This window comes from Coloeus monedula, assembly GCF_965178545.1.
Source record: "Coloeus monedula genome assembly, chromosome: 34".
NCBI classification, from domain to species: domain Eukaryota; kingdom Metazoa; phylum Chordata; class Aves; order Passeriformes; family Corvidae; genus Coloeus; species Coloeus monedula.
In genome coordinates, this window is record NC_138814.1 from 1,383,531 (window position 1) to 1,455,619 (window position 72,089).

Here is a 72,089-nt window from a genome sequence, read left to right on the forward strand (position 1 = left end):
AACAGCACCCGGGAAGAATGAAAGGAGCAGGAGAATTGTTCTTACCCAGCTGTGCCTTCAAACAGTCTTTTTCTGAAATAATTGAGACATTAATTGATACATTTCTGTTAAAATCTTTAATTATGACGTGGTTTTGACCACTTTCTAGTCCCTCTTTTTTCAATAAACTTCAATAATATTTTTAAAAATTAATTAAATAAAAATCAGTAAATCAAAATGAAATGAAAATTCATACATAAGGATTAATTAAATAAAAGTTAGTAAGTAAAGAAAAATTAAATGAAAATTAATTACATGAAGATTAATTAAATTAAATTAAATTAATTTAATCCTCCACCTCCCAAATCCACTTTCCACAAATCCCTTTCTCAGCAGCTGGATTTTGGAATATCCCTCAAGCCCCTCAGGAAGAGTCCCAGACTTGTGTTATTTACAGACTTCCATAAATTAGCGTGGAAATAAATTGAAAATAATTCATTAAGGAGGAAATAAACATGAATGAATTAAAGAGGGAATAAATTCCAGTTGAAATCATTGAGCTCCCAGCAGTGCCTCGGTGCTGTTCCCACAATTTCATGGGGAATTGAGGCTGAAGAGCCAAAAGTTTGGGGTGAAATTAAGCAGGAAATGGGTCAGGGAATCATGGGAAGGTTGACACTTAATAAAATATTAATAATTAACATCTTGATGTTCAATATTTTAATTATGCAATATTTAATAATTTTGTAAGGTAATTGTATGTTATAATATATAGCATATTATAGAATACAGTTGTGAACATTTATATTTTATATAATTACAGCTCTTATATTAATTAATACATAATTACATATTATAATACACTGTATTATAGTCTACTCTATGGCATTCTATTCTAGATTAATTATATGAAGTAATCAATATATAATAAATACATTATCTATTAATTAATTATATATTAACATTCATATTAATGCATCATCGATAGCATTAGTTATATATTATATATTGAACATCATCTAGAAATATGCTCATAAGTATTTTAACTACGATGTGTGACAATCATAACGCCGTTGTTAATTCTATTAATTTATCATTTTTACTATTCCGCCATCCCGTCCCTTGGAGTGTCCCAATACTTTTAATATTTTATTCAATTATTTGATGTCCATTATCTTTAGGGTGGCTGGAATTAATGGCCCATTATTTTTTAACAAAAACCATCTTTTAAATATGATTCCAAATTCTCTCATTTTATAATGAAAAATATATTCAAAATCCACAATCCCAGGAACTTCATTAATATTCTGTAAATATCCCATCATCCCGGTGTCCTGAATCCTGAATTTAATTCTCCACCCTTTAAGTTTTTCCGTCTCCCTCTCAATCCCACATTTCTGAATCTGATATGGAATTGTTTCTTTTAAGGTCATAAATAATAATAATACTTTTTACAATAATAAATAATAATAAATCTAATAAAGATAATAAAAACATAATAACTATTGTTAAAATTAATAATTAGAAGTGAAATAAAATATTTAAAATAGGAAAAAATTAAACTACATAATTAAAAATCAAATTTAAAACATTAAAATAAAAGAAATATATAAATATAAATAAATAGAATTAAGTGACATCTATTTTAAATACATTTATTTTTAATTTAAGGATTTCATTTGGATTTGGGCTTGTGGTGAATTAGAAGTGGGAATACTCACGTTTCATTTTATAAACCGCGGCCCCGAGAATTCCCAAATCCACACTTAAAATGATGAGGGAAGCGATCATCCAGGGGGATGTGGAAGGGAAGAAGGAATCTGGAGAACAGAAATGGAATTGTGAGATGAGGGAAAACAGGGATCTCCAGGTCACTGCAGGGTCCTGGGAATGTCCATGGGAATGTCCCAATCCCTCCCTCCCTCCTCGTGTCCAGGTCACTGCAGGATCTGTGTTCTCCCACTGGAATGTCCCAGTCCTTCCCTCTCCAAGCTAAAATGGATCTCGGATGCGCCAGGACACAACGAGGGATTTCTTCCCACATTATTCATCTTCCCACAGGTCACCGGCCTGGGACTGGGGCTCTGGGATCTCTCCAAGGGCAATGGACAGCAGCCACCGCCCGATCCCGGCTGATCCCGAGGCCCAGGATCGTTCCGTGGTCAATGGAGACACAAGGGACAGCAGCCACCGCCCGATCCCGGCTGATCCCGAGGCCCAGGATCGTTCCGTGGTCAATGGAGACACAAGGGACAGCAGCCACCACCCGATCCCGGCTGATCCCTCAGGGGTCACTCGCCTGCAATCCGGATTCGGGATTCCCGCGTGGCGTTGAGCACCTCGTTGACCACCCTGCAGGACACTTCCCGGTCCGATCCCGGCTCCAGCCTCATGGAACTCACGACATCAAAGATGCCGGAAGAAGGGCCCGGAGTGCTCCGAGTGGTCACTTCCTCCGGCCGCGTCTGGCCTTGGCTGTCCAGCCAAACCACAGAGGGCGCTGGGAACCATCCCTGGGATCTGCAGGAGAGGCTGATGCCGTTCCCAGCGTGTCCATCCAGGAAAACCGAGGGCTCGGCACCCTGAGCTGCACAACGGGAAAAATCCAGCTCCAACAAAGGGCACACAAGGAATTCCCTCAGCAAACGGGATATTGGGAAGAAATTCTTTACTGGGAGGGCGGAGAGGGGCTGGAATGGAATTCCCAGAGGAGCTGTGGCTGCCCCATCTCTGGAATTGTCCAAGGCCAGCTTGGACAGGGCTTGGAACATCCTGGAATAGCAGGAAGTGCCCCTGCCCATGGAAGGGGATGGAACAGGATGAGTTTCAGGGTCCTTCCCACCCAACTCGTCCTGGGATTCTCTGGCTCATGGCAGGAAGTGTCCATGGATTTCTCCATGATAATGTGCAAATTAATCCGATTTCTAACTCTAATTCCCATTAAATTGCTGGGAAATGGCTCTTCCTCTCCATCCTGGTTCCCGCTGGGATGGAGTTAATTTCTCTGAGGAGCTGCCTCAGATTTGGGAATGATGCCAACCATCCATTGTTTTTCATGGCTTTTCTTTCTCTCTCTTTGTGTCATTTTCTTTCCCCTCCCAGTTTTTCCTGTTTTGATTTGGGTTGACTTCAGTTATTAAACTGTTCTTATCCCAACTCAGGAATCTTCCTACCTTCCTTGGAATTCCTCCCTGCTCCGCCAAGGGAAAGGGAGGGAGGGGCCGGGAGGGGCTCAGCTGCCAATTGGGGTGAAACCATTAAAATCAGGGATTTTGACACCATTTCCTGTTCCATTTGTGTAACTTTCCCATCAATCCAAAGACACCTTTGGAATGACTTTGTTCTCTCCACAAAATGCTGGAATTTAGCTCAGGTAGGATCGCCCTGATGGGAAATTTGTTGCTGCAATAAAGTGGGATGACACCGCGAGCAGGTGACAATTGGGATACTGGGCGGAAAATGGGACAGAATTTTCCAGCTCTTTCCCTTCCTGGACAGAAATTCTTCCCCTCGGAGATATTTGTATGGACTGATAGGATATTTTTATGGATTGATTGGATACCTGTATGGATTAGTGGGATATTTATACAGATTGATGGGATATTTGTATGGATCCATGAGATATCTGTATGGATTGATGGGATATTTCTATGGATTGATGGGATATCTGTATGGATTGATGGGATATCTCTATGGATTGATATTTCTATGGATTGATGGGATATCTGTGTGGATTGATATCTGTATGGATTGATGGGATATTTGTATGGATTGATGGGATATCCGTATGGATTGATGGGATCCCCACCCAACCTTCCCTTCTCCAGGTTACCAGGCCCAGCTCCCCCAGTCTCTCCTCATCCAGACCCCTCCTCATCCTTGCGCACCCTCTCCAGTCAATCCCTGTCTTTCCTGAATCCTGGAATCAAAAACTGAACTTCCTGAGCCAAATTGTGGCCAGGACAGACCCCAGATTTACCTGAGACTCAACGAATCACCTCTAGGAAAACAAGGATGGGAACAGTCGGAATGTGGACTCGCATTGTTCCACAGCTTGGTAAGAAATCCATAACCCAAATATCCCGGGGAAATTCCCGGGGATGCCTCTGACTTCATGGGAAAAAGCAGGAATTGCTTCCCTGGCACCCACCTGCCACATCCAGGTCCACCATGACCTGGTCGTACCAGTTCTCTAGGAAGACGCTGCAGGTGTATTTCCCTTGGTCTGAGGGACGGACGTTCTTCAGGAGAAGGGACAGATTTCCCCGCTGGAATTCCGATGGGAAAAACTCCGTCCTGCCCCGATAGCCCTCGAACTCCAGAAATGGATTTTGAGGATTTTTCCAATCAAAAGTGGCCACGGCACTTTCTGTGGAGCTCCCAGAGAAGATCCACTGGATGGAAAGTTTCTCGGGGATTATTCTGCCTTGTAACTGGCAGGGCAGGACGGCTCCATCCCCGACGACTCCAAGGACGGGGCTGTCAGGAGGAATTATGTTGTACTGGCCTGCGAGGAGAGAGAGATGGGAAAATTGCCCATGCTGGGATCATCCAGCCCTGGAATGGGTTGGGTTGGAAGGGACCTTGAACGGCCTTGGGAGTTGGTGCTTATCAAAGTTCCCATCAGCACTTCCTGTGGGAAACTGGGATGTGGGAATGGCAGGAAAATGAGCTGGGAGAACAAACAGATTTAGGCTGGGAATGAATTCCCTTCCTAAATAAAATTGGGATTGGGACAGAACCAGGGATTACCTGTGACCCCGGGAATGATCTGCAGGAAGACAAGGATGGGAAGAGTCACTGCCGGCCGGAATCTGGATCCCATCGTTCTGCAGCTCAGGAAGACATCAATAACCCAAATATCCAGGGAAAATCTCACCAGGCTCCTGCCAAGCACAGACACACAACGGGAAGAGGGAATCAAACCAGAGCCGTTGGTTTCTCTGCATTTATGGGGAAATCCTCCGAGGTGTTTCAGCCCCTTTGAGGGAAATCAGGAAAAGGGCAGGAGCAGCTGTTTGTAACGAAATTCCGGCAGTTGAGTTGTGATTCCCAGACTAAATCCAAGCCCAGGCACATGTGGATAACCTCCGGTAGGGGACAAATGGAGGCAGAATTCCTTAAAAGGCTCCTTCACTTCCCAATCCTGCTCCCAAACATCCACTGTGCCCTGAAACTCCGCACGTGGATTCCCTGACTCCTGTTGGCCTCCTGGAAAGTTCTGGTGCCAGGTGGAGGAGGAAGCCGGAACCTCTGGAACGGATCCTCAGAATTCCCAGAAGGCGAAGAATCCCCAGCTCTGCTCCCAGCTCTGGATAGGCTCGAGCCCCTCCGGGTCCATGCTGGACCTGGAGATCCCAGAACGGAGCCCAGAATTCCAGGTGGGGCACAGTGGGACAATCCCTGTCCTGCTCCTGCTGCCATTCCCAATCCCAGCCAGCTCCCACCTGGACACACCTGGGCTCATCCAGGGCCTTTCCCAGCTTCCCAGGCCCCCTTCCCACCTCCTGTCCCAGTCCCTTCCCTGGGCAGGACAGAGCTCCTTGGACATCTCGCTTTGATTCCCTGAGTTCCTCCTGGCATGGGATTGGCAAATGCAACCCGGGTGATAAAATCATGGAATACCCCGAGTTGGAAGGGACCTTTCCCAGATTTCCAGCCCCTCTCCCCCAGGCTGGAGCCTTGGTTGTCCTGCAGGAGCTTTTCCCACTCCCGCTCCCATCCCTGTGGGGGCCGATCCATGTCCAGCCCCGCATTCCTGAGGAAAGCAGAGCATGGAATCTTCTAAAGGCCAAGCATGGGGCAGCAGAGAGCCGAAAATGAAAGTAGGGATTGGGACTGTGGGATGCCAGACCTCCCGCACTGATGTTTGTGTTGAATGATTAACCCCAGTGCAAATTCCCTTTTCCAAGAATTTGGATGAATAAAGGAAGAATAGAAAGGATGCAAAGCTCCGGAGCCGTTCCTCTCCGGTTTTAAATTCATTTCTGTTTTATGCTCCTTCAAATAAAACCTCTCAAAAAAACCCAAAAAAAACAACCAACCAAACAAAAAAAACCCAAAAACCCCAACCAACAAAAAAACAACCAACCAAACCAAACCAAACCAAAAATTGGCTAAAAATTAATTTTAAAAAGGGAAAATCAAAATAAACTCCATGGAAATCACAACCAACATTTCCATGGCTCATTCTGTTAAAAAAGGTCCCAAATCCCAGTTACAGGCTTGTTTTAGGCATGAGCAGATTGTTTGATTCATTCAATTAAGGCAGCAAAGAAATTAAAATGAAAGGATCTTTAACAACTTCCCTTAAAACCACCCACAAATACCAGGAATTCCCACCGAGGCAAAAAGAAATTCCAACCTGGAATCATTCCCGGGGGGATATCAAGAACAAACCACCAGCTCAGTGTTCTCCAAAAAACCCCTCAGCGTGGACATTTCTCTTCCAGCCAGGCTTTCCTGAACAGCCAGATCCCGAATATCCATGTTAAATTCCACGTGGATTATGGAATTGGGGAATTTCTGTATTCCCTGGACACGGATCTTTTCCACATCTGTGGGGGGACAGACTCCACAAGTTCCTGCACTCGATCCTGTGAGTTTTGAAAAGGGACTTTGACCACAGAAGACTTTTTTGTCCTCGGGTGCAGCATTCCAGCCAATCCCGACGGCCGGAGCCGGACATTCCAAAGGCTCTGTTTGCCAACAACATCTCCCTCCAAAGGGCAGCAGGAAAACGCTTCAAATCTGTCCCCAAAGCTGCAGGAAATCCAGAACCTCCCCAGCAGCATCTTTGCAGTGTTTGAGATTCGGGCGTTGCTTTATCCTGCCAGGACGAGCCGCGGAAATCGTTCCCTCACACCCGGGTCTCGCCCAGACTTTTCCCAGATTTATCCATTAAAAACACCCAAAGAAATTCTCCTTCTCTGGTTCTGAACGGCACAATTCTCAGTATCCCATCTCCGATTGGTTATTGATCCCTTTGCCTTCAAGGCTGATTTCCTTCTCTGGTTCTCTTATCGGTCTTTTCCCAGCCCGGGGATCTCCAGTGGCACTGGGGGCTGACGTCCGTTCATGTCCATTCATCTCCTCTGGATCTCCTGGCCGCTGCCGACCTGGCCACGCGGAACTCTCGGAGTCTGGGAATCTTCTCTTTGCTGGCTGGAGCCCATCAGGCCTCACCCAGCGAACCCCAAACCCTCGGTGAACGGAGTCTTTGAAGGAGGAACCTCGGTTTCCACCCGTCCTTGGCAAAGGGGAGCAAACCCAGCACTGGAGTGACCTCAACTTCTTAAAAGTTGCCTCATTTCCAACCTGGTTTTCCCAGGAATCAGAAAACAGCGGGAATGGGAGCTGGAGAATCCCAACTCGGGGGTGGATGGTCCCAGCAGGAGGACTCAGAGCTAAAATCGGGAATACACAACACAGAGCCCAGGGGGGAATCCACGGCTATGGAAAAATCTGTGGGATTTAGAGCTTTAAAGTTCCAAGATTTTCCAGGTTTGGTTATTCCTGCACCAGTTTTATTTCTGGATTAGGGAGAGGGGAGGAGTCAGAACTGGCAGGGAGATGGAAAATGATTGGATTTACGAGACTCTCACCCTTCAGGACTGATTAACACCCAAATGGGGCTCGATTCCTGTCCAATTCAATTTCTGTATCCAAAGATTTCGGAGACCATACCTGGATGTAAAATTTGGGAATTTATTGTGATCCCAGGTGGGATCAAACACTGCCAGGACCCAAAGCCCAAAGCACCAGACCTGTTTCCGTCCCGCTTTTGATTAATTTCTCTTTTATGCTCCTTCAAATAAAGATAAAACCTCTCCAAAAAAGGCTAAAAGTTAATCTAAAAAATGAAAGACAAAATCAACTCCGTGGAAATAACAATCAATGTTTCCATCACTGATTCCATTAACAAACGTCCCAAATCCCAATTATAGGTCAGATTTAGCCAGAACAAGATTGTTTCATTCATTACCTTAAGGCAGCAATTAAACTAAAATCCCAATGCAATTCCCAACTGGAATTTGGCCGTTTTGCCACAGGCAGCTCCAAATATTTTTCCCAACAAATCCTTCCGAGACTGAAAGGCCAAAATTGATCCAAGACAGGGGCGCAAATGTGGAATAAAATGGGAAGAAAGAGCAGCTTTGGGATCATTTTACAGCCGATTTATTACAAATATTCCGTGTAACGTTTCCATGCTTTTCCTCCATTTTCCATGGCCTGTTTTTCCCCCCCTGACACCTGAATTCCCTCATTTCCATGGATCGGGGCTCTAAAGCAGCTGTGGCTGGTGAGGGAAACAGCAGGAGCCCGAAGTGAAGCACTTCCCGGGCCTTTTGGGACCCGTTTGGAGTCTTCTCTAGGGAGGAAAAAGGGATCAAATTCCAGGTTGGGAGCAATCCAACAGAACCCTTGGGATTAGCCTGCGCTTGGAAAGGGATATTGCAGTTCCAGGGGCTCGGAGAACAGAGCACAGCCATAAAACGGGCTTGGAATGTCCAGAGAAATGTGGCAATCCGGGAGCTGAGAGGAGGGGCCGGAATTCCTGCTTGAACTGCACCGGGAATGAAGGATCATCTCTCCTTGGAGTGGCAGTTACTGGACATGGGGGTGTTGTCTGCACCCCGGCGTCACGGACACTCAACATTGCACGGAATCCCAGAACCACTCCAGTTGGGAAACTGGGATCACCGGGCCCAGCCTTGGACTCGGCGCCACCTTCTCCCAGATGGTCCCGCTTTCTTCTCCCCTTTATTTCACAATTCCTGGCATTCCAAGCCATTCCAGCCTCTGCTCCTCTCAGCTCCCAACTCTCGCCACAGAACTTTGGCTCCACCACCTTTGCCCTTTCATTCCACAACCCCTTCCCTTCCCCATTTCCTTTCCACTCTTGTTTTCCTTTCTCCCCTTTCCCCCTTGCTTTTACCTTTCCCACCTTTTTTCCTTCCCCCCTTTCCCACCTTTCTTTACCTTTTCCCTGTTTCCTCCACATTTCCCCATCAGCCTTTTTTTAACTTTTCCTGCATTTTCTCGACATTTCCCCCTCTTTCCTTCTTTTTTTCATCTTTTCCTCCCCATTCCCTTTCTCACCTTCCCTCCCCTTTTTACGACTTTGTCCTTTTTCCCACCTCTTTCTTTCCTTTTTACTTATCCCTTTTATCCTTATTTCCTTCCTTTTTACTTATCCCCCCCCTTTTTTTCCTACCTTTTCCCATTTTCCTTCTTTTTTGCTTTCCCCTTTTTCCTTTTTGTTTTGCCTTTTCCGCCTTTTTACCTTTCCCCTCTTTTCCCACCTTAGTTTTTCCTTCCCTGTCCCCGTTTTTTCTTCTGCCCTTTTCCCTGTTTTCCCACCTCTCGTTTTTCATGTTCCCTCCTTTTTTTTTTAACTTTTCCCCTTCCCCCCTTTTTTTTTTGCCTTTTCCTCCTTTTCTCCCTAATTTTTTCCATTCTCTCCCTTTTATTTTGCCTTTCTCACCTTTGTTTTACCTTCCACCATGACGACTTTCCCCAGATTCAATTTTCCATCCCTGACATCCAGCATTTGCCTCTTCCCTCCCTCCCACGGAGCCCTTCCCTCATCCCCTCCGGATTTAAAGCGGCACCGGCATCGGCACCGGGCGGATCCGGAGCGTCCCCTCTTCCCCTTGGGACACAAACGGGAAGAACTTTCCCGAGGGATCCTCCCCGGCCCCCAGCGACATCACCGCCACCAGATCCCTCTGCTCCACGTCATAAAATTCCAGCCGCTCTTCCTCCAAGTCCAGGAACACCCCGAGCGCGGAGAGACCCTGGCTCTGCTCCCTGAGCAGGCGGCTGCCGCTGCCGCTGGAGAAAAGCTGTCCCTGGGATGCGCGCAGAGCCCAGCAATGCCGGGAATGCCGGGAATCCCGGGAATCCCGGGAATGCGGCCCGGCAAGGCTCGGTCCGTCCCGCAGCACTCCCAGCGCCCAGTCCCGCTCCCGGCCCAGCTCCACCTCCCAGTAGCGCTTCCCGGCTCCCAGCGCGTCCCTCGCCACCAGCACCGGCACCAGGAGCGGATCCTGCGCATCCCCGAGATCCAGGGACCGCGCCTCGGGATCCAGCGCCACGGGAACTGCGGGGAACGGGAAGGATCCCATGAGCGGAGCGGCCCCGGGAGCTCCCGGCGGCTTCCGCGAGGGATTGGGACATTCCTGGGGATTGCAGGGGATGCGGCCACTGAGGAACCGAGGGGCCAAGGAATCCCTGAATCCCCAAATCCCAGAATCTCGGAATCCCAAATTCCTAAATCCCAGAATGTTTGAATCCCACAGTTGGTGAGGTCCTGGGATGGTTCAACAGGGAATTTGAACATTCACTGGAACAGAAGATGGCCATAGAATCCTGGAATCCCCAAATCCCAAAATCCCTGAATCCCTGAGTCCCAGAACCCCCAAATGCCCAAATCCCAGAACCTCAGAGTCCCCGGATCCCAGAGGGGGTGAGGTCCTGCTGTGTTCAGCCAGGAATTTGAACATTCCCGAGAACCCGGGATGCAGCGACTGACAATCTGAGGGGGGCTCAGAATTCCCAAATCCCAGAATCCCTGAACCCCCAAATCCCTCAATCCCAGAATTCCCGAATCCCAGAATCCCTGAATCCCCAAATCCCTCAATCCCAGAATTCCAGAATCCCAGACTGGGTGAGGTCTTGCTGTGGTTCACTGAGGGGCCATAGAACCCCTGAATCCCTGAATTCCCAAACCCCTGAATCTCCGAATTCCTGAATCCCTGAATCTCCAAATTCCTGAATCCCTGAATCCCTGAATTCCCAAACCCCTGAATCCCCGAATTCCCGAATCCCTGAATCCTGAAATTCCCGAATCCCTGAATTCCCAAATTCCCGAATCCCTGAATCCCCCAATTCCCAAACCCCCGAATCCCTGAATTCCCGAACCCCTGAATCCCCAAATTCCCGAATCCCTGAATCTCCAAATTCCTGAACCCCTGAATCCCCGAATTCCTGAATTCCCGAATCCCCGAATCCCCGAATCCCTGAATCTCCAGAGTGGGTGAGGTTGGAAGGGATCCCAGAGGGGTCTCCCAGAGCTCTCCCAGCTGGATCCTTCCTCCGGACACAATTCCCTCTTTTTCCTTCCATCCATCCCACCTGGAATCGTGTCCCAGTCCCACCCCAGACTTGGACACCTTCCAGCAACCCCTTATCCCACATCCCAGTCTTGATCCCTGTTATCCACGGCACATTCCCGCCTTTCCAGCTCACCCACGTGGCTCCGGGCTTCCCAGAAATCTACGAGAAGAAGAACGGAATTCCGGTTTTTATAGGGGAATTCGATACTTCCTGGACCGGAAGTATTTTGGCCCCCCAAAATTCTGATTTCATCCCCCCCAAATCCCAGGAATTTGCATATTCCCGTGGGTTTCAGCACTTACCCAGCTCAGCTTTCATCTGACCTGAAAGGAGAAGATATTCCCATTAGTTTTGTTGGATTTTCCCACTTTTTTCCCCAGTTTTTCCCATCAGAACCCCCAAGTGGGGAGTAAGAGGAAATTCCTCTCCATGGGCGGGTATTTCCCTGGATTAATTAGCTCTAAATCCAGGGATAACCTGGATTCCGATCTTATTTTTAATAAACTTGGGGCAAAATGCAAATTTATGGAAATCGCATTTTCTTACCGAAGCGTTTCTTGAATTGGATTTTTGCTGGAAAGGAAAAGCAGGGAATGAGTGATGGGAAAACTCCACGGAAAAATGAAAATATCAGCGAGGAAGGCGTTGGAATTGGAGCGGTTATTCCTTTTGGGAATGGAGGTGGGAAATTTCCACCATCAAATGTCAGGATTTAAGGAATTACAGATTTTTCCCCAAAAATGGGAGGAAAGGGGAGGGAGTTTTGGTCCCGGGGAATTCCAGGTGGGATGTGCTGAGGGATGTGGGGGTGGAAGGAGATTTGGGGTTGGATTCCGTGATTTTGGGGTATTTTTCCAACTGAAATTCCATGGAACCCCAAGGGAGAGAAGAGAGCTTGGAGAGATGGGATTGGGCCCTCTAATTAATCGCTTCTAATTAAAATTAAGCTGATTAAGCAGGGGATGGTTTTCCCTGAGCACCCCGCCCATTCCCAAGGAATATTTTAAGCAAATGGGATTTACCCGCTCGTTTCTTGGCTTTCTCTCCATCTGGGGATTCCGGATCGGGGAATCAAAGAAATAACAGGGAGAAATACTAATTTAATAATGGTTATTAATTGTTATTAATAGTGCTTGTTAATATTTATTATTAATATTGTTTGTCGGTTCCTGTCCAAAGGGAAGGGGGAAAAGGGGGGGGGGGAAAGGGGAAAAAAGGGGAAAAAAGGGGAAAAATGGGGGGGAAAAGGGAGAAAAGGGGGGGAGGTGATAAAAGGGGGAAAAAAGGGAAAAAAAGGGGGAAGAAGGGGGAAAAAGAGGGAAAAAGGGGGAAAGGGGGAAAAAAGGAGACAAAAGGGGGGAAAAGGGGAAAAAGGGGAAAAAAGGGGATAAAAAGGGGAGAAAAAGGGGAGAAAAAGGGGAGAAAAGTGGGAAAAGGGAAAAAGGGGGGAAAGGAGGAAAAAAGGGGGAAAAGGGGGGAAAAAAGGGGAAAAGGGGGGGAAAAGGAGAAAAAGGGGGGAAAGGGGGAAAAAGGGGAAAAAAGGGAAAAAATGGGAAAAAAGGGGGGAAAAGGGGGGAAAGCGGGAAAGAAGGGGGAAAAGGGGGAAAAGGGGGAAAAAGGGGATAAAAGAGGGGAAAAGGGGAAAAAGGGAAAAGGGGGGGAAAGGAGGAAAAAAGGGGAAAAAGGGGGGAAAAGGGGGGAAAAAAAGGGGAAAAGGGATAAAAAGGGGATAAAAGAGGGGAAAAGGGGGAAAAGGGGGGAAAAATGGGAAAAAGGGGAAAAAAGGGGGAAAAAAGGGAAGGAAAGGACTCACCCAGCACCGACTTCACTTTCTTTTTCTCTGGAACAGAAAATGCAGGATTTTGGCACCCAAAAAATCCCAAATCAGGAACCCTGATCATATTGAAAGGGCATTTTTTGATTATTTGCAATTAATTATTTAATCCGTGGAAGTATCAAACTTTTTGAACTTCATTTTATTTAATAGATGGGATTTATCAGATTCAATAATTCATATATTGATTAATATTTTATATTTTTAACATAATATTTTGTAAATTATTTTTTCATTCTAATTTGAGCAAAAAGACATTTGCAAAAAAATAGGTCGATTTTAAAACTTTTCAACTGTCAGAACAGAATTTAGAGCAAAACTAAAATTGTAAAATATTGGTAATTTGAACATTTTAAAATTGGGTCCTTTTTAAAGTGGAAGTTTTCAATCGGTGAATTTTCAAATTAAAAAAAAATGAGCGACTTGAGCAAAAACATGATTGTAAAAAAATGAGGAAATTTTCCAATTTTTAAATTGTCAACTTTGAAATTGTAAAATATTAGGAACTACAGCAGAAAGAAGACTGAAATTCACGCTGGGTTTTAAACTTTGTGTGTTAAATAACAGAGAATTCCCAGAATTTCCATCGCTCCCTCATTTCGAACACAGAGGATTTTTACCTTCTTCCATTTCCAGCTTTGCTTTTCCTTGAAAACCGAAAAAATTTTAAATTATTTAATTCCGAAAATTTTTAAACTACTGTTTGATAATAATTAATATCTGAACTTACATATTCAATGGATCTCTCTAATAAACGTATTAATATATTGAATATTTCCAAGATTTTAGAGTCTTTTATATTTCCAGATATTTATATTTTAATAAGATTTAATAAAACCTGGTATTGCTTATTTCATATTTCATATTTTCAAGATTTTATGGTATTTTATATTTCTACATTTTCTATTTTAATAATATGTAATAAAATCGTGCGTTTGTTATTTGGTATTTAATATTTCCATTAATATGGGTAATATCTTATATTTACTATTTCACGTTTTGATGTAAATAATAAATATTAAATATATTTAATGTATTTTAAATAAATATTTTAAATAAATATTAAATATTAAATATTAAATCAAATCATTAATAATTTTCATTTTACGTTGTTATAATTATAGCAGGGACATAAAAATAAATTGCAATTATACCGTTGGTGATCACTAATTAATAATTAACAACCTCACCTGCGCCCACGGTTCTCTTGTTGCTCCCTGGGTAAAAAAAAGAACAAAAAATTCCTTTTTATTCCATGTTTTTGTAGGGAAATTGGGCTCCTTTTCCCGGATTTCGCCCTTAACCACGGGTGATTTTCCTCAGATTCTGGTGGGATTTTCCAATGGGATCCGAAGCCGGAACTCACCCCGGATCTGGCAGAAAACGATGGAAATCAGGGCCATGTTGAGGAACAAAACCGCCAGGAAAATCCGCAGCCACTGGGAGATGGAGGGGAGGAAAACGTCTGGGAAAACGAGGGAAAACCAGCGAGATTCCGTCAATTGGTGGAAGATTAAATATCCTATTAATTACTGAATATTCTGTTAACGATTTAAGGCCGAAATATTCAAATAAGCATTCAATATTTTGTTAATTATTTAAGGCTTTAATTTTCCATCAATGATTAAATATAAGATTAATGGTTTAAGATGAAATACTCTATTAAGGATTAAATATTGGATTGGTTATTTAAGGTTTGAATTTCCCATTAACTGTTACATATTCTATTAACGATTTAATGATTAAACATTCTGTTAAGGATTAAATACTTTGCTAATTATTTAAAGATTCAATTCTCCAACAGCTATTAAATATTATATTAATGATTTAAGGATTAAATAGTCAGTTAAGGATTAAAGAGTGTATCAATTAATAAATAGTCAATTAATTAATTAATTCTTAAAATGGCCAATAATTATTAAATATTCTAATAATGATTTCAGGATTAAGTATTTGATTAAGGCTCAAATATTCAATTAAGTATTGGCTGTTCCATAAATGATTTAAAGATTGGCTATTCCATTTATTATTAGATATTTTATTGATGATTAAGCCTTCTATTAATGAATAAATCACAAAGGCAGTGGTAAATTAGGAGACAAAACACAGGCGGAGGTGGGAGATGGGGAAGTTGTATTTCTAATTAAATCAATTAATAAATTATGCTAATAAATAAAATTTTAAAATAAAATATGAAGGTAAAATATATATAAAAATAAAAAGTAAAAATAGAAATAAGCATAGAAAATAAAACATGAATAGAAAAATATTCAATTAAAATTAAATCAAATTAAGGACTTCAACAAGTCCTGCTAATTTGCAAAGATAAAATAGAATAAAATCAACAAATGTATAAATAATGATAAATAAAATTAAAGATTTCCAGTGCTTTGGGTCCAGCTGGAACTGCCAATTAGCAAAAACCAAATTCAATCAATCAACCAATGACAATCAGTAAAATTAAATACTTTGACAGGAATTGCTAATCAGCAAAAATCAAATTAAATTAAAAAAATCAATCAATGATAATCAACAAAATTTGTGACTTCAATCATTTGGGTTCAACTGAAGCTGCTCATTAGCAAAAACTAAATTAAATACTTCGATTAACAAATGATAATCAATAAAATTAAAGAATTCCAACCCTTTGGACTCAACTAATTAGGAAAAGTCAAATTAAACCAGGAGCGGAATAACTGCCCCGGGAATTTCTTCTGGGAATTTTTTCCCGGCGCCCACCATGGATGCGGATCCGGGACTCGCGGGAGGCACTGAGCCGGCGGTTGAGGATCCGGCAGGAGATTTCCAGGTCGGATCCGGGCTGGATCCTCAGGGAAGCCTCGACGCTGAAGAGGCCCCCGGGGGTCACCGTGGCCGTCGTGGTCATTGACTCCCTCCGGACCTTTCCGTGTCTGTCCAGCCAGAGCAGCTCCGGCCGCGGGAACCACCCGGAGGCGCGGCAGGAGAGGCCCAGGTCCTGCTTCTCGGGGCTCCGCAGGATCACGGACGGAGCTTCTCCAATGGCTGTGGAAAAACAGAGGAATTTTCCATTTCAATCCCGTTAAATTTGGGTTTTCTGGAACTCAACGGTTCCGTTCATTGAGGAGCTGCCGCTGCGGGATCACGGACGGAGCCTCTCTGACAGCAGAGGATAAACAGAGGAATTTTCCATTTCAATCCCGTTAAATTTGGGTTTTCTGGAACTCAGTGATTCCTTCCATGGAGAAGTTGCTGAGGTCCCGTTTTTCGGGACTCTGCAGGATCACGGACAGAGCCTCTCCACAGCTGTGGAAAAGCAGAGGAATTTTCCATTTCAATCCTGTTAAATTTGGGTTTTCTGGAACTCAACGGTTCCGTTCATTGAGGAGCTGCCGCTGCGGGATCACGGACGGAGCCTCTCTGTCAGCAGAGGAAAAACAGAGGAATTTTCCATTTCAATCCCGTTAAATTCGGGTTTTCTGGAACTCAACGGTTCCGTTCATTGAGGAGTTGCCGCCGCGGGATCACGGATGGAGCCTCTCTGACAGCAGAGGAAAAACAGAGGAATTTTCCATTTCAATCCTATTAAATAGAAGTTTCCTGGAAGTCAACGATTCTGTTTGTTTCTGGGGGCTCCACCGGATCATGGATGGATTCTCTCCATGGTTGTGGAAAAATGGACAAATTTTCCGTTTCAATCCCGTTAAATTTGGGTTTTCTGGAACTCAGCGATTCCTCCCACTGAGAAATTGCCCAGGTCCTGTTTTCTGGAGAATCATGGATGGAGCCTCCCCAATGGATGTGGAAAAGCAGAGGAATTTCTGTTTCAATCCCATTAAATTGGGGTTTTCTAGAACTCGGCTTTTCACCAAGGAGTTGGAAAGTCTTGGAGGATTTTCCGGGATTTGATCCAGGGGGGCTGGAGGTTCTCAGTGGTCATTGGCTCTGAGAATGTCCTTGGGAATGAGGGGATTTAATGGAGAATCCGGAAGTGGATGGAAGGGTGGGGGTGGTCCTGGGATGGATTTGGGAGTGGAATTTCCCCGGATTTTGTAGAATTTAGGAAATGAAAAAATTGTAGAAGCAAATATATAAAATATATAAAATGTATAAAATGTATAAAAGATTTAAATATATCAAATATATCAAATATATTAAATAAATATAGAAAAGATATAAAATGTAAAACTATTAAAGATAAAAATATAGACATAAACTACATAATATAGAATTATAAACGTATAAATATGAATATAAGTATAAACATAAAATAATATACTACTTCTAGTATATAATTTTATATTTGCAAAATACAGTAGATAAATACTACTTATTTATATTTTCATATATATGATATATATTATATAGTATATTTTATAGCATATGTTGTAATATATTTATAATTGTATTTATAATATAATTGTATTTATAACGTATAAATACACTAAATAGAATAGAATATACAATACGTATATCTTTATTTCTATATTATAAATTAATATAGACACTATAGAAATTATTATTAATAATTAATATTATAAATGAATATATTTTTATAATATTATAGATGAGAATATTTGTGTTGTATAATTAATATGTCCATATAATAGATGTTTGTATAATAATGTATGTATTCTTATAAAATATTTGTATTACACAACATATAAGATGTCAAATATAAAAAATATGTATTAAAAATATATAAAAATAAAAATAATTTTAAAATTATAATACAAATACAAATACAAATTAAAATTATAATAAAAATGATAATACAATTATAATAAAAATTATAATAAAAATTAAAAATAAAAATTGTAATAAAAATAAAAATAAGAAAAAAATTATAATAAAAATTAAAATAAAACTGAAACAATTTAACAAAATATTATATAAAAATAGACATTTTTAAATATAAAAAATATTAGCATTTATAACAATATTTTAAATATCTGCCCAGTTTTGTGCAGTGAAGGAAACCAGAGGGAATGGCACCAACCTGCCACTTCCAGCTCCACCAGCACTTCCCGGGACACATCCTGGAATGAGACCTCGCAGCTGTAGGATCCCTGGTCGGAGCTCTGGACGTTCCTCAGGAGCAGGGACACGTTCCCAGCTCGGAAGTCCCTGTGGAAAAATTCCGCCCGGCCCTGATATCGCTCATGCGGCTCCTCCCTTCGATCCTTCCCATCATAGCTGCTCACGGGGATCCGCTGGGATTGGCTGTGGAATGTCCACCGGATGGAGAAATCCTCGGGAACGGGAGCAGATCCCACCTGGCAGGGCAGGACCACCCTGTCCCCGATGATTCCGAGGACGGAAGTTTTGGGAGCGCTCAGGAATCCGCCTGTTTTAGGGTAAAAGGGGAATTGGTTCGGGTTTTCCAGGTTGGGTTTTCCATGGAATTTCATCGGGTGACCAATGGGACCAATTCCACCCTCAACAAGAGAGGAACCCAGAGGAAAACAAAAAAAATGGGGATGTGGTGCTCATGGATTTATCCTTCAGTCTTGGAGAACCCTGGAAAATGGATGGAAATGGCAAATTCCATCCAAAATAAAAGTTCACACCCAGGATTTACCTCCAGAAAATTCCAGGTGGGAATTGACTGCCCCAACACCGGTTCCCAGGAAGGTTTGGAATGTCCCAGGGCCTGGAATTCATCCTTACGGTGCTGGGAGATGTGGGAGCTCTCAGATTCCCAAGGATACGTGAGGTGTTCCTTGGACATCCCACCCTGATTCCCAGAGGTTCTCCCAGCACGGGATTGGGACCCAAGTGATAAAATCATGGAATGCCCTGAGCTGGAAGAGGATCGGAGTCCAACTCTTGGCCCCGCACAGGACAATCCCAACAATCCCTGGGAGCGTTGTCCCAGTGCTCCGCAAGCACCGGAATGTTCGGAGCCGCTGCCAATTCCCTGTGGAGCTGCTCCGGCCACGACCACCCTCTGGAAAAGGAGCCCTTTCCAAGTTAAATTCTGTGTCCTCATTAGGTTTTAATTCACGATTTGGAGCAGAAATCGCCTGTTTTATGGGAATAGATCCCAAATGGAACTGCCCTCACCTGCAGCCAGGTGGGATCCGCGCCGGAATGCCAGGACTGGGAGCACCGCCAGCCACCAGAGCCGGGAATCCATGGATATCCCGGCTCCCTGCTCCTCCTCCCCTCCGGAACCGGCACTGCCGGGGGGTCTCCCGCAGGATTCCTTCGGTCCCTTCCCAATTGGAAACAAGGAGAGAATGGAGAGGGGAAAAAACAGGGAATATGATCCGTGAAGGATGATGGAAAACGGGATTCCGGGAATTCTCCTTTCCTCAGCTCCCTGTGCAATTTAAATCCACCCAGTAAATCCTCCCTCGGTTTTCCGGACGTTCCATTCCCATTTTTTCCCTTTCCCTGAGAAATTCCAAGCATTTTGTGGGATGTTCAGATGTTATTTTGTTATCAGATTTTGGTGGGGTTTTGGTATTATTTTGATTTTTGGAATTCTGATATCAGAATTTAATACCCGATTTTGGGGTGATATTTTAATATTCAATTTTAAGATCGTATTTTGATACTCTGTGTTGATGCCACATTCCATATTATACGTTAACATGATATTCTGTAATTAATATTATATTAATATTTTATTTCTGTATTTTGATAGTCTATTCTACATTTTAATACTACATTCTGATATATTTTAATATTATCTTTAGTAATCAGATTTTGCTATTAGATTTTATATTTTATATATTTTTTAAAAATTTTTTTGGTATTTTTATATTTTAATATTAGCTTTTTATATTACTTTGAGATTTTATTTGGATGTTATTTTGATATCATTCTTTAACCTTATATATTATTACAATATTCTTATATATTTTAAATACTCTATTTTAACATTCTATTTCAATACTGTATTTCATATTCCATTTTTATGTCATATTTAATATTATATTCTCACACTATATTTTGGGATTATATTTTGATATTGTATTTTTAAACTTTATTTTGATATATTTGGATATATTCAGGGATTCTATTTTGATATTATAATTTAACATTCTATTTTGTCATTGTATTTTATTATTTTAATATATTCTATATTTAAAATAAATAAATAGATATTATTTCATTAGAATTATTATATTTATTATATACGAAAATAATCTATTTTTATATATAATATTTATTTTTGTAATAAATAATATATGCTATAATAATTCTAATCAATAATTTAACAATAATTACAGATAATTTATAGTGCAATAACACACAGTATAATAATTATACTCCGACATAATTCTATATATAATATAGAATGTTATAACTATAATTCTATATATCATTTAAATATAATTCTATCTATAATGATTTTATTATAATTATTACAATCATTTATATTTCAATATCATATTTTGATACTATAATTTTATATTATCCCGCCTTTCCGTAGAATCATGGAATTGCCCAACTTGGAAAAGACCTTTCCAATCACCAAATCCAATCATTTTATCGGCAAAACCATTCCCGAAACCTCCTGGAGCAATTCACAGGAGCAGCAGGATCTTGATCCCGCTGTTTTTAAATGGAATTCTGTGATTTCATGGATGTGGCTCCAAAGATTTCCCTGCCAATCCCGCTCCGGGTGAAGATAAATAATGAAACTGAGCAGCGAGCTGGGATTCAATTGGGATTGAATCCTAATTTCCTGGGATTTCCTGTGTTTTCCTCCATGTCTCAAATCACGGATAAATCCAAGCAGTGCCAGGGAGAGGAATTCCCATGGGAAAAAGGCGACAACGGCCCAGATTCCTCCCTATCCGTGAAAACAATTAACTTATTTCCATTAAATGAATTTATTCCAGTTCAATTAATTAATCCCAATTAGTTCAGGGGGTTTTTCCAATGTGGAATTCCTTACCTGAGCAGGAGGGACCTGGCAGCTCCTCGGGGATGCGGCTGGGATCAACCTTTGTCCTCGGGTTTTATGGCCACTGGAAGCTGAGATCGGCGTTTTCAGGTGGAGCCGGAGGGGATTGGACGGAGCAGCTCGGAAAAAGGTCCGGAAAATCCCTTTCTGCTTCCCGAGTCCTCGCCCCGGAGCTGGGAGAGGTTGGAATGTTCCTCCTCATCCTCCCGTGGGAAACCATTCCCTGCTCTGCCAGGGTTTAGTGGGAACAGGGCGGGGAAAAGAGTTCCGTGGACCAAAAATTCTGGGAAAAAAGGGAAATCACAGAGTTTTTATGAGCGGTGGGATGACACCATGCTCGGTTTGGGATTTCTTTTTCCCTGGGAATGGTGTTGGGTATTATCCTGGTTTTCTTCCTTTTTGTCATGGAAATTCCAAGGTTGGTTTGGGGTTATTCCTTTTTTTTTTGGGGGGGGGGGTAGGGGTGGGAGTCTTTGGGGGGGGGGAGAGGGGCAAAGTTTTTCCTGGTGTTTTTCCACCATCTTTTGCCATGGAAAATGTACTGATATGAATTTATCTATTAATTAAATCACTATATCAATTTTTAAAAAGTAATAAAATACAACACAATAAAATAAAAATAATAAAAATAAAATTAATAAAAATTCGTTGATTTATCTCAAAACAAAAAAGGGGGGGAGGAAAAAAGAGGGAAAAGGTTCCACACCTGAAAAAAAAGTCCTCCCTATGAGGGTGGGGAGGCCCTGGCACATCTTTCCCAGAAAAGCTGTGGCTGACTTGGAATATGTTTTTGGAATATGTTTGGAATAGTTTTGAGGAAAAGCCCCACAAAGGATCAGAAAGCAGCTGGTTCTGATCTCCCACCAGGAGCCAGGACTCAGCATTCCATGAATGCCGTGGATTTACAGGATGGTCCTCAGTGTGGAGAGGGAAAATCTTCCGGTGACGCCAGCCCTGAATTTCCTTGGATTGGGAGAATTCCAAGAGATGCATCCAGGAGGTGATAAAACCATGACATTTATCTGAGGAAACCCAGTCCCGGATTCCCTGGAAACCTTGTTGAAAGTTGAGGTTTTGGGTCCTGGCTGTGTTTGATCCCTGCTAGAATCACCAGAAATCCCCAAATTTGGCCTTGCTAATCAGTCCTGAAGGGTGGGAATCTCGCAAATCAAATCATTTTCCAGCTCCCTGCGAATCCTGATTCCTCCCCTCTTCCTAATCCAGAAATAAAACTGGTGCAGGAATAACCAAACCTGGAAAATCTTGGAACTTTAAAGCTCTAAAATCCACAGATTTTTCCATAGCCGTGGATTCCCCCCTGGGCTCTGTGTTGTGTATTCCCGATTTTAGCTCTGAGTCCTCCCACTGGGACCCTCCACCCCCAAGGTGGGATTCTCCAGCTCCCATTCCTGCTGTTTTCCAGATGTTGGAAAACCAGGTTGGAAAAGGAGCTGCCCTGCCCAGGAGCCGAGGGTTTGAAACCTTTTCCTGCCGCCCTTTGGATCAAGGTGTGTCCCAAATGGAAGCTGTCGGGATTGGCTGGAATGTTGCATCTGAGAGAGAAAAAGCCTTTCGTGGTCAAAGTCCCTTTTCAAGACTTCCAGGATCGAGTGCAGGAACTTGTGGAGTCTGTCCCCTCACGGATGTGGAAAAGATCCGTGTCCAGGGAATAAAGAAATTCCACAATTCCATAATCCACGTGGAATTTAACATGGATATTCGGGATCTGGCTGTTCAGGTAAGCCTGGCTGGAAGAGAAATGTCCACGCTGAGGGGTTTTTTGGAGAACACTGAGCTGGTGGTTTGTTCTTGATATCCCCCCGGGAACGATTCCAGGTTGGAATTTCTTTTTGCCTCGGTGGGAATTCCTGGTATTTGTGGGTGGTTTTAAGGGAAGTTGTTAAAGATCCTTTCATTTTAATTTCTTTGCTGCCTTAATCGAATGAATCTAACAATCTGCTCATGCCTAAAACAAACCTGTAACTGGGATTTGGGACCTTTATTGATGGATTGAGCCATGGAAATACTGATTATTGTTTCTATGGAATTTATTTTGGTTTACTCTATTTAAATTAATTCTTAGCCTTTTTCTTTGGAGAGTGGTTTTTTTTTGGCAGCAGCTGGATGAGCTCAGGTGTGTCCAGGTGGGCACCTGGCTGGGATGGGGAACAGTGCGGCAGCAGGAGCAGGACAGGGATTGTCCCACTCTGCTCGTCACTGGGCACTCTCCAGCTGCAATTCTGGGCTCTGTTCTGGGCTCTCCAGTTACAGGATGGACTTGGAGGAGCTGGAGTGTGTTCAGAGCCGGGAGCAAAGATTGGGAAGGGTTTGGAGAACTCCTGAGGGAGCTGGGGGGGCTCATCCCAGAGAAAAGGAGGCTCGGCGGGGACCTTCAGGCTCCCCACAACTCCCTGACGGGGGGGCAGCCAGGGGCAGGTTGGGATCAGCTCCCAGGGAACAAGGGTTGGGATGAGAGGAAACGGCCTCAGGCTGTGCCAGGGGAGGGTCCGGCTGGACTTCAGGAGGAATTTCTTCCTGGAAAGGCTTGGAAGGGGCTGCCCAGGGAATGGTGGAGTCCCCACCCCTGGAGGTGTCCAAGGAAGGACTGGGCACAGCACTTGGAGCTCTGGGCTGGTGACAGGGTGGGGATCAGGCACAGGTTGGACTCGGTGGCCTTGGAGGCCTTTTCCAACCTCAACAATCCCAAATGGATGGGCCTGGAATGACCATTTGAAAGCAAACTCCTGTTCCTTAGGAATTCTGCCTCCATTTGTCCCCTGCCCGAGGTTATCCACATGTGCCTGGGCTTGGATTTAGTCTGGGAATCACAACTCAACTGCCGGAATTTCGTTACAAACAGCTGCTCCTGCCCTTTTCCTGATTTCCCTCAAAGGGGCTGAAACACCTTGGAGGATTTCCCCATAAATGCAGAGAAACCAATGGCTCTGGTTTGATTCCCTCTTCCCGTTGTGTGTCTGTGCTTGGCAGGAGCCTGGTGAGATTTTCCCTGGATATTTGGGTTATTGATGTCTTCCCGAGCTGCAGAACGATGGGATCCAGATTCCGGCCGGCAGTGACTCTTCCCATCCTTGTTTTCCTGCAGATCATTCCCGGGGTCACAGGTAATCCCTGGTTCTGTCCCAATCCCAATTTTATTTAGGAAGGGAATTCATTCCCAGCCTAAATCTGTTTGTTCTCCCAGCTCGTTTTCCTGCCATTCCCACATCCCAGTTTCCCACAGGAAGCGCTGATGGGAACTTTGATAAGCACCAACTCCCAAGGCCGTTCAAGGTCCCTTCCAACCCAACCCATTCCAGGGCTGGATGATCCCAGCATGGGCAATTTTCCCATCTCTCTCTCCTCGCAGGCCAGTACAGCATAATTCCTCCTGACAGCCCCGTCCTTGGAGTCGTCGGGAATGGAGCCATCCTGCCCTGCCAGTTACAAGGCAGAATAATCCCCGAGAAACTTTCCATTCAGTGGATCTTCTCTGGGAGCTCCACAGAGAGTGCCGTGGCCACTTTTGATTGGAAAAATCCTCAAAATCCATTTCTGGAGTTTGAGGGCTATCGGGGCAGGACGGAGTTTTTCCCATCGGAATTCCAGCGGGGAAATCTGTCCCTTCTCCTGAAGAATGTCCGTCCCTCAGACCAAGGGAAATACACCTGCAGCGTCTTCCTAGAGAACTGGTACGACCAGGTCATGGTGGACCTGGATGTGGCAGGTGGGTGCCAGGGAAGCAATTCCTGCTTTTTCCCATGAAGTCAGAGGCATCCCCGGGAATTTCCCCGGGATATTTGGGTTATGGATTTCTTACCAAGCTGTGGAACAACGCGGGTCCACATTCCGACTGTTCCCATCCTTGTTTTCCTAGAGGTGATTCGTTGAGTCTCAGGTAAATCTGGGGTCTGTCCCGGCCACAATTTGGCTCAGGAAGTTCAGTTTTGGATTCCAGGATTCAGGAAAGACAGGGATTGACTGGAGAGGGTGCGCAAGGATGAGGAGGGGTCTGGATGAGGAGAGACTGGGGGAGCTGGGCCTGGTAATCTGGAGAAGGGAAGGTTGGGTGGGGATCCCATCAATCCATACAGATATCCCATCAATCCACACAGATATCCCATCAATCCATAGAAATATCAATCCATAGAGATATCCCATCAATCCATACAGATATCCCATCAATCCATACAGATATCCCATCAATCCATACAAATATCAATCCATAGAGATATCCCATCAATCCATAGAAATATCCTATCAATCCATAGAAATATCAATCCATACAGATATCCCATCAATCCATACAAGTATCCCATCAATCCATACAGATATCCCATCAATCCATACAAATATCCCATCAATCCATACACATATCCCATCAATCCATCGAAATATCAATGCATAGAAATATCTCACCAATCCATACAAGTATCTAATCAATCCATACGGATATCCCATTGATCCATAGAAATATCCCATCAATCCATACAGATATCTCATGGATCCGTACAAATATCCCATCAATCTGTATAAATATCCCACTAATCCATACAGGTATCCAATCAATCCATAAAAATATCCTATCAGTCCATGCAAATATCTCCGAGGGGAAGAATTTCTGTCCAGGAAGGGAAAGAGCTGGAAAATTCTGTCCCATTTTCCACCCAGTATCCCAATTGTCACCTGCTCGTGGTGTCATCCCACTTTATCGCAGCAACAAATTTCCCATCAGGGCGATCCTACCTGAGCTAAATTCCAGCATTTTGTGGAGAGAACAAAGTCATTCCAAAGGTGTCTTTGGATTGATGGGAAAGTTACACAAATGGAACAGGAAATGGTGTCAAAACCCCTGATTTTAATGGTTTCACCCCAATTGGCAGCTGAGCCCCTCCCGGCCCCTCCCTCCCCTTCCCTTGGGGGAGCAGGGAGGAATTCCAAGGAAGATTCCTGAGTTGGGATAAGAACAGTTTAATAACTGAAGTCAACCCAAATCAAAACAGGAAAAACTGGGAGGAAAAAGAAAACGACACAGAGAGAAAGAAAAGCCATGAAAAACAATGGATGGTTGGCATCATTCCCAAATCTGAGGCAGCTCCTCAGAGAAATTAACTCCATCCCAGCTGGAACCAGGATGGAGAGGAAGAGCCATTTCCCAGCAATTTAATGGGAATTAGAGTTAGAAATCTGATTAATTTGCAAATTATCATGGAGAAATCCATGGACACTTCCTGCCATGAGCCAGAGAATCCCGGGATGGGTTGGGTGGGAAGGACCTTTGGCTCCTCCTGTTCCATCCCCTTCCATGGGCAGAGGCACTTCCCATTATTCCCGGATGTTCCAAGCCCTGTCCAAGCTGGCCTTGGACACTTTCAGAGATGGGGCAGCCACAGCTCCTCTGGGAATTCCATTCCAGCCCCTCTCCGCCCTCCCAGTAAAGAATTTCTTCCCAATATCCCGTTTGCTGAGGGAATTCCTTGTGTGCCCTTTGTTGGAGCTGGATTTTTCCTGTTGTGCAGCTCAGGGTGCCGAGCCCTCGGTTTTCCTGGATGGACACGCTGGGAACGGCATCAGCCTCTCCTGCAGATCCCAGGGATGGTTCCCAGCGCCCTCCGTGGTTTGGCAGGACAGCCAAGGCCAGACGCGGCCGGAGGAAGTGACCACTCGGAGCACTCCGGGCCCTTCTTCCGGCATCTTTGATGTCGTGAGTTCCATGAGGCTGGAGCCGGGATCGGACCGGGAAGTGTCCTGCAGGGTGGTCAACGAGGTGCTCAACGCCACGCAGGAATCCCGAATCCGGATTGCAGGCGAGTGACCCCTGAGGGATCAGCCGGGATCGGGTGGTGGCTGCTGTCCCTTGTGTCTCCATTGACCACGGAACGATCCTGGGCCTCGGGATCAGCCGGGATCGGGCGGTGGCTGCTGTCCCTTGTGTCTCCATTGACCACGGAACGATCCTGGGCCTCGGGATCAGCCGGGATCGGGAGGTGGCTGCTGTCCATTGCCCTTGGAGAGATCCCAGAGCCCCAATCCCAGGCTGGTGACCTGTGGGAAGATGAATAATGTGGGAAGAAATCCCTCATTGTGTCCTGGCGCATCCGAGATCCATTTTAGCTTGGAGAGGGAAGGACTGGGACATTCCAGTGGGAGAACACAGATCCTGCAGTGACCTGGACACGAGGAGGGAGGGAGGGATTGGGACATTCCCATGGACATTCCCAGGACCCTGCAGTGACCTGGAGATCCCTGTTTTCCCTCATCTCACAATTCCATTTCTGTTCTCCAGATTCCTTCTTCCCTTCCACATCCCCCTGGATGATCTCTTCCCTCATCTTTTTATGTGTGGATTTGGGAATTCTCGGGGCCGCGGTTTATAAAATGAAACGTGAGTATTCCCACTTCTAATTCACCACAAGCCCAAATCCAAATGAAATCCTTAAATTAAAAATAAATGTATTTAAAATAGATGTCACTTAATTATATTTATATTTATATATTTCTTTTATTTTAATGTTTTAAATTTGATTTTTAATTATTTTATTTAATTTTTTCCTATTTTAAATATTTTATTTCACTTCTAATTATTAATTTTAACAATAGTTATTATGTTTTTATTATCTTTATTAGTTTTATTATTATTTATTATTGTAAAAAGTATTATTATTATTGATGACCTTAAAAGAAACAATTCCATATCAGATTCAGAAATGTGGGATTGAGAGGGAGATGGAAAAACTTAATTGGATGGAGAATTAAATTCAGGATTCAGGACACCGGGATGATGGGATATTTACAGAATATTAATGAAGTTCCTGGGATTGTGGATTTTGAATGCATTTTTCATTATAAAATGAGAGAATTTGGAATCATATTTGAAAGATGGTTTTTGTTAAACAATAATGGGGATTGTTTGTTTTTCCAGGCAGTTTTATGGAAACCAGGAAAGCAGGTGAGGAGGGAAAAACGCCATAAAACCCCTAAATAGAAACGGAAATGAGATATTTAATATGAGACAATAAATATGTGAGAGAGAGAAGAACTATATTATACGTATAGTAAATATATTGCAATATATTTCTATTTTTGTAACTATAGCTTTATGATATATAAATGTAGATATTAACTATTTCATAATACAATTCTAAGATGTTATTATAATCTATTATATGAAATAATACCATTATAATACGCTGTTATTATGGTTATTATTATATTATTATATTATAACAACTATATATATTATGCTTTTTATATATATTATATTATAATATAACAATTACATATATTATAGATATTATTTCGTATATAATTATAATAATATATAATATAGAATAAGTTTCTATATAGTATATATAATATAATATATTTTATAATATATTATTATAATTATATTATCTATTATATATCAATTTGTTTCAGAACTAATACAATTATTTTATACAATGTGCAAATATAGAGCAAAATAATATTATTAAAAGCATATCTGGATTTATATATATTTATTATAGAAGCCTATTTTATATGAAATGGAAATTTATATAATAGAAATAGATAATGTATCATATATAAAATATATAAAAATAATATATAAAAATGGAGTGCGTATAAAATATCATTTGCAAAATATATTGAGATAAACTATATAGAAATATTTTATTCATATTTCACTAATAAATGTATAATACACAATATGAAATAGGCCATAATAGAACTTCCAACACACAAATCGATTATATAAATATCTATTGCCTGAGATATGAATATCAATTATATAAAATAGAAACCCATGTCAAAGATGAAAATAAATAAAATATTCAAATATGTGAAATCAGTAGGAATACAGAAATGTTTGCCGTGATCAATAATTTACTCCTGGATCTCTCTGATTGCAGAGCGCTCGAGGAAGGAGGCGGGGACAGGTGAAGATTCCCGGGAATCAGAGACGATTCATCCCAGGGGTTCCGGCTGCTGGGATGGGAATCCCAGCGGGATTTGGGCGCCGTTGGTCGCAGCTTTGATTTGCTGAGCCCTCAACGGCGCCCGAATTCGGGCAGATCTCGCAGGGCCATTCATTCCAGCCGCCCTAAAGATAATGGACATCAAATAATTGAATAAAATATTGAAAGTGTTGGGACGCTCCAAGGGACGGGATGGCGGAATAGTAAAAATGATAAATTAATAGAATTAACAACGGCGTTATGATTGTCACACATCGTAGTTAAAATAACATATTAACATATTTCTAGATGATATTCAATATATAATATATAACTAATGCTATCGATGATGCATTAATATGAATGTTAATATATAATTAATTAATAGATCGTGTATTTATTATATATTAATTACTTCATATAATTAATCTAGAATAGAATGCCATAGAGTAGACTATAATATAGTGTATTATAATGTATAATTATGTATTAATTTATATAAAATGAGCTATAATTACATAAAATATAAACGTACACAACTGTGTTCTATAATATGCTATATATTATAACATACAATTACCTTACAAAATTATTAAATATTGCATAATTAAAATATTGAACATCAATATGTTAATTATTAATATTTTATTATGTTTCAACCTTCCAATGATTCCCCGACCCATTTCTTGCTTAATTTCACCCCAAATTTTTGGCTCTTCAGCCTCAATTCCCCATGAAATTGTGGGAACAGCACCGAGGCACTGCTGGGAGCTCAGTGACTTCAACTGGAATTTATTCCCTCTTTAATTCATTCATGTTTATTTCCTCCTTAATTAATTATTTTCAATTTATTTCCACACTAATTTATGGAAGTCTCTAAATAACACAAGTCTGGGGCTCTTCCTGAGGGTTTTGAGGGATATTCCAAAATCCAGCTGCTGAGAAAGGGATTTTTGGAAAGTGGATTTGGGAGGTGGAGGATTAAATTAATTTCATTTAATTTAATTAATCTTTATGCAATTACTTTTCATTTAATTTATCTTTACTCACTAACTTTTATTTAATTAATCCTTATGTATGAATTTTCATTTCATTTTGATTTACTGATTTTTATTTGATTTTTTTTTTAAATATTATTTAAGTTTATTGAAAAAAGAGGGACTAGAAAGTGGTCAAAACCGCGTCACAATTAAAGTTTTTAACAGAAATTTATCAATTAATGTCTCAATTATTTCAGAAAAAGACCGTTTGAAGGCACAGCTGGGTAAGAACAATTCTCCTGCTCCTTTCATTCTTCCCGGGTGCTGTTTTATCCCAAAAAGAGATGCGGATCGTTATATGAGGATAAAATCAAATGGATTTCTTTCCAATGGATTTCTTTTCTAATCGTTCGATTTTCCAATTGATTCATTTCCTATTTTCCGGTAAAACTCCTTGTCAGAGCTTTAATAATTGAGGACAAAGAAATACTTTAAATCCCCATCATTTTTTCACCTAAATTAAATTAAATTAATTTTTCTCTTAAATGAAATAGAATTAATTTTTACTCCTACGTTTTACTGAATTAGATTTAATTAATTTGTACTTCTAAGCTTGGGTCCTAAATTAAATTTGTTCAATTACTTATTTAATTATTTATTTAATTATTTAATTTCGCTCCTGAATTTTCGTCCTGAACTAAATTTTTAAAAATTTTAATATTTTACTCCTGAATTGAGCCCCTCGGGAATTTACGGATTTTTCTCCCTTTTTCCCGGCATTTGTTGATGGACTCAGAGTCCTTGAGGAGCGCAGCCGAAGCAGGTAAATCCATTTCTCCGATTTATGTAAATTATATTCAAATCAAATGCAATTAATATTAATGCCCTCACTATTAATTATCAAGCAGCTCCGAGAGCCGCTGAAAGGGCAGAAATTAAACTCCGGGGCTTTCCCACCCAACCCAATCCCAGCATTCGATCCCGGCATTGGCTTTGGGGAATTGAACCCCGCCCGTTCCTCACGGGAACAATTCCAAAGGGCGAAGCGCTGCCGGGATTGCTCAGGGCTGGAATTCCTGCGCGGGGGTCTCAGCTCTGCACCGGCCCCTCGAGGGCCCGCGGAGCTCAGGGAAGTTGTTGTTTTTCCACAGGAAAGCTGGAAATCAATCAGAGACTCGGTAAGAGATTGTTTCGTGTCGGTGTCGTGTGCGAGACTGGTTTGATGTGATGTATTCGATATCATCGTCTCATGGTGCAGGTTTGATGTCATGTGTGATATAGTGAATATTTGTGAATTGAATATTAAACATTTCATATTATACGTGATGTGTGTTACATATTATACATTATTATATAGGATATACAACATAGGAGAGAGTGTTATTTTCTTCTTATTATATATGATGGATTATATGTTGTATATTATGTGTTATATATTATATATTATATGTTATATGTTATATATTATATCTTCTATATTGCAGACTATATTATATATTATATATTACATACTATATTATATATTAAAATATATATTTATATATTATAAATATGTATTATTTTCATATATATCTTTATAATATATATTTCATATTTATTACTATATATTATACATTAATATATTCAATAAATAGTAATACATTATATATAACTGTATATTTTTATATATTACATATTATTGTACCTATTATAATAATACTGTATATAATATATACATGTATAGTGTATATATATTATATATATACTATATATTATAATACGTGCATTATAATATATATATTTTAGAGAAAGAATATTTTAATATATCACAATATAAATTCTAAAAATAGAATTTTTATATTTCTAATGTATAGCAATCATATATTATGCATATTACACGTAATTCTTAAAATGTTTATATTAAAAATGTGATATAATCTGAAAATAAATTATAATAAATAATAATATATTATAGAGTATATAAAATAATTATACTATATAATAGAACAATATGATACGATAATGATATTCTTCTATTATACTGCATTATATTATGTTATATTACATTAAATGTATGTGATATAATATATATTGTAATATAATGCATTATAATATTATATATTGTTATATTATATATTATATACAATAATATATTATATGTATTACCTTACACATAAGATGTAAAATAGATGTATATTATATATCATAGTAGTGAGGTGTTACATACCCCATACATTATATTTAATGTACTGCATATAAATTATATAGTTACATATTCTATATAATAGAATGTTGTTATTATATCATACTCTATTTTTTATTACTATATTTGGCTATATATTATTAGATCCCATCTATTATATGAGATATAATTATACAGAACCCCACAAATAAAAACCCAGGTAATTTCATTGAAACCCACAAATATAAACCCCTTTAATTTTAATTAAACCCCACTAATTCTTTATGCTGAATTGGAATTCAAAAATTCAAATACCAACCCCTGGTGTGGCGGGATTTCCCGTGGATTGGGGTTGTCTGACCTGCAAAACTCCCAGTGAAGAAGTGCCAATAACTGGAATTTCTCTCCTTTCCAGAGCAACTCCGAGACGAGTTGGGTAAGTGGGATAAAAATTCCATTTTATTGCCCCATTTCAGTCCAATCAATTCCTTTCATTCATTGCAATCATTGAAATCGCTGCCCAACAGATCCATGAAATTCCCCTTTCCGTTTCCTTCCCGCAGATTTCTGGGAAGCCCGGAGCCACGCGGGTGAGCAGGGAATGGCGGGACACAGGGAGCGGCTTCCCGCGGGGAAACGGGAGATTTGGGGGGGATCTGGGGAAGAGATCCCTGCCTGTGAGGGTGGGGATGGATTGGAATGGAATTGCCAGGGAAGCTGTGGATTCCCCATCCCTGGAAGCGCCCAAGGCCGTGTTGGGAGGGGATTGGAACAGCCCGGAACAGTGGAAGGTGTCCCTGCCCATGGAATTGGATGGGATTGGATGGGATTTCAGCTCCTTCCAACCCAACCCATTCCATGAATGCAGAACCTCACCCACTGTGGGATTTGGGGATTCAGGAATTCAGGGACTGTGGGATTTGGGGATTCAGGGATTTGGGATTTCAACGATTCAGGGATTTGGGAATTCAGCGATTCAGGGATCCCGTGGCCCCTCAGTTCCTCATTGGCCACATCCCCTGCTCCAGGGAATGTTTAAATTCCTTGTTGAACCACCCCAGGTCCTCACCCACTCAGGGATTTAGGGGTTCTAGGCTTCAGGGATTCTGGGATTTGTGGACTCGGGAATTCAGGGATTGAGGAATTCTGTTCCCTCAGTTCCTCAGTGGCCGTTTCCTTGTTCTGGGAAATGTTAAAATTCTGTTTTGACCAACACCACGACCTCACCCAGTGTGGGACTCTGGGATTCTGGAGTTCAGGAATTCTGGGATTTGGGGATTTGGGGATTCAGGGATTGTGGGACCCAAGGTTTCAGGCATTTGGGGATTCCAGGCTTCTGGCATTCAGGGACTCAGGGATTCAGGGTTTCTGAGGCCAGCCCCTCGTTTCCTCAGTGACTGGATCTTCTGTCCCAGGAAATGTCAAAATTCCTTGTTCAGTCAGCCCAGGAGCTCACCCACTCCGGGATTCTGAGAGAATGGGATTTCGGGATTCTGGAAATCAGGAATTTGGGGATTCTGGGATTCAGGGACCCTGGGATTTGGAGATTCCAGGACTCAGGGATTCCGTGGCCCCTCAATTCCTCAATGGCCACATCCCCTGTTCCAGGGAGCGTTTGAATTCCTTGTTGAACCATCCCAGGACTTCACTGACTCTGGGATTCAGGGATTCGGGGATTTGTGGATTTTGGGATTCTGGGATTTGGGGTTTCTGGGATTTGGGGATTCAGGGATTCCTTGGCCCCTCGGTTCCTCAGTGGCCGCATCCCCTGCACTCCCCGGGAATGTCCCAATCCCTCGCGGAAGCCGCCGGGAGCTCCCGGGGCCGCTCCGCTCATGGGATCCTTCCCGTTCCCCGCAGTTCCCGTGGCGCTGGATCCCAAGGCGCGGTCCCTGGATCTCGGGGATGCGCAGGATCCGCTCCTGGTGCCGGTGCTGGTGGCGAGGGACGCGCTGGGAGCCGGGAAGCGCTACTGGGAGGTGGAGCTGGGCCGGGAGCGGGACTGGGCGTTGGGAGTGCTGCGGGACGGACCGAGCCTTGCCGGGCCGCATTCCCGGGATTCCCGGCATTCCCGGCATTCCCGGCATTGCTGGGCTCTGCGCGCATCCCAGGGACAGCTTTTCTCCAGCGGCAGCGGCAGCCGCCTGCTCAGGGAGCAGAGCCGGGGTCTCTCCGCGCTCGGGGTGTTCCTGGACTTGAAGAAAGAGCGGCTGGAATTTTATGACGTGGAGCAGAGGGATCTGGTGGCGGGGATGTCGCTGGGGGCCGGGGAGGATCCCTCGGGAAAGTTCTTCCCGTTTGTGTCCCAAGGGGAAGAGGGGACGCTCTGGATCCGCCCGGTGCCGATGCCGGAGCCGCTTTAAATCCGGAGGGGATGAGGGAAGGGCTCCGTGGGAAGGAGGGAAGAGGCAAATGCTGGATGTCAGGGATGGAAAATTGAATCTGGGGAAAGTTGAGGCCGTGGAGGGGAAAAGAGATGAGGAGAGGAGAGGAGAGGAGAGGAGAGGAGAGGAGAGGAGAGGAGAGGAGAGGAGAGGAGAGGAGAGGAGAGGAGAGGAGAGGAGAGGAGAGGAGAGGAGAGGAGAGGAGAGGAGAGGAGAGGAGAGGAGAGGAGAGGAGAGGAGAGGAGAGGAGAGGAGAGGAGAGGAGAGGAGAGGAGAGGAGAGGAGAGGAGAGGAGAGGAGAGGAGAGGAGAGGAGATCAACAGGTTGAAAGAAAATTCAGATCTGATCCAGAAAACCCTTGGAGAAGTTTCTGTTACCATTCCAGGCCACAACCTTTACCAGTGTCTCAATTTAAATGGTTTTGAAGCTTTTCCTTCCTCCCACTCTGGGGTGCATACCCTGGGCTCCGTGTTTCCTCTTTCTGTTGGGCTGAATCCCATCCTGAGATTTGGGCAGGTGGAATTCTCCTGGGTTTTTTGTTTTCTTTTTGTATTAAGAAATTAATTAAAAGTGTTTTGAAGGATTAAAAAATTGCTGTTCTGAGAACTTTTCTTTTAGACTTCATCTTGAAGAATTTGTGGCAGGAAAAGGAGTTAAAAGAAGGATTTTGGTCCAAAATTGGGTCTATATGACCTTTTTGCCTGGCACCCTGGGGGGGGTGTCCCATCCCAGAGTGAGATCAGGAGAATTCCAAGGATTCCTAGGGTGAAATTAGAAGCAAACGAGGTCAATATTAAACCTGTGAAGCGTTTATTGATTAAAGAAAAGACATGGGCGTAAGAGGGGAATAGAAAGGGCAGAGAAAAGAGCCAGAGCCAGAGCCAGAGCCAGAGCCAGAGCGTTCCCTTCCATGGCGCTCAGGGTGCACCATCGATGTTTGGTCAGCAGTGGGGTGAGGGCGCTGTGAGCCGGGTGAGTTGGCGCAGGGCGTGACTCCCACAGTCAGCGAACAGCGGGGATCTGTGGCCAACGCATGGCAAAACACGCGGTACGTGGCAGTGCCAGGAAAGGTGGCAGGGGGCCAGGGCTGTGGGCAGGACTGGGACAGCGGTGGTTGTGGGCAGGATTGGGCTTTCTTATTCTAAATTCAATCAGTCCCACACAGCGCCCCGTGACTCAACACGGTTCCCGTAGCGGTAAGGGGAAAGTTCAGAAAAGGGAAGGAAAGGTAAGAACATCTAAACAATTGGAATTTCAGTCGGTTGATTTGCTGAAATGGATACAATTCTCACTTATTTTACATCATCTCTGGAAGTTACCACCACAGCACCCGTTTTCCCAGCAACAGCCTGAGTGAACTGAACCAAGCACGGAACAACGCAGCCCAAAATTATCAACGCGCTCAAACTGCAGAACATGAAGAACAAAATATGTCTCACTCGCGGTCCCCCAGGCAGCCAGAGAAAAGGTCCCAGTCCCAGGAATCCCAGGTCTGGACTGGAACATGAGGCAGTGTGTGTATCCCTTTGGGAATTTCCTTCCCTATCTCCCCAGTACCGTCTATCTTAAGGCAACAGTTGGAGTTGTTTCATTTCCCACAAACTCTGCCTTCCCCAGACCAGCAACGGTCCAGAGCCGTTCTGTGCTGGAATGTGGCCGTGCTCATCGCTGTGGCCCGGCCTGCAGCAGATCCAGGGCACGGCCGTCTCGTTGGTGAGAATGTCCTGAACGGCTTGCAGGGGAATGATAGGATTGCAACTGTAAATTGGTTCTCTGGCTCCATCAAAGACCCCAATGGGATTTCATGTGGCTGGGCCATGTTTTTGTAGAATGCACTGGGGGGACCACTCATCACCTTGGCACTTTTGAGCGCTGTTCCCAGTTATCGATGCATCTGTTGACCATTTCTGGCACTCCAAATCATCATACACCCTTAGGCCTGGTTGATTTCCCTCCTCCCCAAGGAGGAGAAACAACAACGGGCAGACAACCCCAACACAGCACATCCCAGCTGAGTTCTTGGGTAGCCCTTGGTAAGCAAAATTACCACAGAGCCACTAGTGACCTTCCAAAGTGGGACTTCCTGCAGGGAAAGGGCCAGCCCAGTTCTCGGCTGTCTGGTTCCTTTACACCCAACTCGGCCATTATCACCCATAGGTATGGGGGACCCTCTAGATTTACTGCACCACCAGCCTTCTGTCTTGGTTTGAAAGACAGGTGTCTGCCAAGGAAGGCAGGACCCTCCCTAGGAATGGGAAATAACAATCCCATCCCCTCCAAATTGTTATAACTTTGAAATGAAGGGGCTTTCAGGCAAAGATACGGGAAAAGGAGTAACAGTTCTTCACTAGTGTGTATATAGATAGCAAGGCAAGCAAACAACAACAGTGGCAGCAAAACAAACAAGAGCAGACAGCCCAATAAACAGCTTCTTCTCACTCTTTAAGCGCTTTCCCCTTGGTGCAGTTCCGGTCGCAGCCAGCAGGGGCACTGGTGGCTCCCGGCCGGGCAGGGCGGGTGCAGTGATTCCTCCAGGGCTGCAGGGGGCGCTGTGGCGCGGGTCCGGCCGTCTTTTCTCCACGTGGACAATGGCGGGCGCAGCTGGCGGAAGGGATGGAGAAGGAGCTTCCTTTCCGGCTCTCCTGGGGTGACTGTGTGATACTGTATCCCCCATCGTCTGCCCTGTGCCAGACATGAATCCTGTGCCTTTCTGTGTCTCTAAGCTGGGTCCGAGAGAAAGGCAGAATAAAAAAAGCCGAGCGGTTTGTGCTCAAGGACACAGACACACACTCCCCTGCGTTCCTGGCTGCTACACAGTGGAGGAAAGCACCTTCCTGCTTTTCCCAGCTCTCGGTTCCTTTTCTCAGGAGAGACACAGACAGTTCAACTCCTTTGCTTTTCAGCTAGTCTGCGAGCTGAGGCAAGAAAGTTTTTTCTCCCTGGGACTTTGGCTTCTTCTCTTCTGGACTGTTCAGCACCACCAGAACATCACCGGGAGGCCCTACACCTTCACCCCCAGGGGCCTGTGCTGAACCCCAGCTCCGGAGAGGAGAGAGCCACGTCCACAAGGGCTTTGAATTTTACCACGCTCTCTCCACAGCGAGAGGTTTTATATTCCTTAGCGTTATTCTTTTTTCTGTGCCTGTCTGCACTCTGCTTGTTAAATAAAGAACTTTTTTTTCCCACTTTCCTCCGAGGAAAATTCTTTCCGAAGCTGGTGGGGGAGGGTGGCTGTAACCTGCCTTCTATCGGAGGACCTTCATTTCGGACGTTCCTCCGAATTTGTCTCAAACCAGGACAAATAATTCTTGGCTCCCAGTGCATGGCCCGAAGGAAAGTGAAGAAGTGTGGTAATGACATTTTGGTTTTAATTACTTTGCATTGGGGTACAGTAGTCACCATGTTGGTTGAGTTCATAATGTCTCTCTGGTTCGAGGTACCAATGCCTTTCTGGTCCCTAGGCCTGTTTGCCTACCCATGGATTGCTCTGGTTTTGTCCCTGGTACGGAACTTTCACCAAGCAGGGGCACCAATCTGGATTTTTATTCTGCTGGGCGCGGTGATAACGATTTATAAAATGTTAACAGAGGTACAGGCAGCTGTTCAAAGTGTGTATGATTTGTGGTTTCTCCGTCCTAACCCCAGCCCTAGTTTCAGTAGCCTGTTTGGGGGTTTATTAGTAATTGCACCCGGTTTGTTAGAGGAGGAGGGGATGGGGTTTCCCAGCCTTTCATCTCCCTTCCCTTTCAATTGGATAGGTTATCTTTTGAGAATGTTCCGTTTCCCCTGGATGTTAAAGAGACCACCCTCCTGGTATTTCAGCTGGTAGGCTTCCTCTCTATGATCTGCAGCTTGTCTAGAATCTGAGCTGAGATGTCCAGAGGGGCTGCTGAGACACTTGACCCAGAGGTGGAACATCCTGAGTGGTGTGGGGAATGGGAGGATATGGGCCAAACCCTGAAGAAATTCTCTGACCCGATTGTTTGGGAGTTCCCCCCTGAACAAATTCAGAAGCCAGCTGAGGTGGGGAAATATCTGAAAGAGAAATACAGTGACAATTCTAATGAGAAAGAGCTCATTGCAACATGCTGGGCTTTGGCCTATGCCTATCACACACTGCTAGGTACTGTAGAGCAGCAGATAAAGGCAGAGGGGCAGGAAGATCAATCAGCAAAGCCTGCAGACACCCCTGCAGTCACTCAGGCTGCAGCCAAACCAGACAGCGAGCTCAAACCAGATGGAGAGTCTAAGCCATTGACAGTGGCTCCTGTCACGAGGAAAAAGCACACAACCCAAACTGATCGCCCAGCGAAAGATGAGGATGATGGGGGTGAAGGATCCTCACAGCCACCAACTGACTCAGAACCAGAAACCATTACTGAGTCCATGTCCATGAAGGACCTTCACAGCCTAAGAAAGGATTACACCCGACAGTCTGATGAACCCGTAATAAGTTGGATGGTCCGTATTTGGGATGCTGCAGGTGATGATACGATTCTGGACGGTGCTGAAGCGCGGCATTTGGGATCCCTGTCACATGATCCAGCTATCGACCAAGGGACGGTAAGGTGGCCTGACCCTCTCAGTCTTTGGACACGGCTCTTGAGAAGTGTGGGGGAAAGATACCTGTGCCCAGACAATTTCTGTGTGCAACAAACCCCGTGGAAGAGCATAGAACAAGGGATCCAACGCTTGAGAGAACTGGCGGTGGTAGAGATTGTCTACACGAATGACCCAGGATTGAGGAGTCCAGACAGGGTAAGATGTACACCAGTGATGTGACGAGAACTCGTACGACTTGGGCCACAAGAATACGCTTCTGCTTTAGCAATAATGAAACCGGACTACGGTGTGAATGAGACCGTGCGGGATATGGCAGTGAAGCTCCGAGCATATGCGGACTCTGTGCATGGCCCAACACATGCAAGAATCACAGTGGTGGAAACACATCTGCAGAAAGTGGAAGATAAGATACAGAAGAATCACCAGGACCTCAAGAAGGAGATTAAAGAGGGCCTTCTCCAAATCTCAGCAGCACAGACCAGAAATTCTGTTACCAAATGCAGACATTCCCCAGGATTTCCTGTGTGATAGTGGGGAAAACATGTGGAGGTGGGAAGGACAAACCACGTCTGCTCTGCAGCACGAGTGCGTGACTTGAAGGAGCGCAAGTCTCAGAAAGGAGGATCTACCAAAAAGGAAGTAGCTCCAGTTGCCCGTAGCCAAACTGCCGGAACTGATGGAAAAGATGATGGCATGTCCAATTCCCATGAAGGAACCTCTAAGGTGCAGGCCCAGGGAAAGAAGGATAACCAGGCATAGAGGGGCCCTGCCTCTAGCCAGGTAGAGGCCAGGGAAAACCGTGTTTTTTGGACTGTGTGGATTCGTTGGCCTGGTACATCAGAACCACAAAAATATGATGCCTTGGTTGACACTGGTGCACAGTGTACAACAATTCCATCGCAGCATATGGGGGTAGAATCTGTTTCTATTGCTGGTGTAACAGGTGGATCACAAAATTTGACCTTGGTGGAAGCTGAGGTGAGCCTGACTGGAAATGAGTGGAAGAGACATCTCATTGTGACTGGCCCTGAGGCCCCGTGCATTTTGGGCATAGACTTCCTCCGGAACGGGTATTTCAGAGACCCAAAGGGACTCAGGTGGGCTTTTGGAATAGCTGCTGTGGAGACAGAGGGCATTAAGCAATTGAACACTTTGCCTGGGCTATCAGAGAACCCGTCTGCAGTCGGCCTTCTGAAGGTGGAAGAACAAAGAGTACCAATTGCTACCTCGACAGTGCATCGCCGACAGTACCGGACAACTCGAGATGCTGTGATTCCCATCCACAAGATGATCCGTGAGCTGGAGAGCCAAGGGGTGGTCAGCAAGACCCACTCACCCTTCAACAGCCCCATTTGGCCTGTGTGCAAATCTGAAGGAGAATGGAGATTGACTGTGGACTATCGTGCCCTGAATGAAGTGACTCCACCATTGAGCGCTGCCGTGCCGGACATGTTGGAGCTCCAGTACGAGCTGGAGTCCAAAGCAGCGAAGTGCTACGCCACTATTGACATTGCCAATGCATTTTTCTCCATTCCTCTGGCAGCAGAGTGCAGGCCCCAGTTTGCCTTCACCTGGAGGGGCGTGCAGTACACCTGGAACCGACTGCCCCAGGGGTGGAAGCACAGTCCCACCATCTGCCATGGACTGATCCAGACTGCACTAGAAAAGGGTGAGGCTCCAGAACATCTGCAGTACATTGATGACATCATTGTGTGGGGGAACACTGCAACCGAAGTGTTTGAGAAAGGAGAGAAAATCATCCAGATTCTCCTGCAAGCTGGTTTTGCCATCAAGAAGAGCAAAGTCAATGGACCTTCCCAAGAGATCCAGTTCCTGGGAGTAAAGTGGCAAGATGGACGGCGTCAGATTCCCACTGAGGTCATCAATAAGATCACTGCGATGTCTCCACCGACCAGCAAGAAGGAAACACAAGCTTTCCTAGGCGCCATAGGTTTCTGGAGGATGCACATTCCCGAGTACAGCCAGATCATGAGTCCTCTCTACCTGGTTACCAGCAAGAAGAATGATTTCCACTGGGGCCCTGAACAGCAGCAAGCCTTTGCCCAGATCAAACAGGAAATTGCTCACACCGTAGCCCTTGGCCCAGTCAGGACAGGACCAGAGGTGAAGAACGTGCTCTACTCTGCAGCCGGGAACAATGGTCTGTCCTGGAGCCTCTGGCAGAAGGTGCCTGGTGAGACTCGTGGCCGACCACTGGGATTCTGGAGCCGAAGCTACAGAGGGTCTGAAGCCAACTACACTCCCACAGAGAAAGAAATCGTGGCAGCTTATGAAGGAGTCCAAGCTGCCTCAGAAGTAATCGGCACAGAGGCACAACTCCTCCTGGCACCCCGACTACCGGTGCTGGGGTGGATGTTCAAAGGAAAGGTTCCCTCCACGCATCACGCCACCGACGCTACTTGGAGCAAATGGATTGCCCTCATCACACAGCGCGCCCGAATTGGAAACCCAAGTCGCCCTGGGATCTTGGAAATAATTACGAACTGGCCGGAAGGTGAGACTTTTGGGTTATCTTCTGAAGAAGAAGAGGAGCAGGTGACACGTGCTGAAGAAGCCCCACCATATAACGAGCTACCAGAGAGTGAAAGACAATACGCCCTCTTCACTGATGCTTCCTGCCGAATTGTAGGCGCTAGCCGGAAATGGAAAGCCGCTGTATGGAGCCCCACATGGCAAGTTACACAGGCTACTGAAGGAGAAGGCGGATCGAGCCAATTTGCTGAGCTCAAAGCTGTTCAAGTAGCCCTGGACATAGCTGAAAGAGAGAAGTGGCCAAAGCTCTACCTCTACACTGATTCATGGATGGTAGCCAATGCTCTGTGGGGTTGGCTGGAAAGGTGGAATAAGGCAAACTGGCAGCGCAGAGGAAAACCAATCTGGGCTGCTGAAGAGTGGAAAGACATTGCCACTCGGGTAGAGAAGCTATCCATGAAGGTCCGTCATGTAGATGCTCACATTCCCAAGAGCCGGGCTAATGAAGAATATCGTAACAACAAACAGGTAGATCAGGCTGCGAAAATAGAGGTGTCCCAGATAGACTTAGATTGGCAACATAAAGGAGAGCTGTTCCTAGCTCGATGGGCCCATGATGCCTCAGGTCATCAGGGCAGAGATGCCACCTATAAGTGGGCACGAGACCGAGGGGTGGATCTGACCATGGACAGTATCTCCCAGGTTATCCATGACTGTGAGACATGCGCTGCGATCAAGCAGGCCAAGCGGGTGAAGCCTCTGTGGTACGGTGGGCGATGGTCCAAATACAAGTATGGGGAGGCCTGGCAGATTGATTACATCACACTGCCTCAAACCCGCCAAGGCAAGCATTATGTGCTCACAATGGTAGAAGGCACCACTGGATGGCTGGAGACCTACCCTGTGCCTCACGCTACTGCCTGGAACACCATCCTGGGCCTGGAAAAGCAAGTCCTTTGGAGGCATGGCACCCCTGAGAGAATCGAGTCTGACAATGGGACTCATTTCAAGAACAGCCTTATAAACACCTGGGCTAGAGAACATGGCATTGAGTGGGTGTACCACATCCCTTACCATGCACCAGCAGCTGGGAAGGTTGAGTGGTGTAATGGATTGCTTAAAACCACCTTGAAGGCACTGGGTGGGGGGACTTTCAAAAATTGGGAACAGAATCTAGCAAAGGCCACCTGGTTAGTTAACACCCGAGGTTCCACCAATAGAGCAGGTCCAGCCCAATCTGAATCCCTGCATACAGCATGATGGAGATAAGGTCCCAGCAGTGCATGTCAGAGGTCTGTTAGGAAAACCTGTGTGGATCAATTCTGCCTCCAGTACAGACAAACCCATCCGTGGGGTTGTCTTTGCTCAGGGACCTGGTTGCACATGGTGGGTGATGCAGAAAGATGGAACAACACGTTGTGTACCGCAGGGAGATCTGATTGTTGGGTGAGAACCACCTGGAGTGTGGAATGCCTGTGTGCCCCTGCTCGCTGAGGGTCACTGTCACTGTTTGTGCACAGCTGTGCATGTGTGTGTATGTGTGTGTGTGTGTGCATTAACGTGTGTCTGTAGGGTTAGAATACGTTTGTTTGGGCACTGAGCCGACGATATGGGATAAGGGGTGGAATGTCTTGGGGTGACTTTATGATGGTAGATCCCGTGGTTGATGGACACACGTGTTCCGCTGGACACAGAGGGATGGAGATGGCTTCACTGCAGGTGCTCACGTCCCCATGTACGATATCCGGAATCGATTTTATATTAATTGATCCATCAGACATTGTAAATACACATGCAAGTCACAGAGATATATTTGGTTTAAATCATCCAGAATACATTTCTGATGGGCCTGGCAAGGGCTGTGCCTGGTGGAAGGGCTGGGTGTGGCCATGTTGGCCTGGCCAGGCCTTGTGGGGATGTGTTGCCCTCCCAAGCCAAGCCCTGGCAATTCCCCATGTACAAGTCCCAGAGTGTCCTGGATGCCCCCGTCTCCATCAGCTCCAGCCCCACAGCCCCCAGGGATTGCTGCTCACCTTTGGCATCTCTCTCTGCAGGCCCCTGCAAGGAAAAGAAAGGCAGAGGTGGGAGGCAGAGATCCTGCACAGCCCTGCCTTTCCCTGCTCTGGGCTGTGCAGTGAAGATGATGGGCTGAACCTGCACATCTCACTGGCAGAGGGATTTTTCTGTCCCAGCCTTCACAACCCTGAATCCCCTTTCCCAGCGTGGTTTCTCCCAAGCTCTAAGCAGCTGTGCTCAGCCAGAGTGTGGAGCAACAGTGCTGGCTGCACTCAGGGCAGCTCAGAGCCTCAATCCTTGTTTCCAGAGGATGGGAGTCAGTGTGTGCCTGGGGCAGGGATGCATTTGGTCTCTCCCTTCCCTCTTTGGATTAGAGCTCAATCAGGAGGTAGAATCTTCCTCAGCCAAGAAACTTTGCTCTCTCCAGGTGGCAAAGGAAGGGCCAGAGAGGCTCAGATTCCTGTGACATGGGCTTTAGGAGGCAGCCATACTAAACAACTGTGGGTCGGGCAGCAGCAGCCCTGCAACAGGGCGCAATTTTGGCCTAAACTTTTACCCTCAATTTCCCCAAATCACTCACCGATCTTCAGGACACAGTAGCTGGCTGCAGCTGTGAGGAGGAGGAGGGAGATGGTCACCACTCCCACCACCATGCATGTGGGAAAGGTGTGGGATGGGCCAGGATGAGGAGCAGTGGGAACATGATCTGTTGGAGAAGAGGAAGCAGAGAACAGCCAATGGCCTTAGAGGAAAACAAACTTCCAGCTTATGAACCTCCCAGTGTCCTGGTACTGACAACTGGGGAGCCTTGGCCCGATGCTGAGGGACACTGGGTGTGAGGGAGGGAATCACTCACCAGCAGTGGATGTCCCTGCCTGGGAGCTGCCTGGGAGGAGAAAGGGACAGGGAGAGAGTCTGCAGCTGCCCCAGGTCCTGCACAAACTGAGACACTGTGGGGACCCCCAATCCACCCTCTATCAACTGTGGGGATCAATAAATGAATGCCCTGCTCAGCTGTGGCTCTGCATTAGATCTGGCACCACCACTCTGCCCTTTCTGTGATGCTGGGGCAGGAGAGGAGCAGGATGCTCTGCTGGGACTGGCAGGAGTGTCCCTGGTGCCCAAGGCTGTGCTGAAGTGCACCCTGACCCCCAGCATCCCAACTGCCCAGGGACGTGCCATGGGGCAGGACAGGATCCCCTCCCTCACCTGGGGTCTCAGGAACCCTGGAGTGTTTCCTGTGTGTGCCCCAGTGCCACGACTCACCTGTGACCCTCAGGTTTGTGGGAGCACTGAGGGCAGAGTTCCTCACTCGGTTGTTGCTGTCCTTCTGCTGGTATCCACATGTGAATGTCCCTGTGCTCTCCCTTGTCATAGGAAAAAAGGTCACGTAGCTCCCCTGCCCCTGTTGGGCTTTCAGGCTGTGCACCTGCACCCCGTCCTTGCAGAAGATGATTTGGGTGACAGGAGATTTCCAGGGAATTTGGCACTGCAATATGACCTGTTCTCCTTCCTTTGCAGCAGTGGGTGTTATATGGAAGGCAGGAGCTGGGAGGTCACCTGGAGAGATGGCACAGGGATGGCTCGGGACAGTGTTACTGGTGTCCGGGCAGGAAGGGGAAGAGTTTCCCCTCCAGGGCTTCATACATGGGGGACAAAGATGTTCTCCCTTTCCATCTCCAGTCCCACACAGCTCCCCTTACAGGACCTATCCCTGTACTCACCATGTCCTGGGGAGCTGCAGATGTCCTGGGCTATCACACCAGCACCTGCACCATGGGGCACAGAGGGGTTTGGTCAGATGGGCAACAGCCCAGCTCAGCCCCGTGCCCCTGTCCATGTTCCCACTGCTGAGTCTGCTGGGCCAGCACCTTCCCACCCATGGGGCTCCCAACTGCATCTGCTTGATCTCCCAGATTTATACTTTAAGCCAATTGTGGATTGGCTTCTGATTCCAGATGGATGCTGCTGGCTCCCTAAAGCATTTTAGCATCTCCCATGTCTCACACTATGAACAGAACCACTTTAGAGGAATTGGGAATTGCCCCCTTTGCTCAGAGGTGCATGGGAGCTGGAGGAAGCACTGGTCCTGCTGCCCTCCCCAGAGCAGCTCTGCCCCTCAGTGCTGCACGGCTGCTCCACACACCCTTTCCCCTGGGGCCTGCCCTGGGCCCAGCACGGGCCCTGTCCTGCCCCGCTCAGCAGCCCTGCAGTGCTGAGCCCCAAGGCAAAGCCATCCCCAACTCACCCAGCAGCAGCAGCAGCAGCAGAAGGAGGAGGAGGAGGAGGAGGAAGGCCGGGCGAGCAGGAGACAGCCTGGCACATCCCCCCTGGGCCAGCATTGTTTGGGGCACTGCAGCCACAGCCTCTCCTTGCAGCGTCTGCTGTGGGCTGAGCTCTGCCCAGCGCTTCAAGAGCTGCCTGGCCCGGGGCTTGCAGCGTGCCTGGGACTGGTCCTGCTGCATCTTTGAGGGTGGAAGGACCTTCCCACACCGAGTGGCTGTGGTCAGTGGGGGCCCTGCCTCAGCCCCACTGTGGCCGCTGAGCCTGCAGAGCCCCCGCTTTCATTTCCGCACCCTGTGAGCCCAGAGCACGAGCCGTGTGTGCCTGTCCCTCTGGGGCAGCCTCCTCCCTGCAAAGCCCGCCTGAACCTGGCCCCCACCCTGCTCTGCCCTCTCCTCACTGCTACTCCCAGCTCTTCTGCAGGTGGATCCAAGGGATTCTGCCCGGGCAAACTGGGCATGGGCCCAAGTGGCTACACAGCTCTGTGGGTGGTAGCCAAGGCCATGGGGGCTGTCATGATTTTCTCCATAATCCTGCAGTGGAAGGTGGACAGGGTGCAAGGAGAAGGAGGCTGATATTACAGGTCAAGAACTGGCTGTGATGCTGATTTGAGCAGAGGAGCTTTGGGCTCTCTGAGCAATGGGTGCTGTTTGCAGCTCAGCATCCCCTGGGCACAGCTGGGACTCCACTCACCGAGCAGGGAACAGCTGCTTCTTCCAACGGGATGGGTGAGCCTGCAAAGTTGGCTTTAAACTGGGAATGATGGGGGAAGGAGAGACGGACTGGCCATCCTGTGAGGGAGTGACAGACAGGGCTGATGAGCAAAGGCCACAGGGTGATGGGACAGAAATGAAACACAAACAAGTCAGGCTCCAGCAGGGTCACCTCCAGCACTGGCATTTTCACCTCCAAGTGCCGACAATGCTGCACTGGGGAGAAACCCCCAAGGCCTCTCTGGGCCGTCCCTGGGCTGAGGGGGTCTGGGAAGGGCCTGTCCACTGGGGCAGTGCCTGTGGGGAGTAAAGAGGATGAGGCGGAGCCCTGGGTGTGGTGTGGGGCCTTTGATCTTGTTGGGATAAAGGGCAGTGGGGTGCAATGGCTCCATGACTGGAGTGCTGCAATGGAGGCACACGGGTTTTTAGGAAGGCCAGGCTGGGAAGACAAGGAGAGGGAATTGTCCATTATGTGAGAGAGCAGCTGGAGTCCATGGAGCTCCCGTGGGAATGGCTGAGGAGCCAAGGGAGAGCTCCTGGGTGAGGATTAAAGAGAGCAGAGCTCCAGGTGATATTATAGTGAGAGTCTGCTCCAGGCCTTCTGAGCAGGGAGAACAAGGGGATGAGGCCTCTACTGACAGACAGGAGCAGCTTCACGTTCACAGGGCCTGGTCCTTGTGGGGAATTTCTACAGCTCCAATATCTGCTGGAGGGACAACATGGCAGGATATCTCCTTGTTCCAGGACTGGGAGAGTCAGACATGTCTGGGCTGTGAAATTCACTGAGACCAAAACATCCCCGTGCATGACATTTGCAGTGCCACCTGCTCCATCCCCTCCCCACAGGAGCCACCAGGAGCTGTCAGCCTGGACCAAGGAGATGTTTCCAGAGCTTCTGCAGCTGCCATTCCCTTGGATTCACCCCTCCTGCCTGTTTGCACTCCATCTTTTACTCAATCAAATAGGCAATCAAATTGAAAATGATGTCTTTGTTTGTGGTCCCAAGTGCTCGGATGTTGTGCTGACTCTCACCGTGTGTGACCTGTGGGGCACGTGTAAAATGCTGTTCAAGGGGGACCCAAATCCTTTCCTGCTCACATTGCATTGGACTGCCCTGCACCCACATTTCTCTGAAAGCGGATTGCGGACGTTTGGAGATTCCAAAATACCTTGCACGCATTTTTGAAGTAAGAGCCAGTCGTACAAGAGGTTCCTGATCTCCAAAAATGTGAGGTTTGCTTGGGTACTTCTTCCCTTGAGCTACCTGTTCATCCAGTGAGGGCCTTGTTTATCTTCAGCACAAACCAGAAGCTGCTATTTTTCAGCAGCACAAACGCCAAGTGCCCTTCTCCCTGCCAGGAGCCAACCCCATTTCAGCCAAGGGCAACACAGATCAAGTGACAATGTTGGCAACAAAGGCCCCCCGGACCTGTCTCGTTTGGGCATTATTTCAGTTCTTTACTTGATTCCACTGATGCCTTTTCCTGGTCTTAAAATCAAGAGGCACACACAGTTAGAAGGGGAAAAGGGATTTTACCTTGGTATTTATTTTAAGGATCCTTAGGTGTACACGTCTAGGTATATGCATCGAGATGCACCCCGCCGAATCTATCTCTGTGTCCATGTCTTTCTTCCCCCTCCCCCCCAACATTGGGTATAACATTATAGGCTTTACTAATTAGCAGATCTATCAAAGATTCCCCAATGAGAGGCTCAAGTGAGCCCCCCTCCCCAAGGAAATTTCCCCTGGATGGTTCTATCTTGGTTTACAGAATGTGTTCTGGAGAGGACCTTGGGCTCTGGGGCACACTGATCCCTGGCTACGAAGCTTCTAAAATGTTTAGTCTCTTAGCTTAACAAACAAGTCCAAGAATGTAGGCAAAAAGCACTAGGAATACAGAAGCTGTAAAAGGTATAACAGGGGTAAAAAAGAAAAGGCAAAAATCTTCATGGCATCACCACGGCACTTAATGCCCTTCTGTCCCTGCTGCTCCGTGTGGGATGCCTGGAGACACACGGGAAGGGCTGAGAGAGCCCCTGGGCTGTTCCAGCTGTGCCACTTTGGGGGAGGCTGGAGAGGGCTGCTGGACCCCTGTGGCTGCTCAGGCCAGCACTGACCATCCTGCTCTGATCTCCCCCCCTGACAGCAAAGTGTCCTCAGGGAGGAGGTTCCGGGGCTGTGCACATTCACCACAGCTCTACGGGCCTGTCTCACTGACAGGGCTGGGCTTTGCAGGGCTGGTGTTCTCCTCATGGGTGCAGTTCTGCCAACTGTGAGAGCAGAGGAGGCTCTCTCAGGGCAGGGACTGACCATCAGGGCACTGCTAAAGGTCTGTGACCAGAGCCCAGCCCTTCATTTCTCTGTTCCAAGGGAAAAGCCATTCTGTGTGAACTGGGAAGGACCAGAGTCTTTCCTCCCTCCCAGTTCACAGCTGCTATTGGGAACATCACGGGAGAGGAAACAACAACCAGAACAAATTAAATCTCAGTAAAGTTTCTTTTCACATCAAAGTGAAACAATGAAGACGTGTTAACCCCAAGCCTGTTGTTCTCATTTGTCCTGAGCTCATGGTAAGGACAGCGGGTGCTGGACTCAGCTGCTCACACACAAACCTCTGGTGCCAGCAGAGCTGCCCCGGGCTGTCCATCCATGGAGCCGCAGAAGGGCACAGCTCTGCTCCACAGGAGAGCTGCCTCACCCACGGGTGTGCTCAGGGCAGTTTGAGAGGTTTTTCAGGTTGGTGAGCCAGGATGTTTCTACTTTCAGGAGCTCCATTGCCCTGCAGGAATTCAGGAACAGAAACTTGAGGCTGGGGAAGTCAATTCGGGCACATTTAGAGAATCACATGAAACCACTGGAAACTTCCCTTAGGAGAAGCCTGTTCCAATGCAATTCCATTTCTCTCCAAAATATGCTCTGGCCCCTCTCAGATCATGCTATAGGCTGTGCTGGGAAGATATCAAGGAAGATGAAAGATTCAGAAGCAAATCAAGGCACAGAGTTTGAACCCTCACAAGAATTTCTTGCTCTGATGGCTTTGCTGAATGTTTGAGCCAAAGCTGCTCAGGTCCAAACAGAGCCATGTCCAGCTGGTTGCTCCCTCCCAGCCTCCTCTTTCTGGGAGAACAGACCCAGCTCCCAGGGGTGAGGGGCATTTGCATCATCAGTCAGCATCTTTGCTTGACAGATGGACACCCAAAACTCGATTGTTGGGGTAGGCAGCTGCATTGGATGTACCTGATCCTGGGCAAGCACCTGCAATCAGCCCGGCTGGAGCAGTGGGGTTGGAGCAGAGGAATTCCAGAGGTACCTGCAAGCTCTGCCAGGGTGTGAAACAGTCCCCAGGGCAGGAATTGCCTTGGGGGAGAGGAGCTGTGCAGGAGGAGCCCCTTGCAGAGGTTTCCTCTCTGCTTTGCTGTGTTTGTGCAGGCTGCGAGTGTGGGGAGGAAAACCACAGCAGCGGGGCTGTGCTGTGCCCAGCAGCTTGAGAGCAGAGCTTCCGGCCAGGGAACGAGCTGCCTTGGCTCTGGTGTCGCTGTGAGCAAAAGAAACCTCAGTCAGTGTGAAATTATAAATATTCCCCTATTTTCGCTTACTGCAATGACATTTTAAAGAATACAATTGGCTTTTTAATATTGCATCTCTTTAGGTTTTTGCATTGTTTACAACCTCGTTAATTGTCAGCATTTCTTTCAGTTACACCATTATTCCATGTCTGTGCAGTGAATGAAAAGACTTCTGAAGAATTCAAAAAGATTTCTAGAGAACATTGAGATGAAAGGCATGAAGGTCAAAATAAAGAAAAGAACAGAAAATTTTATTAAAACAAAGAAGGATGAGATAATGCAGGACAAACTGCTGACAGCTTCTCATCTCCACAGCTTTTTCCAAAATCTTATGGCAGACAGAGACACAACAGCAGAAAGGCAGAACACTCTGTGTAGGTCTCCACACACCTGCACTCCCAAAGCTCTGCCATGGCCACGCCAAGCCCTGGCACCATTGCTTTGGGTGGGTCCTCCTTTGCCCACCCCCCTCACAGCTCCATCCTGCCCCAGTTATCAGCTCCTGTTCTGCCTTTCCCACCCCACAGAAATCTCCCTCTCCACTCGGGTGTGCCTGGAACTCCAGCTGCTCTCCCCGCTCAGTTCTCAGGTGGTGTCAGCACAGAGGGACAGGCGGGCTCAGGTGCCTGGGACAGAGGTCCCCAAGCCATGCAGCTCCACCAGGGATGAACCTGGCTCAGCTTGGCTCTCCTGCTCATCCTCATGCTGGCTTTGCTGGGAATCAGAGGAGAACAGCAGAAGGTGCTGCTGGGAGTTCCTGAAGCAGTGGGCAGGAGCCTGGGAAAGGGAAATGCTCCAAGACATCAGCTTCCAGTGAACCCCTAAACTCTCTCTCTGGCCATCTCCTTTCTCCCAGCAGAACTTCCTGGCCCTGCTGAGCAACAAGGGTTGCTCTGTTCCTCTTCTCTGCCTCTGTCCCTTGCCCCCAGCCCAGGATGTGCTCAGGCAAGAAAGCAGCAGATCTTACAGGTGCCCCATGTGCAGCTCTGCTTCTCCTTTCCCAAAGCCCCACATCTCACAGCTGCCCTGATGAGCCAGAGGAAGAGGGGCAGCTGCCCCAGGGATTCCTTCCAGTTCCCAAAGACCAACTCCACTGCAATCCCAAGTGCTTTGCAGAGCAGAGATCCCCTGTTTGACTCAGTGGGCCCTCACTGCTGCCTGCACTGGGCATCTGCTCTCTGTGCACTGCTGATACAAAGCTGAACAGTTCTGTGCTGTTTGGCTTGGCAGAGATCTTTCCCTCCCTCCTCCTTGTTTTAGAGCTTTTCCTGCTTCAAGCCCCATGTTCAGCTGCTGCAGAAAAGTGTGTGTCTCCTGTAAGCCTTGTGTCCTGCTGATCACACCTGGACATGCCATCTCCTGGACACCCACACCACACCCGAGTGCTGTGGCTTTGTCGAGGCAGACGTAACAGCACACACTGCTCGTAATCCATAGTCGAGGAAGAGAGAAAGATTTTTTATTTTCTCTGCTGCCGCTCTTATAGCTCTTCACAGTGGCTGTGGCCTGTTGAGATTGGCTGCTTACAAACAGTGCCAAGGCTGTCTAACAAACAATGGCCGTTCAGGCTGGAAAACAATCAGCTCTACAAGCAAAGGTATCGTTGTTACATATTACCCACACGTTCTTCCTTGTACACTCTTAACATCCCATAACCAGAACATCCTCCCCTCGTGTCCAGAACATCTTCTCTCACTGATTATCTTCTTGGCCTTCTCTGTGGGGTTCACTGAAGCTGCAGAATTTCACTGTAAAATTCTCACGGGTAAATTCTGCCTGGTTTCAGGTCTGATTCTGGGAGGTTTCCAGCCCAGCTGTCAATCTCCCCACCGATGGGCTGCTCTCTTTCACCTGACCTTGTGGGCTGCTGTTCTCGGCGTTCGGAGGGAGACAGAGGCTGCCATCGTGGTGGAGGCAATTCTGCAGCACTGCACACTTCTGCTTTTTCGGCTGCCTTCCTTCTACCGTGAGCGGAGCTTGCTCACCGGAGCAGCTGCTACACTGGGACCCTGACACCCACCTTACTAAAAGAGGGACCTTTTCACCATCTGCTCGGGTGCCTCAGGGAGAAACCCCGGGATTTCCGAGCCCTGCCCCCGCCATTGCTTCGAGCTTTCGTTGCTCTGTAGCCCCACTCGCCCTGCCTGCCCAGACCTCCGGGGGTTCCCGCTGCAGCTCCGGAGTTTGATCCATCTCGTCTGCCCCCTGGGATTTTGCTTGTCCCTGCTGTTCCTGCCTGCTGTTCCCGAGGGTCCGGCCGGACACTGGGATCGGCTGCCCAGCGGTTTGTGAAGCCTTTGTTCCATCCCTTCCCGGGATCCCAGGCCGCCATTGCCCGCGTGTTTCCCGAGCTCGCTCCGGAGCGCCCCCTGCAGCCGCGGGGGAACCATCGCACCTGCCCTGCTCACCGGGAGCCGCCAGCGCCCCTGCCGGCTGCGAGCGGAACTGCACCCGAGGGGAAAGGGCCCGACAGCCGAGAAGGCTGGCACTGGGTTTGGGATTGTTTGCTGTTACTGCCAGAGTTATTGCTGTTTGTTTGACTGGTTATACACATATAGATATATGATAGTAAAGAACTGTTATTCCTATTTCCCACATCTCTGCCTAAAGGCCCTTGATTTCAAAATTATAATAACTCAGAGGGAAGGGAGTTGCAGTTTTCTTTTCCATTCCAAGGGAGGCTCCTGCCTTCCTCGGCCAACACCCGTCTGTCAAACTGAGACCAGCGAATTCCCATTGCTCCCATCCTTTATCCTCCCCTAGCCCCTGGGAATGGGTTTGGGAATCGTTTCTTTACCTGGGAGATTTTTAGGGAAATTTTTTAACGGATCCAACCCGGATTTTTCCACGGACATTTCCTTTTATTAAAAAAAAACAGAACAAAAACAAACAAAAAAACCACCAAACCCTAAAAAACGCAGCCAAAAACTCCAACCAAAAACCGGGAAATGGGAATTTTATTCCAACAATTTCATGGCAAAGGTGAATTCCCACCTCGGACTCCCAGAGCAGGTTTTGGGTGGCAAAAAAGACCAAAAATTTCCTTTTTTCCCCCTAAAAATTCCTCACCTGGGGTCAATAGAGGCGGAATTTTTCCCCGTTCCCAGACTCCGTCCTTTGGGATGGGACAGGATGGGAATGGGCAAGTGGGAATAATCGGGAAGAGGAAATGACTGGAATATTAAAAAAAAAAAAAGGAATAATTGGAATATTAAACAGAAAATAATAAAAATATAAAAGAGAAAATAATTTGGATATAGGAGGGGAATAATTGGAATATTAAAAAATATTTGGGATATAAAATAATTGGGATGTAGATGAGGAAATAATTAGAATGGAAAACTGAAAACAATTAAAATACTAAATATAAAAAATAAGGAACTCCAAGGGAAAATAATTAGAATAAGAAATGAAGAATAAATGAAACATTAAATATAAATAATTAGAATTGAGAAAAGAATTAAAATATAAAACAGAAAATAATTTGAATATTAATGAAAAGTAATTGGAATATAAAAGAGAAAATAATTGGACTTTAAGAGATAAGATAATTAGAATACAAATGATAAAATAATTAGAATTAAAATGGAAAATAATTAAAATATTAACTATAAAAAATTAGAATCTGGAAGGCAAAATAATTAGAATAAGAAATGTGGAATAAATGAAACATTAAATATAAAATAATTCTACTCGAAAAGAGAAAATAATTAAAATTAAAAATGGAAAACAATTAAAACAGAAAATAGAAAATTGAATAGAAAGAGAAAATTATTAGGATAAAAATGGAAAATAATTTAAATATGAAATAGAAAATAATTCAAAGGTCGAAAATAAAATAATTCAAATATCAAAATTCAAATAATTCCATTATAAAGGATAAAATAATTGGTGAGAATATGAAAGAGAATTATTAAAACATAAAAGATGCAATCATTACAATAGAGAAGAAAATAATTAGAATATTAATGAGGAAGTAATTGGAATATAAAAGAGAAAATTATTAGACTATAAAAGAGAAAATAATTGGAATGGGAAGGATAAAATAATTGGAATATAAAAGAGAAAATAATTAAAATTAAAAATTAAAAAGAATTAAAATATTAAATGCAGAATAATCAGAATATGGAAGATAAAAGAATTTGAATACAAAACGGAAATTAATTAAAATAATAAATGTAAAACAATTCAAATGTAGAAGAGAAAATAATTAGAATATTAAAAATAAAGTAGCTTTACTATTAAAGAGAAAATAATTGGATTATAAGAGATAAAATAATTAGGACCTGAGAAAATAATGAGAATAAAAAATGGAAACTAATTAAAATATTAAATATGAAATAATTGGAATGTAGAAGATAAAATAAGAATTTTAAATGGAGATTAATTAAAATATTAAACATAAACAATCAGAATCTGGAAGATAAATTAATTAGAATATTAACTATAAAGTAACTTGAATATTAATGAGAAAGTAATTGGAATATAAAAGAAAAAATAGTTTGGATACAAGATAAAATCATGGGAATGCAGAAGAGAAAATAATTTGGATAAAAACTGGAAAATCATTAAAATATTAAATATAAAATAATGGGAACATAAAAGAGAAAATAATTGGGAGAAAATTAAAGAGAATTATTCGAATATCAAAGAGAAAATAATTAGGAAATAGGAAATAATTAGAAAATAGAAATGAAATAATTCAAATAAAGTGGGGAATAATTAAAATCTCAAATAAAATTAATTAGGATCTAGAAGATAATTAGAATAAGAAAAATAAAACAGGATCTAAAAAAATCAAATAATTCAAATATTGAGGATCCATAGATCAGAAAATTCCAGGGATTCCCGACACAGCAGCGAGTTATTCCCATGGATTTATTATTCCAAACCAAATATCCAAGAAATGTAACAAACAGCAAGAGAAATCCGGGATTTATCCACAGGAAACTGGAAGAAAATGGGAAGAGAAGGGAAATATTTGAACACTTTGGGGTTTTCCGAAATTCCTGAATCGCTGAAAATTGTTTGGGGAACTTTGGGAACCCTGCTGGTTTTTATTTCCCTTTCTCACCCTCTGATTCATTAATTCATTAATTAATAGGTTTACATTATAATTGCATTGATGGTTAGTTAATTATTAGTCATTATTAATGGATTTAAATGAATGAATGAATTTATAATTATTCATTGATTTCCTCCTGGCCCCACAGACCGGGATTTGTCGCCCATTCCCAGCCTCCATCCTTTGGGATGGGACAAGGTGGGAATGGGCAAATGGGAATAACGGGAACAGGGAAATGACTGGAATATTAAAAAGGGAATCATTGGACTATTTTAAAAGGAGCCATTTGAATATTAAAAAGACTAATTAGGATATTTATAGGGATAATTTCACTATTAAAAAAGACTAATTAGGGGATTTGAAAGGGATCATTTGAATATTTAAAAGGTACTAATTGGGATATTTAAAAGGTACTAATTGGGATATTTAAAAAGAATAATTAAAATATTAAAAGAGAATGATTTGAATATTAAAAGAAAATTGAAATATTAAAAGGGGAATGTTTGAATATAAAAGGGAATAATTTGAATGTTTTAAAAAGGGATAATTTGAATATTAATAAGGGACCGCTTAGGAAGTTTTAAAAGAATAATTTGAATATTTGAAAGGGATTAATTGGGATATTATAAAAGGACTAATTGCAATATTTAAATGAAACAAAATATTATAAGAGAATAATTTTAATATTAAAAGAAATTAATTGGAATACTAACAAGGGAATAATCTGAATATTAAAAGTGGGGTACCTGAATATTAAAAGAGAATAATTTGAATATTTTAAAAGGGGATAATTTGAATATTAAAAAGGGAGTAATTAGGATATTTTAAAAGGACTAATTGGAATATTTTAAAAGGAGCAATTAGAATATTTAAAACAGAATAGTTTGACTATTTAAAATGGGTGGTTTTAATATTTAAAATGGGATTTTTTGAATATTGAAAATGGACTAATTAGGATGTTTTAAAAGGATTATTTGAATATTTGAAAGGAATAGTGTGAATATTTAAAAGGGACTAATTGGGGCATTTAAAAGAATTAAAATATTAAAAGGGAATAATTTGACTATTAAAAGAAAATGATTGGAATATTAAAAAGGGGAATAATTGGAATATTAGAAGGGGGTATTTGAATATTAAAAGGGAATAAATTAAATATTAAAAAGGAACAATTGGACTATTTTAAGGGGAACAATTGGGACGTTCAAAAGGGAATTCAGTTATTAAAATCAAGCGAATATTAAAAGGTCACTGCTGGGGCCCTCCAACCCCCACGGGGCGGATCCCCAGGGCTTTCCCATCGGAGCTGGGGCTGAAGAACGGGAAGAGATTCCCGGGAAGTTTCAAGGGGAGGAGTCCCAGGCGCTGCTTCTCCTCAGCGTCGAAGAAGGAGAGGGTGCGGGATTCCTGGTCCAGGAAGACCCCGAGCACGCGGCAGCTCCCGGAATTGCGCTCCAGCTTCCCGCCGGGGAGGTGGAATTTCCCCTGGGAATACTCCAGCCCTGGCACCGTCTCCTCCGGGAAGCGGCCGCCGTTCCGCAGGGAATCCCGGATCTCCTGGCCCAGCACGCCCAGCTCCCAGTCGGATCCGTCGCCCACCTCCACTTCCCAGTAGCTCTTCCCTTCGGAAAAGCCTTCCCGGGCCACCACCACGGCTTTGGGATGGATCTTGGATCCCGGCTTGGAGGTGATGATCCAGGATTTTCCCTGGATCACGAGGTCGGGGTGTTTGCAGTGCTCGTCCAGGGTCAGGGAGACTTGGGAAGGAGGGAAAACCAACGGTTGATATCGTTTGATATCATTTGGTATCGTTGGGGATAATTTGATATCGTTTGATACCATTCAATATAGAATAACCAAATATTTGGGATTTTTCCATGTGTTAGGATGTGCAAAATCTAAATGCAAAAAAAACCCCCACAAAGTTCTGATTTTTGGGAAGATTTGGGGGGAAGGAGGAGGAGAAGGAGGAGGAAAAGAAGGAGATGAAGGAGGAGGAGGAGCAGGAGGAAGAGGAGGAGAAGGAGAAAGAAGGAGGAGGAGAGGGAGAAGGAGAAGGAGAAGGAAAAGGAGGAAGAGGAAGAAAAGGAAGAGAAGGAGGAGGAGGAAAATCAGGAGGAGCAGAAAAAGGAGGAGAAGGAGGAGGAGGAGGAGGAGATGGAGAAAGAAGAGAAGGACAAGAAGGAAGAGAAGGAGATGGAGGAGGAGGAGCAGGAGGAAAGGGAGGAGGAGGAAGAAAAGGAGGAGCAGGAGAAGGAAAAGGAGGAGAAAGGGTGGACAAATGGGAGGAAGAGGAAGAGAAGGAGATGGAGGAGGAGAAGGAGCAGGAGAAGGAGAAGGTGGAGGAAGAGGAGGAGGAAGAGGAGGAGGAAGAGGAGGAAGAGAAGGAGATGGAGGAGGGAAAGGAACGGGTGGAGGAGGAAGAACAGGCAGAGGAAGAGGAGAAGGAGAAGGAGGAGGAAAAGGGGAAGGAGGAAGTGGAGGAGGAGGAGGGGAAGAAGAGGAAGAAGAGGAGGAAGAGGAGGAGGAGGAGGAGGAGGCTGGGACTCACCTGCGTTACTCTGAGCCAGTCTGAATCCTGTGCGGAAAGGAGCACTAATTAACGCTAATTAACGCTCATTAACCCGGCAGCTCATTTGCATGCCAGCAGAGCCGGGCGGGGCGGAGCAATCGGGGCCGGGTCCCACTCACCCAACTGGGCCTGGATGTGCCCTGCAACGAGAGAGCCCAAAGAGACATCAGGGCCACCTGTGGGACACCTGGGCAGGTGTGGGACACCTGAGTGACACCTGGTGACACCTGAGTGACAACTGAGTGGGTGTGGGACACCTGGTGACACCTGAGTGACACCTGTGGGACACCTGGGTGGGTGTGGGACACCTGAGTGACACCTGAGTGACACCGGAGGGACACCTGAGTGACACCTGTGGGACACCTGGGCATGTGTGGGACACCTGAGTGACACCTGAGTGACACCTGAGTGATACCTGGGTGGGTGTGGGACACCTGAGTGACACCCGAGTGACACCTGTGGGACACCTGGCCAGGTGTGGGACACCCGAGTGACACCTGAGTGACACCTGAGTGACACCTGTGTCACCTGTGCGACACCTGAGTGACCTTTGTGTCACCTGTGCCACCTCTGTCACCTGTCCCAGGTGTTCCCATGTCACTTATGCCACCTGTGCCACCTGTGTCACCTCTGTGTGCTGCCTGGAACACCTGTGTGTGACCCGTGCCACCTGTGCCACCTGTGTCAGGCGCGTATCATCTGTGTCACCTGTGTCACTTCTGTCACCTGTCCCAGGTGTCCTGTGTCACCTGGGTCACCTGGGCAGGTGTGTCACCTGTGTCACCTCTGTCACCTGGGAAACCTGGGCCAGGTGTTTCTGTGCCACCTGTGCCACCTGTGCCAGGTCTGAGCCACCTGGGTCACCTGGGTCATACCCCAGGCACCTGTCCCAGGTGTCCCCATGTCCCACCTTTGTCACCAGTCCCACCTCCCAAAGCAGCCCCAGTTCAGCTCCAAACGTTTTTCCAGAGCCCAAATCCCCGAAATTCCACCAAATTCCCCCAAATTCCCCAAATTCCCCCAAATTCCCCCCAAATTCCCCCAAACTCCCCGAATTCCGGCATTTCCTCACCGATTTTCTTCTCCATCTCCTGGTTCTCTGCGGGGGCAGAGAAGGAAATCGGGATTTGGGAATGGGAATTGTCGCGGGAATTCCGGGGAAGTGGTGTTAATATCGAGATAATTATCGAGATCAGAAATAATTGGAGAGATAACGAGTTAATTAATGGTTGATAATCATATAATTAATATTTAACTTTTAAATGATTCATATTTACTACTAATATCATTAATATTTACTTTTAATAGGATTTATATTGATTGTTAATATGATTGATATATATAGCTTATATAGAATAATTAATGTCTTTTAGATAGAATATTTAATTATATAATAAATAATAATGTCATCGATTATATTTTATAGATGTATAAAATAAATAATTGCTTATAAATATTATATCTAATCATGAAATATAATTAGTAGGAGTAATTAGGTGTTCATTTTCTATAAATAGATAGAAAGTATAATTATGTTTAATCTCTGCAGAATAACAGACATTTAAATACCTTATATTAAATATCAATTAATAATGATTAGGTATTAAAAATTAATAATATAAAGACAAGATAGATCTAAAATGTATTTCATGAATAATAATTATTATCTCTAATCTGTAGAGAATAATGGACCTGTAGATGCTGGAGCTTGCTCAAATACAATTAAATAATAATTAGTTATTAATTATTAGTTATTAGTTAATAGTCATTAATTACTGGTTATTTTGCATTATTAATTATTAATTTTTAATCATTGGTTGTTAATTATTGATAAATGATCAAGTAAGCATTAATTAGTAATTAATAATTATTAATCAAGTAAGCATTAATTATTAATTATTAATTATTAATTATCAATAAAGTAAGCATTCATTATTGCTAATTAACTATTCATTATTCAGTTATTACTAAACAAAAAAATATTCCCAAACATTTCCAGGAAATCAAGGTAAATATTAATTGATTATTAGAAAATTAATTCCGGATCTGGCAGAAGCAGCTCCCAAAGGAATTTAAATTAATCGGAATTATCCCAATTATTTTTAGGTCCCTTTCCCACAAATACTCCCGGATTTATCCCTTCTATCCCTCTTGGAATTAATTAATAATTAATCAGAGAATTAATCCCGAGGGATTTTCCAGCTCCACCCTCAGAACTCCACCGAAATCCTTGGATTTTGTCCCAAAAATCGTGGATTTGGAGGAAAACTCGAGGCTTTTTTACCCTTCTGGAATTTTCCAGTCTCCTCCTCTGGAAAAGAAAGGAACAAAAATCAGGAAAATCCCCAAATGTGGGCTCAGTTTGGGGGCAAAAATTGAGGTTGGGATTAAGGGAAAGAATTTCATTACTCTGGGCCTAATAATTAATCCAAGCCTAATAAATTATTAAAATTATTCCAATAAATACTTAGTCTCAGTCTAAGAAATCACTAGTCCGAGCCTAATAATAAATAATTGGGGTAAGATAATAATTAGGATGAGTCTAATAAGTAATTAGTCTGAGTCTAGTAAATAATTAGTCTGAGTCTAATAAATTATTACAATTAGTCTAATACATATTTAGCCCAAGTCTAATAATTAGTCTGTCTGATAATTAGTCTAAGTCTAATAAATTTTCAGTCTCAGTCTAATACATAATTAGAATTATTCTCATAAATAGTCTTGGTCTAATAAATAATTAATCTGAATCTAATAAATAATTGCTGTAAGCTAATAATTAGAATGAGTCTAATAAGCAAGTAATTATTCTGAGTCTAATAATTAGTCCAAGTCTAATAAATTATTAGTCCAGGGCTAATAAATTATTAGAATGGGTCTAATAAGTAATTAGTTGAAGTCTAATAACTAGTCTGTCTGATAATTAGTCTGAGTCTGATAAATAATTAGTCTGAATCTGAGAAGTAATTCATCCAAGTCGAATAAATAATTGGTCCAGGTCTAAGAAATACCTCCTCTAAGAATAAATAATTAGTCCAAAGCTAATAAATATTTAGTCTGAGTCTAATAACTAATTAGTCTCAGTCTAACAGGCAAGTATTCTGAGTTAAATAATTACTCTGGGTCTAAGAAGTAATTAGGCTGAGCCTAATAAATTGTCCAAATCTAATAAATAATTAGAATGAGTCTGATCAATAAATAGTCTAAGAAATAATTGGTCTGAGTCTAAGAAATAATAATTGGGCTAAGTCAAATAAATAATTAATTGGTCTAAGCCTAATAGAAAATTAGTCTGAATCTAATAATTAGTCTAAATCTAATAAATAATCCAAGTCTAAGAAATAATTGGTCTAAATCTAATAATTGGTCTGGAGCTAATAATTCATCCAAGGGTAAGAAGCAATTATTCTGAGTCTAATAAATAATTAACCAGTGTAATAAATAGCATAAGTCTAATAAATAACTAGAGTTTGTCTAGTCAGCAATTAGTCTAATAAACAATTGGTCTAAGTCTAATAATTAGTCTGAGCCTAATAATGACTGTAAATTTAATAAACTATTAATCTGAGTCTAATGAATAATTATTCTGAGTCTAATAAATAATTAATCTGAGTCCAATAAATAGTCTAATAAACAATTAGAATAAATCTCATTAATAAATAGTCTAAGAATTATAAATAATTAGTCTAAGAACTAATTAGTCTAAGTCGAATTATTGGTCCGAGTCTAATAAACAATGGCTTTAAATCTAATAAACAATTGGTTTAAGGCTAATTAATAACTAATTTGCAGCTAATGAATAATCAATTAGTATCTAATAGCTAATTGATTATCAGTTAGTGAATGATTAATTAGCATCCAATGACTAGTTAATTAGCAGCTAATGAATAATTAATGCCGGCTCTTACCCAGCTCCCCCTTGAGATCCTCGATCTCTGTAAGGAATTGGGATCAGCCCTCAGGAATTCCCGTGGTCCCGCCCGCCCCCGGCGCTTCCGGGGAATTCCGGGGGGATCCGGGCGCTTCTCAGGGCCCAAATCCCAGGGAAAGCCGAGTCCCGCACTCACCCTCCTGGATCTCCTGCTGGTTCTTCCCTGGGAAGGGGGAAGGGAAACGGGAATTACGGAAAATTCCGGGAGCGCCAAAACAGCCGCTGGAACGGCTACGGCGCGTTCCCTGCGGATCAAGGGGAGAATTCCGTTCTATTCCATTCCATTCCATTCCATTCCATTCCATTCCATTCCACTCCACTCCACTTCATTTAATTTAATTTAATTTAATTTAATTTAATTTAATTTAATTTAATTTTATTTTATTTTATTTTATTTTATTTTATTTTATTTTATTTTATTCCATTTCATTTCATTTCATTTCATTTATTTCACTCTATTTTATTCTGGATTTATTTCTTTGTTTCCTTTCTTTCCCTTTTTATTTTTGATATTTATTTACATTTTATTTTTATTTCCCCCGATTATTTTGGTTTTATTGATCTTATTTTGTATTTGATGGAACCGATTTTTAAAATTTTGTTATTTATATTGATTCCTTTTATAGTGATTTTTAAATTTGATTTTGTATTTGATTTATTTTAACTTTTATAAATTGGATTTTATATTTTAGTTTCCTTTTGATTCATTTTAATTTCTTTTTTTTAATTTTATGTTTTATTTATTTTATGGCTTCTTTAATTCATTTTTAGTTATTTATTTTATATTTTTCTTTATTTTCTATTTTTGCTTATTTATTTATTTTCAGATTTTAAGTTCGCTTCTATTTCTCGGTTTTATTTTCATAGTATTTATTTTATTTATTTTATTTTTTTATTTTATTTATTATTTATTTTATTCTATTTTATTTTCTCTTTTTTATTTTTTATTTTGTGTATTTCATTTATTTTATTTTTTCTTCACATAATTTTTATTTATATTCATTTTAATCTATTTCATTTTAATTTATTTTATTTACCTTCTATTTATTTTATTTTATTTTATTTTATTTTATTTTATTTTATTTTATTTTTTCTTTATTTTTATTTATTTAAGGACTTTCTAATTGCTTTTATTTATTTTATTTGCTTTAATTTATATTTTATTAATATCATTTTTATTTCAATTATTTTAAGGTATCCAATTTTCATTTATTTTCATTTATTTTCATTCATTTTGCATCCTTTATCTTAGTTTTATATTTTCTATTTGATTTTTTCTTTAATTTAATTTATTTTATTTACTTTTTATTGCTTTTATTTCATGTTTTTGCTTTATTTGATAATTTCTTTCTATTGTCTTTATTTCTATTTTTAATGTGTTTTATTTGAATTTCTTTTAATTTCTTTCAATTTCTTTTACTTCTGTTTATTGATTTTATTTTTTTCATTTTTTCATTGCTTTTATTTATTTTAATTGCTTTATTTGATATTTTCTTTGTATCATTTTTATTTCTATTTTTAATGTATTTTTCTTATAATTTCTTTTACTTTCTTTTAATTTCTTTTATTTTCTTTTAATTTATTTTATTTTATTTTAATTCCTTTTAATTTCTTTTCATTTCTATTAATTTCTTTTATTTTCTTTCAATTTCTTTTAATTCCTTTTAATTTCTTTCCATTTCTTTTAATTCCTTTTATTTTCTTTTAATTCCTTTTAATTCCTTTTAATTTCTTTTTTCTTTTAATTTCTTTTAATTTCTTTTATTTTCTTTTAATTCCTTTAAATTCCTTTTAATTTCTTTTCATTCCTTTTCATTCCTTTTCATTCCTCGGCTCCTCCTCATTTCTTTCATTCCCCCTTTACTCCCAATCATTTGATTTCATTCATTGCTTGCTCTTCAGTTCTTTCATTTCCTCTTTCCCGCTCCATTCCCATTCCAGAACAGACGGATTTTCCCGCCACTTTTGGCCACCAAATCCCGATTTTTGGGGAATCTCCACCCTGGACCCTCCCCAAGGCCAGAATTCCCGGGGCCGATCCCAAATTCCGCCTTTTCCCGCCGGGGAATTGGACTCACGCTCGCGAGCCAGGAGCTGCTGGTTCCCTGCGGAGACACGGAAGGAGAGGCTCGTTAGGGGGAAGGGAGGGTTAATTAAGGGTTAATTAGTGGTTATTAAGGGCTAATGAATGGTTAATTAGTGGTTGATTAAGAGTTAGTGGTTAATTAAGGGTTAATGAAGGGTTAATTTGTGGTTGAGTAATGATTAATTAATGGCCAGTTAATTAATGGTTGATTAATGGTTAGTTAGCAGTTAATTAGAGGTTGATTAGCGGTTAATTAGCAGTTAATTAATAGTCAATTAGCCATCAATTAACAGTTAATTAACATTTAATTAATGGCTAATTAACGGTTAATTAATGGTTGATTAGTGGTTGATTCATAGTTAAGTAGCAGTTAATTATGGGTAATTAATGGTTAATAAGAGGTTAATTAACAATTGATTAATGGTTAATTAACAGTTAATTAATGGCTACTATCGGTTAATTAATGGTTAATTAATAGTGAATTAGCGGTCAATTAACAGTTAATTAACATTTCATTAATGGTTAATTGACAGTTGATTAATGGTTGGTTGACATGATTAACGGTTGATTGACGGTTGATTAATGGTTAGAGGTTAATTATGGGTAATTAATGGCTAATAAGAGGTTAATTACAGTTGATTAAGGGTTAATTAACAGTTAATTAATGGTTAATTAGCAGTTAATCACCGGTTGATTAGTGGTAGATTAATGAGAATTAATGAGGTTAATGGGAATGGGAATTGCGGGAATGGTGGGAGCAGCGGGAATTGCGGGAATGGCGGTAATGGCGGGAATTAGAATGGGAATCGTGGGAACTGCAGGAATGGCGGGAATGGGAATGGCGGGAATGGCGGGAATTAGAATGGGAATGGCGGGAATGATGGGAATGGGAATTGCAGGAATGGCGGGAGTGGCAGGAGTGGAGGGAATGGGAATGGCGGGAATTGCAGGAATGGCGGGAATGGGAATGGCGGGAATTGCAGGAATGGCGGGAATTGCGGCAATGGTAATAGCGGGAATTGTGGCAATGGGAACGGGAATGGCGGGAATTGCAGGAATGGCGGGAATTCCGGGAATGGGAATGGCGGGAATGGCGGGAATTGCGGGAATGGCGGGAGCTGCCGGCAGCGCGGCACTCACGGCGCAGTTTGTAGGCGGCCGCCAGCAGCAGGAAGACGCCGAGGAGGAGCAGCATCAGGAACGCCGGGAGCCAGGGAGACGTGGCCGGGAAGAAAACGTCTGGAAAAAAACTCCGGGAATCCCGGACTGCCCAGGGAACCCTGGGACCGCTGCGCCGGGAATTCCCCACCCCCAAACGCGGAATTCCCCATCCCCAAACTGGGAATTCCCCATCCCCAAACTGGGAATTTTCCATCCCCAAACTGGGAATTCCATCCCCAAACTGGGAATTCCATCCCCAGACTGGGAATTCCCCCATCCCCAAACTGGGAATTCCATCCCCAGATTCATCCCCGAGCCCATGGAAAACCATCCCGGACATTCCAGGACCTTCCAGCGGCTCCAAGTCCAGGAAATCCCTGGAAAACTTTAAAACCTCCTTCATCATGCCACGAAAACTTGGGATAACTGGGAACGATTCCCGTTTTCCCGGCGTCTCACCGGCGACGACGACAGAAGATTCCGAGGCCGTCTGGAGCCGGGGGTCCAGGATCCTGCAGGACGCGGCGTTCCCGGATCCCGGCCGGAGCAACAGGGAGCTGCCGGCACTCCCGGTGTCCGTCGGCGCCGGAATTCCCGTCAAGTTTTCCCCCTTCCCGTCCGTCCACAGCAGCTGGACGTCGGAGAAGGGGCGCTCCGAGAGGCACCGGAGCCGGATCCCGCCCTGCTCCGGCCCCTCCAGGATCAGCAGAGGCTCGTGGACGTTCCCTACGGATCAGAGGGACGGCAAAATCCCGGAGTTCCTGCTCCGAGGCGGCTAGAATTGTTGGGGTTCAATATTCCGGAATATTTGGGATCCAGATTCCAGAGTTGGTTGGGTTCAACATTCCCAGATTGTTTGGGTTCAATATCCCAGAATATTGGAGGTTTAACATGCCCAGATTTTTGTGTTCGGCATTCCCAGAATTATTTGCATTCAATAGTCCCAGAATGCTTTGGGTTCAACATTCCAGAATTTTCTGGGTTTAACATTCCCAAAGTTGTTTGGGTTCAATATTCCCAGAATTTTTGGGGTTCAATATTCCCAAATTTTTCGGTTTAAGATCCTGGAATTGTTGGGTTCAATATTCCCAGAATTATTTGGGTTTAACATCCTGGAATTTCAGGGGATTTAACATTCCCAGATTGTTTGAGATCAACATTCCGGAATTGTTTGGGTTTAACATCCCCAGATTGTTTGGACTCAATATCCCGGAGTTGATATTCCTCAACATTCCCGGAATTCTTTGCATTCAACATTCCCGGAACTCCTTGAGCTCAACATTCCTGGAACTCTTTGGGTTCAACATTCCAGAATTTTCTGGGTTTAACATTCCTGAAGTGGTTTGGGTTCAACATTCCCGAATTCTTTGGGTTCAATATTCGATATTTTATTAATGATGATATTAACGGATTAATTAATGAATGGTTCATTCATTACTTTGGGTTCAGTATCCCAGAATTCTTTGGGTTTGATATTCCCAGAATTGTTTGGGTTCAATGTCCCGGAATTCTTTGGGTTCAGCATTCCCGGAATTCTTTGGGTTCAATATTCCCGGAATTCTCTGGGTTCAGTATCCCAGAATTCTCTGGGTTTGATATTCCCGGAATTCTCTGGGTTCAGCATTCCTGGCACGGGGATTCCGGTGCCCACGGGATTGGGCGATCCCAAAGTTCCTTTCCCATCCGAGCCATTCCCTGATCCCGCAGACTCACCCGCCACGGGATGGAGCACCGGGAGCAGCAGCAGCAGCAGCAGCAGCGGGATTCCCGTTCCCATTCCTGTTCCCATTCCCGTTCCCGTTCCCGTTCCCATTCCCGTTCCCATTCCTGTTCCCATTCCCATTCCTGTTCCTGTGGGAAAGGGGAAATTCCAGGGGTGAGGACGGAATCCAGGGATTGGGGTCTGGCTCCCAGGCCCTGTTCCCTGGGATTGGATTGGGGTGGGGCGGGGAGGGAATTCCTTGGGAATCTCTTGGGATGGGTGGGGAAAGTCCCTGAAGATGACGAGAAAGTGGGAGAGAGGGGGAAAAGTGGGAATGGGATGGGAAGGGGAGGAGGGGAAAGGGGGAAAGGGGAAAGGGGGGGAAAAGGGGGAAAGGGAAAAAAAGGGAAAGGAGAAGAGGGAAAAAGGGAAAGGGAATAAAAGGGGAAAAAGGGGGAAAATGGAAAAGGAGGAAAAAGAGAAAAGGGAAAAAGGGAAGAGGTAGGAAAGGAAAGGAAAGGAAAGGAAAGGAAAGGAAAGGAAAGGAAAGGAAAGGAAAGGAAAGGAAAGGAAAGGAAAGGAAAGGAAAGGAAAGGAAAGGAAAGGGAAAGGAAAGGGAAAGGAAAGGGAAAGGAAAGGGAAAGGAAAGGGAAAGGAAAGGGAAAGGAAAGGGAAAGGAAAGGGAAAGGAAAGGGAAAGGAAAGGGAAAGGAGAAAACGGGGGGCAGGGGGGAAAAGGGAAAGGGGAGGGAAGGGATCCAGCGAAGGATCCACAGAAGGACCCAGGGATGGGATCCAGGGATGGAATCCAGGGATGGGATCCAGGGAAGGGATCCAGCGAAGGGATCCAGCGAAGGATCCAAGGAAGGATCCAGGGATCTGATCCAGGGATCTGATCCAGGGACGGGATCCAGGGAAGGATCCAGGGACGGGATCCAGGGATGGGATCCAGGGATGGGATCCAGGGAAGGGATCCAGGGAAGGGATCCAGGGAAGGATCCCGGGAAGGATCCCGGGAAGGACCCAGGGAAGCTCCGCAGCCCCGGATTTCCCACAAACCCTAAACCCCCAAATCCAAGGAATTCCCGGAGAAGGCGCCGGGTCCGGCCGAGGGCTGGGAGCACCCACCTGATTCCCAGCCGAGGCCGGATCCCGGGAATCGCTCCCGGCCGGAGCCGCCGCCGGCCCCGGGAACCTTTGGACCCGGAATTGCGGCCCCGGAGCCGCCCCGGGTGGTCCAAAGGGCGCCCGGGAGCCCTCGGGAGGAGGCAAAGGCGGGAGCGGCCGGGAATCGGCGGGATCGGGATTCAAATCCTTGGGATCGGGATTGGAACCCTCCGGGATCGGGATTCGAACCCTCCGGGATCGGGACACGGAAGCGCCGGGACCCCCCGGGGCTCTCCCGGAGTTCCCGGAGAAGCGGCCCAGGGCGGGATTTGGGAATTTCCGCTGCCGAGGCGCTGGGAAAAGCGGGAATTGTGGCGCTCCCGAGAGGAAATTCCATGGAAAAGCTTTTCCAGAGGATTCGCCAGCCCGGGGAGCGCCGGCAGTGGGGGGAGGGGCGGCCCCGGGGCTCCTCCAGCCGCGGGAATTGCGGGAGGCGGCACCGGCGGGGATCCGGCCCCGGGCTGGGCTTGGGGATGAATGAATCAATCTATTCATTAGTAATTAATAACCCGCTATTAATTGTTAATTAGTTATTATAAACGATTAATTCTTTATTCTTTTCTTCCGATTGATTAATAGATCATTGCTCTTAATTATTGTTATTTATTATTTATTATTTATTAATGATTAATACAGCTTTGTTAGCAATTATTGATTATAGATTATTTATTATTGATTATTGATTATTTCTTATTTGTTATTTCTTATTTCTTTATTAATGACCAATAGGTCATTGTTATTAGTTATTATTAATTTTTTATTTTTCAATATTTAAAATTAATTTACTTATTAATAATTAATAAATAGTTGCTATTAATTAATTATTAATTATTATTAATTGTTTATTATTTATTATCCATTCTTTAACGATTAGTAGATCATTGTTATAAATTATTGATTATTAATTATTAACTATTTATTATTTATTAATGATTAATAGATCGTTATTAATTCTTGATTATTGATTATCGAATATTCAATATTTAAAATTTAATATTTATGTATTAATAATGAATATATCGTTGTTATAAATAATTGATATTAATTATTCATTACAGCAATTTATTTTTATTTATTTATTTTACACTTAATTAACCCTAACCAAAGGCTATAAATAGCAATTTTAATTAATGTCTATAGTAATTAATCTTTTAAAAAATTAATTAATTTACAATTATGGAATTTTTAAAAATTGATATTAATTATTAATTTTTAAATTAACATATTAATAGATTATCAATGTTACTAATATAAATGATTAATAAATGTTAATCTTTAAAAACAACTGATATTTAATTATTTTGTAATTAATTGTAATAGATAATGACTATAAATATTAATATTAATTACAAATACTTACAATTAACCCTAACCGATAATTACTAAAAACATTACTATTAATTATTATTTATATATTTAATCTTTTATTAAGTATTTATATATTTAACTAATTAATTATTATTTTAAAATATTGATATGAATTATTAAGTTTAATAATAACGGTTCGATGTATTATTCATATTAGTGGTGTCATTATTAATAAATGTTAATATTGAATACTTATGAAGTAATATTTAATTATTTTTAATTATTTGCAATAGATAAGGATTCTAAATATTAATATTAATTACAAATAATTGCAATTAATTAACCCTAACCGACCACTATAAATATTATTAATAATTAATATTCACTGTAATTAATATTTTAATAAATAATAATTTATTTAATTAATTCCGTAATTACTATTTTAAAGTATTGATATTAATTACTAATTTCAATATTAACATATTAATATTTCCTTACTATTAATCAATATTAATAATAGATGAATGATAATACTTATTAAATATTAATTATTATCTTATTATTTTGTAATTAATTGTAATAGATAATGATTAGAAATATTAATGAATAATTACAACTAATTAACCCTAACTGATAATGACTATAAGCATTAATAATTAATATTAATATTAATGAATATTTATAATCATCAACCTTTCACTAAATATAAAATTATTTAATTAATTCTTTAATTCTTTAATTATTGCTATGACCATTAATTTTATTGTTGCTATATTAATGTGCATCTAATAATAATATTTCATAAACCTTATTTAATTAATATTAATTAATATTTAATTCATTATTAATTGATTGTAACAGATAAGGGCTATAAATACTAATCTTAATTACAATCAATAACAAATTATGATTAATTATATATTAATACACTTATTCATTAGAGAAGACATTTTCCTCTAAATTAATATGAATAAATTTGTAATTAATGAATTTTGAATTTAATGAATTAATTTTAATTAGTTACTAAGAAATAAATATTAATGGCAGGAAAATTTTAACACCCATCCAGGTATTAATTGGTGACTTAACAAACCAATCCATTTATTCGCCATCACATCGATATTAAAATTAATGCATTAATATAGAGATTCATTAAAACATTGTGTGAAAAACGAGGTTCGCTCTTAGTGAAACTTCAAGGAAAGTTTAATAAAAGGGAAATTCGGAGACAGCAGCACCAAGGGAATCCCGGCCGCGTGCTTTGGCAGAGCCAACGGCGCCTCTCCAGCCAAAAGATCGGCTTTAAAAGTGCATCTCCTATTGCATATTCAGCACAATCATGCACGATTGATAAATCCTTTGGAGTTTCTGTGTATCGTCCCATCTGCCTTATCTCCCTCCTTGGCTCCATTCCGTCTCTGCTCCCTCCATCGATTCTTCTCTGGAAAATTCTGGCCCATTTTCCGCCCAGTTCCCCAATTGTCACCTGCTCGCGGTGTCATCCCACCTTATTGCAGCAACAAATTTCTCTCTCTGGTTTCTGGTTTTGCTTCTTCTCTGATAAGATACTCCAGGAATGTGAAGGCTTTCTCTGCCTATCTTTTCTAAACTGACTACAGAAACAATAGACATTCTATATCATGTATTACATTACAGAACCCAGGTAAAGCTTTTCTAACTTTAAGGAACATGAAAAAAAGCCAAGATCGCAATACATTCCTAACAATTATGGAACATGCGAAAAGCCAACATCACGATACGTTCGTAACAGTGGGAAACCAGGGAAAAGGGCAGAAGAAAAAAGCGGGATGGGGGAAGGAAAAAAAAAATAAGGTAGGAAAAGAGGGGAAAGGTAAAAAGGTGGAAAAGGCAAAACAAAAAGGAAAAAAGGGGGAAAGCAGAAAAGAAGGAAAATGGGAAAAGGTAGAAAAAAAGGAGGGATAAGTAAAAAGGAAGGAAATAAGGAAAAAAAGGATAAGTAAAAAGGAAGGAAAGAGGTGGAAAAAAGGACAAAGTCTTAAAAAGGGGAGGAAATGCAAAAAAAGGGAACAGGGAGGAAAAGGTAAAGAAAAGAAGAAAAGAGGGGAAAATGTTGAAAAAACGCAGGAAAAGTTAAAAAAAGGCTGATGGGGAAATGTGGAGGAAACGGGGAAAAGGTAAAGAAAGGTGGGAAAGGGGGGAAGGAAAAAAGGTGGGAAAGGTAAAAGCAAGGGGGAAAGGGGAGAAAGGAAAACAAGAGTGGAAAGGAAATGGGGAAGGGAAGGGGTTGTGGAATGAAAGGGCAAAGGTGGTGGAGCCAAAGTTCTGTGGCGAGAGTTGGGAGCTGAGAGGAGCAGAGGCTGGAATGGCTTGGAATGCCAGGAATTGTGAAATAAAGGGGAGAAGAAAGCGGGACCATCTGGGAGAAGGTGGCGCCGAGTCCAAGGCTGGGCCCGGTGATCCCAGTTTCCCAACTGGAGTGGTTCTGGGATTCCGTGCAATGTTGAGTGTCCGTGACGCCGGGGTGCAGACAACACCCCCATGTCCAGTAATTGCCACTCCAAGGAGAGATGATCCTTCATTCCCGGTGCAGTTCAAGCAGGAATTCCGGCCCCTCCTCTCAGCTCCCGGATTGCCGCGTTTCTCTGGACATTCCAAGCCCGTTTTATGGCTGTGCTCTGTTCTCCGAGCCCCTGGAACTGCAATATCCCTTTCCAAGCGCAGGCTAATCCCAAGGGTTCTGTTGGATTGCTCCCAACCTGGAATTTGATCCCTTTTTCCTCCCTAGAGAAGACTCCAAACGGGTCCCAAAAGGCCCGGGAAGTGCTTCACTTCGGGCTCCTGCTGTTTCCCTCACCAGCCACAGCTGCTTTAGAGCCCCGATCCATGGAAATGAGGGAATTCAGGTGTCAGGGGGGGAAAAACAGGCCATGGAAAATGGAGGAAAAGCATGGAAACGTTACACGGAATATTTGTAATAAATCGGCTGTAAAATGATCCCAAAGCTGCTCTTTCTTCCCATTCTATTCCCCGTTTTCACCCCTGTCTTGGATCAATTTTGGCCTTTCAGTCTCGGAAGGATTTGTTGGGAAAAATATTTGGAGCTGTCTGTGGCAAAACGGCCAAATTCCAGTTGGGAATTGCATTGGGATTTTAGTTTAATTGCTGCCTTAAGGTAATGAATGAAACAATCTTGT

General features: G+C 43.6%; 2 protein-coding genes across 2 annotated transcripts; one reads left to right on the forward strand and one right to left on the reverse strand.

Annotated features, from left to right (window-relative positions):
- Nucleotides 1–9,581: 9,581 nt before the first annotated feature.
- Nucleotides 9,582–18,324, reverse strand: LOC309583977 (butyrophilin subfamily 1 member A1-like; the record flags this gene model as incomplete). Its single annotated transcript, XM_082299866.1, has 7 exons — nucleotides 9,582–10,084; nucleotides 11,233–11,259; nucleotides 11,647–11,673; nucleotides 14,125–14,151; nucleotides 14,301–14,399; nucleotides 15,674–15,958; nucleotides 17,913–18,324. 7 exons carry the CDS (start codon nucleotides 18,322–18,324, stop codon nucleotides 9,582–9,584), a joined length of 1,380 nt encoding a protein of 459 aa, XP_082155992.1.
- A 5,559-nt stretch (nucleotides 18,325–23,883) lies between these two features.
- Nucleotides 23,884–34,272, forward strand: LOC309583978 (butyrophilin subfamily 3 member A2-like; the record flags this gene model as incomplete). Its single annotated transcript, XM_082299867.1, has 6 exons — nucleotides 23,884–23,956; nucleotides 24,202–24,558; nucleotides 26,351–26,638; nucleotides 32,325–32,345; nucleotides 32,473–32,499; nucleotides 33,770–34,272. 6 exons carry the CDS (start codon nucleotides 23,884–23,886, stop codon nucleotides 34,270–34,272), a joined length of 1,269 nt encoding a protein of 422 aa, XP_082155993.1.
- Between the last annotated feature and the right edge of the window lie 37,817 nt (nucleotides 34,273–72,089).